A 71,664-nucleotide genomic window follows, 5' to 3' on the forward strand; every position below is an offset into this window, starting at 1 on the left:
TGTGGATTTTTTTCACATCGACTATTTCAAGTCTTGGAGAGTAGGCAGTATTGTCTCTACTCTACAGATGGAAAAACAGGCTCCGAAATTTGGAGTACTTTATACATGTCGAGGGGTAGAATTGAGATTGACGTAGAAGCCCAGCTCCAGAGCTCCTTCTCTTACCATTCCCCCTTAGGAAACTACAGTCAGGGTAGGAATAGGAGCGAAACCTGGTGAGATTCTGGTGCTGCCATGACATGGGTAGGAAGACAAAGGTCCAAGGGAGCCTTCAGAATTTGAGAGCGGTGGAGTTGGGACTTGTCGGTTGGCCTGACCCCTTTGCCTGTGATTCACTTCCTGCTGCTCTCTGTAGTTCTTCACTGCCCTCAGGAGGATGTCCTGGTCCTTAAAGTAGGAAGGAAAGGGGTGGCAAGGTCAGGTGCGATGCCTCCAGATAGTCGGGGAGTTACTTACCAAACCAGAACTGGAATTTCAAACCTCTGACTCGGTTGTCCTAGCGCCAGGTTCCCTTCCTCCAAGTCTGCAGGGTGCCCGGCTTCAACTCTTGGAAACAGCTCACCCATGCCTAGGGGGGCATCTGCCGTTTGCTCTTGGCTGTGCAGAATGAAGTGGTTAAGTGTCCCCAGAAGTGTGTTTTTTAAGATTTTGCCAGGGATTTGTTTTTGTTTACCTGCGATTACAGTTCACATTTGGAATCGGTACACGGACACACCTTATTTGACATAGCACTGAGTTAAACAGCAGCTGAGTGGATTTCCTGATTGTGAAATCTCCTGCCCATTTGTCCCTCAGCCAGCCTGGGTCTTCTCTTATCAGAGAAGGAGAAGCTGTGTGCCTGAGCCCTGGAACGTGTGCTTGTGTGTGTGCGTGAGTGTGTGTGCTCCTGAAGTCTTTTGCAGACCCTTCTATCCTCCTCAGCTGGGTGCTTCTCTGCAGGGGGCAGTGTGTGCTAGAATAGGCCAGAGGAGAGGCCAGAATACAGAACCATCTCCTTACTTATGAGGGGAAACACCAAAGAGTTTTTAATGTGCCAGAAGTGTCCCCTTGAGAAGAAAAGGCCAAGCAGAGTACGTTGCAAGAGGGAGACTGCTTCTTGAAAATACGATGTGACTGACAACAGTAGGAACAAGGTGTTTGAAAGAAGCCTGGGAGCAGCACGTGCAGGCGTCTTCTGGAGTATTAATCAGGTAGGAGAAAGGAGACGCAGATGGACCAGAAGCAAATCCGTGTTTACAGGGGGATGCCCTTTGTGTGTTCTTGATGTTCCCCTCTTCTTGATCTTATTCTGGGCTGGGGTGAGTGCTGTTGATTTGTAATCCCAGCAAGAGAAGATAATCAGGGAGAATATTTGACTTAAGATGTATTATTTCTGAGTCAGACAGAGAAAGACAAATCTCATATGATTTCCTTATATGTGAAATCTTAAAAAACAAAATGAATGGACAAATAAAACAGACACAAACTCATAGATACAGAGAACATTTTGATTATTATCTGTTGAGAGGGAGTGTTGGGGGGTGGATGAAAACGGGGAAGGAGTTGAGATGTGCAGATCACCAGTTATAGAAGTGGTCACGGGAACGTAAAGGACAGCACAGGGACTAAAGTCGGTAATGTATTAATAGCTATATAGTGTCCGAAGGGTAATGGACTTACCTGGGGTGATCACTTCACAAGTTACATAAATGTCTGATCACTCAGTTGTACACCTTAGACCAATGGCATATTGTGTGTAAACTGTGATTATGATATTTTTTAAATCCAGAAAAACTGATCCTCCCCTGCCCTTCAGCCCCCCCCCCCCAAAAGAAAGCATTTCTTGACAATGTAGGGGGATTACAACCTATTTTTTTGAGACTCTCATGACAGCTAAAGAACATCTGCTTCAGAAACATGGGGTGGGGAAGTGGTGGGGAGTGAGTGCAGACCACTGTACTTGAAGGACAATAACATTTCAAAAAGTTACATAATAGACGTAAGTTGTCTGTCTTTTTTCCATATGAACAACTGTAAACCTATTTTTGCTTAACCCTGTAGATAAAGTAAAAAGAGAAAACAAAAAAAAAGAAATTTTTTCCTTGTGATAAAAAAAAAGAAACATGAAAATGTGTATAAAATGTACATAAGAGTTGAAGGGTAATGTTTCAGTGAATGCTATTTTGATGACAAAAATACACCAACAAGAAGGGTGTATTATTTTAGGGTTTTTGAGGTTCAAATATAGTAGACATGAAATTACAGAACAGGAACACAATAACTGGAATGATCGTTATAATAAAAATTCAATGTCTCGAATTTGTACAACACCTCCAAAGAAAGGACATGTGTTCATCTGTGTGACCATAAACCTGAGCTGCTTGTAGGTTAGGGGGCGCTGCTCGTCTCGTCTCTGTGTTATGGGGGCTGTCTTGCATCCCTTTGCTCCTCTACAGAGCAGACTTTTCCGGAGGATCCGAGATACAAATTGGCCTTCCTCAGCTCTACTGTGTATCACCTGTGTTTCCTGCAGACACATAAGAAGCAGGAAAAGCCGACCGTGTTCAGTCGTATTGTCAAAAGATCTTTTCTGAACAGTGTCAGGGCTCCAGCCGCCGTGGCAGCGCCTGTTTCCCGGCCCCTGCAGTGTGGGTTTCAGGGCCCCGGTCCCTGGCAAGGGAGGGCGGAACAGTCGCAGTCCCTCTGGGTAATCTCCCTTCTTGCCTCCTGAACATTAGGAGATAACACCAGGCAGAAAGCAAGGTATTTACGCAAGTCTGATTCTCTGGATTTGAAGAGGGTCACCTCTTCAGTGTGTCCTTCCATCCATTCTGTCCTCTCTCAGGTTTCCTTTAGTAGAAAGGTGGAGCCTGGGCCACTGCGTGGGGGCCCTAATTCCCAGGCCAGTGCTCCCATCCTCTGGGACTTCTGTCCCCTTCCTAACCCTCAGGCTCACAGTGGAAGATTGCTAGTTCTGGAAACTAGGCCCTTTCCTTCAAAAAGCAGAAGATAGGAAATAGAACTGGGATCAGATCCAGGAAAGTGAGCAAACCAGATTCCATCATCTGGTGAGTATTGGAAAAAAATTTCTGATTCTACTCTTTTCTTTTTCTTTCCTTCTTCTTCTTCTTCTTTTTGATTCTACTCTTATCTTCAGAGTATATTTTGAAGACAGACATACAGGCATCATCTGTCCCCTTATATAAAACCTTAGAGAACACACTTATAGGCAGATTGTATTCATCTGTTCTTTCCAGTTTATGGTACTTTGGTCAGCATTATGGTTTCCATGGTTCTTTCAGATTCTGGCGTGAATCGTTCTTACCACTATTGATCTTGTTCATTTGAGTGACAAGCACATATGTGCAGTAAGGTAGTTTAAGGAACATTGGGTTTGTAATTAAAAGGCTGGGATATGGCCCTGGCTGGTGTGGTTCAGTGGATTGAATGCAATCCTGAGAACCAAAAAGTTGCCAGTTCAGTTCTCAGTCAGGGAACATGCCTGGGTTTCGGGCCAGGCCCCCAGCGGAGGGTGTGCAAGAGGCAACTGATGGATGTATCTCTCGCACATTGATGTTTCTCTCCCTCTTTCCTCCTCCCTTCACTTCCCTCTAAATATAAATAAATAAAATCTTAAAAAGTAAAAGACTGGTGTATGGAAACTTGTTCTGCTATTTTCTTGCTTTTTTAAAAACCCTGGCTATTTCAGACCTTACCATCTCTGAATCTCAGTGTCTGCCTGGCAGAATACCTGGCATATTGTAGTTGTTCTGTATGTTTATTGGATGGGAAAACACTGAGAGCTTATTTTCAGAATGTGGTAATTCTAGAACCTCTGATCTGAGCATTTCTCTATCTTGCTTCCAACTTAACATGTTTATTCCATTAGAGGTGTTTGTTTGTTTGTGTTTATGTCTTCTGCTAGAGAGCTCATGGTAAGGATGAAAGGGGGAGGAGAAGGGAAGGCTGAGTGACTGAGGTAGAAGGCAGACTCTCAGTGTAGGGGCTGCTATCCCTCTAGATTTTGTCCCTTTCACTTTATGCCTTTGCATTCTCTGCCGTAAAGTTCATAGATCTTGATAACTCCTTTAACCTGGTGTGGCATCCCTCTAGGAAGGTCGGTCGCTTTTCTACATAAAAAGAATGGAGCCAGCAGACCCACTTGTGTTGATATGCAGGTAGTAAGGCTGAAGGTGAGGCTAGCGCAGCAGATTTAGTCACACGTTATGGAACGGCACTGGATCTAACCAGACGTCAGTCAAAGCGTTTCTCACAACACGTTTGCAGACAGTATGCAGGGGAAGGGACCTAATTTTTTCAGTTTTTTGTAGGTATGTTTTGGCAAGAAGAGTTTCTTTTGAACACTCATGGTAGATTGCTGATTATGTTAGACTGTGACGTGCTGACTGAACAGAAATGTCACCAGTGAGAGTTATGCCGTTACTGCAGACAGAACTTTGTGCGTAAACCAGTTGCAGAGATGCGGTGTGGCATTGGGCTTGCATTGTGAGGATTTGTAAGAATTTTGAGAGTTCATATCAATATTTAGTTCAATTGTAGTTATGATTATTAACTTACGTGATCTCCTGACTATACATCTCTTACTCCCATTCTCTTCCTATCTGAATCTCCTTCTTCATTGTCTATTCTCAACTGTATTCTCCTCTGGAGGGGGGCTAACCTTCTAAATGTGCTAACAGAAAGCCAGAAGCAACTGAGTGAAAATAAGAAATAACAATTATAAGTGAGGCAATAGGACTGTTTTAGTTACCGCCCTGCCTGAAGAGATTTGGCAGTGTGGTTTTGTGTAAACTGCAGGCAAGCTATGTATGTATTTCCAACTGTCAAATATAGTTACCAGAGCAAACAACTTTACAGCTTCACTCTATTCTTAATGCCAACATCCAGAATTTCATAATAGATGGCACTAAAGTGAGAACTTAAAATCTGCCAACTTTTTATTCATTGTCTTGATTAACACTGCATAAAAATGAAACAGAATAATTTTGTTTAAAAATTAAATAATACACAGCAAAAAAAATTAGACCTGTAAAAGGACCATAGGAGAAGTAGATCTGTCCCTCATAATCCCTGGACCGCAACTGCCCACAGGTGCTGTGACCATATACTTGAGCACTAGAGCAGGAGTCTTGGGTAGGGGGAGAGCCTTCAATAATACCTGAAGGAACAAAGGCAAGAAAGGATAAGGCATGTGGGATTGTGTTTTACATGCTGAAGGATTTAACAGTCCAGTTAAGAGGAAAAGCAGTGGCTAATGTAGTTATTTTTTTTTCTCCACACAGCGGGGGACTATCTGGATGTGTTGAAGGTGACAGAGTGTTGGTCATATTGTAGAGAAATGTTGGTCAGCAGCATTGGAATAGTCAGATGGGTTAGAATCTAACCCACCGGGAGACTCAGCTTGGAAGGTTTTAGCATCAAGGCATGCCTTCTCGCAGCTCGATGCACGGTGGGCACGCAGTCATGGGCAATTGCTTATTCGTTACAGGAAGAAAAACAATGTAGCGAAGACTATTGTTACAAGCGAGTAGGAGCCTCTTTAGATAGAGTGCTTTGGTGGGCTCTGTGAGGTATGTTGGCTTCTTGTGTGGACTTTCATGGATATGTGGATATGCCTGGTATGTATATATTAAATTTCTAGATTTATTTGGTATATTCCATCTGCCTGTAGACAAACTGTAACCATTAGAAAGAGTTGGAAAAGCTATTTATTGACTGGACTCCACCACACTATATATTTCTTTTTTTGCTCCAGTATCCAATTTCATTGGGTGGCTAGGTGTTTTTAAGACTAACTCTAAAAGCTCTCTATGCACAAATTAGACTGATATTGATTATGTTTTCAGGAAATGTAATAAACTATCATATCCTATCCAAAGGTGGGCACTCTGTACAAAGTGCCATCCAGGTGCGGGAGTATAAACATGGATATGAGGTGCTGGGTGTAGGTCTGTGGCCATGTGCTTATAGTCGAGAGCGGCCCACGAAGAGCGCCTCTGTGGGGGCACACACGCATACACCGAATGACTTTCCTCGGTCTGTGTTAGTCAGTGGGTGGTTTGGTTTCCCGGCAGAGCTCACAAGGCTGAGCTGGCTGCTGAGCGACCTTTCTTCCACCTGTGCTGTGGTGAGACATGGCACACGGAGAACCTGTTCCTCCGAGAGATGAACTCATTAACTAGCTGCTCCCTGAATGAAAATAATTACATTTGATAATGCACTGAAAAGGAAGTAGGAAGAAAGGAAAATAAGAATGCGAGTGGCAGTGAGATATTTTCAAATAGCTTTTGAATTCTCCTGGTTGGACGCATGGTCCTTTGTAAGACCTTCTCCATCATTTCGCTCTCTCAAGGCTCTCTGTTTTTTGCCCTGTTATTAGTGCTTTTCCTCCCCTGTGCTCTTATGCAATGGAGGAAATTTCTTAACTACATTTCACCTTACCTTTTGGATTTACAAGCTGAATGAAATGGGCTTTGCTGTCTTATTACTCATTGACTTCACAGATCTTTTGCGATGCACCCACCCCCGGGTAAGAATTTACTTTTCCTCTCTGTAATTTTCCTCCTTCAGGCTGCTCCTCTGTGTTCTTGGGCTTCTGTCAACCAACCACACACTTGTCTGTCTTCTAAATGGTAAGGAAGTTATTTAACTCTTATCTCCCCAAGCTCATGCAGCTCCAGGAATAATAAAAATGGGGCTTGGCTGGAGCTGGGGAAATTTTTATTATTTTCTTTTAGGGAGAGATAAAGAGAGAAATATCAATCTGTTGTATTACTTATTTATGCATTGATTGATTGATTGATTTTTGTATATGCCCTGGCTGGGCATTGAACCTGCAACCTTGGCATATAGAGATAATGTTCTAATTAACTCAACAACCTGAGCCAGGTCAAGAAACTTCTTTACACGTGTTTTTTAGGCACTAAAAAACCCTCTGCTTTAATAGATAGCACTGTGCCTATTAATATCAATAATAAAACACAACACATAATGTAATATGGCTTATGTAACATGTGTAGTGTAGTATGTCACATAAGCTACAATTCTAATGTTTAAAATTATACCTTGCTATCAAATGACTACAAAAGTGGATAACATATTTAGGACGACCTAGACAGTGGAAAATCACCAGATTTTGTGATTTTAATTCTGAATCAGATTGTTCAGAATTAATTAAGCAGGCTCTGTTGACCATTGAGCCAGGGGAGATTCTTGTTAACAAAAATAAAGCTTATAGATGCATGGATGGGTGGCAACCACTGGTGTGCTTCCGAAAGAATGAAGCAGGATTTAGGACATGCCATTTCAACCATTACAGAGAATTAAAAGTGATTCATGTAAGGAATTTCTATAGTAACTATAATCTACTTGAAGGGAACCTGGGAGTTGGACAAATAGAGAAGGATGGGTTGAAAGAAATATTTTTATGGTATATCATCTTACAGTTTTTACTTTTGAACCATATGAATATATTTCCTTTTTGTTTAAGAGACAGAAAGAGAAGATGGCTTGATGCCGGTACTCTCTTTAGTCGATGTCCTGGTAGGAATGAGTGCCTGTGTCCATCTGTGTGTGATGGGCAGGGGGAGCTCCTTGGGAATCAGAGCTGCTGAGTCAAATAGCTTTACTGCTAAGTGCTGTCTGTTTATTGACGGTGAAGCTGCAGTGGGGGGATGTTTCTGAGAAAGAAAGCAAATGCATAATTCATCTCTCTGCCAACTATTTATTCATCATCCCCATAGCTTTGTAAAAAAATGAAATTAAGGGTGGGGCAAAAGAAGGTTGTGAGTACATGAAACACAGCATTTAATCTTATATTATTACTTATTAATTATTGTATTATTTCCCATATGAACAACTGTAAACATATTTTTCCCCATCCTGTGTTTTGTTTTAGAAATAAGTGATACACGGCAAAATAAAATTACACCTGCATAAGGAAAATAGGTAAACCTTTCCCACACGACCGTTGGACCACAATTGCTCAGACAGATGCTGTGAAAATGTACTTGAGCACAGAAGCAGGGCTCTTGGGTAGGAAAGGAGCTTCTTTTAAAAATACTTTGATTTAATAAAAAAGAAAATATAAAAAAATACTTTAAGAAACAATGACATGAAAGAGTAAGACCAAATCAGGGCTGTATTTGCTATGTGAAAGAGAAAAATTCCAGGCAAAGAATAAAGCTCCTCCGGCCTGAACATCAGGTAGATGGACAGAGATTAATGCATGACACAGAATTTCAGGTAGCTATGTACTTAATATCCGGGGATCTGTAGATGTATTTCAGAGTGCATGATTCTCTGGGTGCTCCCCTTTATTTTCTTCAGAACGTCTCCATCCTTGGGAATTCTCAGCTGCGCTCTGGGCACCCTCTGTGGATCAAGCGTAGAAGTGGACAGCTGTGTGGCAATGGGAGATGAGAAGGGTGTGACACAAATGCTCCTGGAATGCAGTCTCAGTGACAAGTTGTGTAGTAAGTACAGATGTCTATGTTCTGGCCTGAGGATAAGGAAGACCCAGGTCTGGCTAAATTCTAGGAGGGGGATAATTTGACTTGTAGTTGACGTAAAGACAATATTGATAAAGAAATGGGCACTAGAGGCCCTGGTTTTTTAAACGTGGCAAGTGCCAATCAGAGATTCGGATGTTGTCTCAGTGGGAAGAATAAGGGAATAGCCACGGAACATACTTTTGGGTTAGGAAAGAGGGACATTGATGTTTCCAATTTGAGAGTTGCTCCCAATAGGGTTTCCTTGGAATGGGAGAAGAAGAGAGAAGAGATGACCATTTCAGTGTGATGAGCTGAGGACTGGTGGGAAAGGGAACTTGTGTGGACATCAGGTTAGGCTTCTTCTTTCATCTCTCATCTTCCTGTTTAATTTCCTACCCAGTTGTCTGGCAGAACCAGTATGAAATCATCATCATCCCAGCCCTTCTTGTTGGCATCTTCCTCATCATTCTTGGGGTCATTTTGTGGCTTTTTATCAGAGGAAAGAGAGCTCAGCAACAGTCTCCTGGACTCCAAGGTAAAGCTCAAACTGGGGCAGGACAGATGCTCAGGGAATATGGAGACTGCAGAAAAATAAAACTGAAGTCTCAATGGGTCCCACTATAGAGGTCTAGGTCCCTGCAATGGAGGATGAGGTATGGGTCCCCTCCTTTGGAACTGAGAGAGTTCTAGGTAGTAGGGAACTCATGAGTAGAGATTCCATATATGTTTGGTAGCTGAAACCAGAATAGGCCAGAGAGGCCTCATGTGGCCTGTTTCTGTCCTCTGGTCTTATTGTACCATCAGATAGTTGGCTTTATGAATGTCTAAGGATCTGGGAGGAAGACCTACTAGGGAAAGCCCCAGGCTTTGTTATCAGCTTTGAAGGATGACATCTTACTCTATAATGCATTCCAGCCCTACTCTATGCCCCTGGAATATATGATGAAAAGGGGTAGCTTTCATAATAACCTTTGAAGTGTTAGGTAGGAGGTGATAATATGCTGTTCTGGAGTATCACTGCATTTCTAAAGAAAGACAACCAGCTAGTACATGGAACTAAGAGTAAAAAGAAGGGGAAAACTCTGACAGTAATACGAAACTTTATAGTGGCTGACCCGTAATCCCTCTCTAAATTTTATTCCAATTCTCTTATAATTCACTTTTGTAAAAAAAAATTTTTTCAAAGAAGTTGTTTAAACTTCCTTTCACTACTACTTGTCACATTGTCTTTTCAATATACTAAGAACAAAAGGTTTTAACCCCACAGTCCACCAAATCTACTCTGTCCAAGATCACCAATGACAGCTACATTGAGTTCTGATCTTATTTAACCTGTGAAAAGCATTCAAAACAATTTTGTATTTCTTTCTTCTTGAAACACTTTTTTTCTTTAAATCTCCAGTCCCTTTCTAAGTTATCTTATTTTAAGCCTATAGATTCAAATGCTTTCTCTAGTCTAATTATAACCACCTGCCCCTTTGAAGTCCAGGTTCTTCTATGAAACCACTGGCTTTCCCGTGGGAATTTAATACACTTCTCATATGTAATATGTCCAAAGCTAAGGCCCTGAGTTGCCCTCACAAATATCCTCTGCCAATAGTTTTCTCAATCTTAGCAAAAGGCAAACTGAACTATCTATGTGTTCAGTCTAAAATAGTAAAGCTGTCCTTGAGTCCTGTCTCTCACACTCCATATCCAAGTCATGAGCAAATCTTGTTAACTCGAAGTTAGCTCATCCCACTCTCGCCTCATAGATCATTGTAAGGCACTCTCAACTGGTTTTCTTGCTTCTGCCTCTATCCCTTTATGGTATCTTCTCCGTGTAGCAGAATTATTCTTCTAAAGTGTAAGTCAATCCTGTCACTTCTCTGCTTGATTCTCCCCAGGAGCTTCCCATCTTTAGACTGAAAAGAAACAAAATTCTTTCAGTGGTGTCACAGGATCTGCCCCCCACTCCCCGGCCTCCTCTGCTACAGTCTTCCAGTTACTGCGCTTGATTACAGCTGTGCTGACTTCATGACTCTTCCTCAAACATGCCAAGTATGCTCCTTATTCAATACCTTTGTACTTATTGTTTCTTTAGTCTGTAACACGCTTCCTGATGCCATATGGCTCACTCTCTGATTGCGTCCAGGCATTTCTCAAATGTCATCACAAAGGCCTTTCCTGACCTTCAGACGTGAAATAGCATCGTTGATGCTTCTTATTCCCCTGTTTTCCTCCATAACACTCATCACCTGGCATATTATTATCTGTTTCCTCTCTCCTACAACTAGAAAGTAATTTCCATAAGAATCTGGACTTTGCCCATTCCTAACACCTAGAATAGTGTTTGGCATGTGGAGGTGGTATTTGTTGAATAAATCAATAAATTATTGAATGAATAGAGATTTAATACAAAGGAAGAATATCTCTGTTTCAATGGAGAAAAGTTAGCTCAGGAAGGGAGAAAGTACCAAAAGACTTTTTGAATGAAAATCTAAGAAATGTGGAATGCTTTGACCATGGGGACAATTTGAAGGAGCTAGGATAACTGTAGCTAAGAGCTGAGTAGTTATCACACCTCCCCACAACATTTGGGGGTCATTTGATGAACTTAAATGATAGTCTCTACTGGGAGTTACCGCCACCTTTAGGTATCTGTGGTCTGAATACTATTCAGAAACTTCCTCAGCTGTCTCCGTACTATATTCATACTGAACTGTGATCCTGAGAAACGCAGTAAGGAATGGCCATTTCTACTTTTCAGGGGTATTCTTAAGTTGTCTTAGAAGTAATGGAATTATTATACAAGTTCTAGATGGTTGATATTAATGCTGGTTCACAGAGAAGCATCAGAAGATATCCCCACAATGGCTGAAGAAAAAAATTGTTAAAGGAACTTTCTTGTCAGTTTTTCCCAAGCTCTGCTTTTCTGGACTCGAGGGCAAGAGAAAGCTGTCTGGTATCATCAATTTGTTCTAGGTGCTGCCCCTGTGCCCTCTAGGAGCCTAAATGGGCAAGTAGGAGCACAGGGAGGAAGTGTGCTTGTGCCGCTTAAGGAGACATCGGTGGAAAGCCTTCTGAAAGCTTCCACACAGGCCCTGGCTGAGCTGCAGGTGCCCCGCGAGCAGATCTCTGAAGTCCTGGAGCAGATCTACAGTGGTGGCTGCGGGGCCATCTATCGAACCAAGATGCACACTGGGGACCCTGCTAAGTCCAAGATTGTTGTCCTCAAGGCTTTAAAAGGTAAATGGAGAAGTGTTAGACTTCCTTTTCTCTTTTTACTTTTCCACTATGAACCCCCCCTAACAGTAAAAAACGAAAGGCTTTGCAGACATTAAGATGTTAATTGATAGTTAGGTGTGATCACAATTGTGTGCAGAATAAGAAGGGATTAGCAAGTGAAAACTCAAGACAGAAATGTTCTTCTTAGGCGCTGGCCAGGTAGCTCAGCTGGGTAGAGCGTCATCCTGATGTGCCAAGGTTGTGGGTTCAATCCTTGGTCAGGTCAGGGCACATGCAGGAATCAACCAACGACTGCATAAATAAGTGGAACAACAAGTCAATATTTCTCACTTTCTCTCCTCCAAAAATCAATAATAAAAAAAGTTCTCAGGTCTTACCCATGAGGCACACCTGGAGTGATACCTATTCCTTGGTTCTGAAGAAACTGTTTATAAAGGAAAAAGAAAAAGAAATGTCTTCCCTTAGCTCAGCCTTGCCTATCCAGGCTGTTCAAACTGATTTTAACATTGGCTATTATCGGATGAGGATGTTGAGGATGATTGTTTATTTTCTTCATTATGTGATATCTTTTTCATATATATATACATGTGTGTGTGTGTGTGTGTGTGTATTTTGCTGACTCTCATAATATGGACCACTAATGGTTGATACATAGAACAAACAGGATAAGCCAGAACATTAATTACAAGGCCTAGGCCATGATAACATTTTAATATGAAGAGAACACTTGCCTCTTTAGGCAGATGGAAACCTACCTAGTTGTAAGACTTATGATTCCATGTCACCATTGACAAAAGATCAGTGAATATCGTCTTCTAATTTGTTTCCTTCCTATTTACTTTTTGTCAATATTCCCTTTCAGGGCTTTGAGAATTATCATCTGAGGTTGCCTCCTGCCTCAAATTTCCCATTTGATCCGAGATGTTCTGACTGTCACTGCCAACGGCTCTTCTGTCGTCCACAGAACCAGCTGGGCTCCACGAGGTACAGGATTTCTTAGGGCGAATCCAGTTCCATCAGTACCTGGGGAAGCATCAGAACCTGGTGCAGCTGGACGGCTGCTGCACGGAACAAGAGCCACTTTATATGGTGTTGGAGGATGTGGCCCCGGGGGACCTGCTCAGCTTTCTCTGGACCTGCCGCCGGGTGAGCAGTAGGGTGGAGGTATTAGAAGGTAAAGGCTTTACTGGGCTGATTCACTGTTCACACGTCAATTAGCCTGACAAGTACCACAGTAGAAAGATAGTATGATAGCATACAGAGTAATTGAGCATCACCATCCAATAGAACTTCTTATGATGATAACAGTGTTTCATATCTGTGCTGTCCAATATGGTAGCCACTAATCCCATGTGGCTATAGAACACTTGAAATGTGGCTGATGTGACTGAGTACCTGAAGTATTAGTTTTATATCATTTTAAATAATTCACATTTAAATACCCACAGGTGTCCAGTGGCCGCTACCACACTGGGCAGTGCAGATTCAGAGTATAGGCTTCAGGCTCCATCTCCTACCAGCTGTGTGCATTTGGGCAAGTCACCTCTCTGAGCCTGTGTTTTCTGAATCTGCAAAATGGGAGTAATAATAAACTATTATGAACATTAAAAGAAATTACATATGTTACAACATAGCAGTCATTGGTAATAGCAAACATTCAAAATAATAGCTATTATAATGATACTTACATAACAACATAACTATTTATTACTGATTGTTGTTATTGTTAAGTGTATTTTCCATTCCATAACATCACCCTAGTTTGCCAGGGCTGAGTTGAGGAGGGATTCACCTTTTAAGCTTTTGTACCTCAAACTCATACATTAAAAAATTAATTTCCACCTAACGTGCAAATCTTTTTCCATTTCCCTACTTTTCTATATATCCCTCGTTCTGAAGGACTACATGTTTCCCTTCCTTAGTTCTTTACTTGCCAGTGAGAAAGTCTGGTATTCAACAGGCCTCCTCATTGTGCTGATTCTTTTACCACTAAATGTGCACAAAAAGGGCCCTGGCTGCCGTCTCCCACCTCGCGACACAGATGGGACCCTGCGCAAGTTTCTAGGGGCTTTAACCCTTTTAAAGAGCTTATCCGTCTGTGACTTGTTCTGTGCTCTAGCCTCACCAGCTTTTCTCTGTTTTTCAGTGTTACTGGGCTTCTCTCTTTCAGATTATCTTTGCAGGCTTTTTCTCATTGCACCAGACTTCTCCCCTGTCTTCTTGGTGTGGTCAGCACCCACTCATCCTTCCAGTCTCATCCAAGGCTTTCCTTGTTCACCTGAATTGGCTCTCCTTCCCCTACCATCATATGCTGTCTTTTACATTCCCTTCATGGTACTTATAGGTATGTAATTGTACATTTGCCTATGGTTATTTGATTTTTGAGTCATATGTGTTTGCCATGCTATAAACTCCAGGGGCCAGCAGACGCATTTATTTTGTTTATTCTTATGTTGTTCTCCTAACATGGAATCTGGCACATAGTAGGCATTCAATAAAAATGTGTTGAGTTACTGCACTTACTTAAACACACACAGACCCACTACCCCAGGACAATTGATGCTTTATCCGGTGCTTTCTTGCCTGCTATTCTGTAAGAAAGTCTTCCTGCATTCTGCTATTCACCTACATTCCTTATATTTTTCTCCAGTCCAATAAATCATTGTATTTCTCTACATATCTGAGACTCTTTAATATCAGTCTGTCCTGGAATCTTACAGTTCTATTTTAGCATCTTTTTCTTAGTTTTTATACCTGCATTTAAGAATATCTTTCCCCATATTTATTTTTCAAATATGTTCATGTCATTTTGATATAATGCCTTTCTCTGTCTCTTTAGGATGTAATGACCATGGATGGGCTTCTCTATGACATCACGGAAAAACAAGTGTATCACATTGGGAAGCAGGTCCTCTCAGCTTTGGTAAGCTGGGCCAAAGGACAGCAGACCTTCAGGATTTTCCTCATTAGTCTGGCATTCGATGTCATATTTTTTATACTTCTGTTCCTAAATGGAGCATATATTATAAGGAAAATCAAATGGGAGTTAGAAGGTAGAAGCTTAAGCACTGAAATATTATTTTCGGTTCTTTCTTTATGAAATGGTTAGATAGTATCCTACAGGGTTGGTCATTCTGGGTGGAAAGTAGTCACTTTAGAGTTTTTAGAAAGAACAGGAAGGGTTTTAAAAGGTTTCTCAGTCTTAAAGTTTGCAAACCAGGGCCTAGAGTTTCATGCCCTTACTTCCCCATACATAGGAATATTAATAGATGTAAAAAGGGCAAATAGGGAAACAGATTGGGAGAAGATAAAAGAAGATAAACTAAATGGGCAAAAGGCTACAGAACCAGGAGGAAGTATACCATTTTAGACCTGAAAAACAAGAAGTACTAGTTCAGAACACGTTTGGTTGGAGACCTGCTTTGGTACTGAATGTAATAGGGATCCATATACTTAAAAAAGAAGGAACAAATGGAAGAGCAGGAATAAGAAGGGGTAATAGTAAGATCATTTCTTTTCTTTAAACCAACTTAAATAAAGAGGTAAAAGAAAGAAGAACTCAAGGTTTAAGAGAAACAATCCTTGCCTTGGATTGAGCGTGGGCTGTGAACCAAAGAGTCGCTGGTTCGATTCCCAGTCAGGGCACATGCCTGGGTTGTGGGCCGGCTCCTCACTGTGGGGCATGTGAGAGGCAACCACACATTGATGTTTCTCTCCCTCCCTTCCCCTCTCTCTAAAAATAAATGAATTAATTAATGTAAAAAGAGAAAAATCCCTGAGGAAATTTAGATGACTATGCCTATAAAATTAGAGAATTGTCTTTAAAACGGCATTTGTTATAGAAAATAAGGAATTTTCTGTAACAAATTTGTTATAGAAGAGCTGTGAAGCTTCTACTTTAAGTATTCTGCCATCCGGAGGTATGAAACAACTGGGGACCTAAGTGCAGTAAGGGGAAACTTAAAAGAAAGAAGTAGTGAGATGAGAAAAGAGTGGTAGTTAGAGTTGGAGTTCCCGTAGCGCAGGGGAGAGAGCACATCACATTACTGAATATTATCGCTGGGGTTTGGAGGACCCAGCTAATACATTTCCTTGATAAAGTTAGGGTGTCAGCATACCACCTTCCTTGTATTCTGAACCACAAATGCAGAGGTATCCTGTTGGGATGCGTGGATTCCATGGATGCTTTCATTGGGGCCCTAGGTTACCAGTTATAAGATAATATCATACTCTTTTCTTCTTACTTTTTGCAGCCCCAGTTACTACATTATTTAATTCTTCTCATTATACTGTAATTTATTTGTTCTAAAACTGCACCAGAGAGAGAAGATTGTTACTCGCTGTTTCCTTCATCATCAATGATTGGAAATTGCCATCTTAAGCTTTCATTTTTTCCTATCATGTTATCTGGTGATCATAGACCTCAGTCTCTGGCTCCTTGGTCATGCATAGCTTTCCAGTTTCTGCATACGCCTTGAATGGCTTGGTGTCCAGGCAAGTGATTCCAGTAACCCAGTGTCATCCAGGTGCAAAGTTTCTCAAATGCCTTGTTGGTTGTGCTTAGTGTCACTTACATAGTTATTTAAAATACAGACACCAGGCCCCTTTGCCTACATTTCATTTAAGTAAATGTGGAGTAAAACTCCTCTATTTTCAGAAAGCTCTCCGGCAGTTCCGATGTTCAGCCCGGCTGAAACTGTGCGGCCTGTGGCCTTGTGTAATCATTTAGATTTACCTAAAAGATGTTTCCTTAGCTCATCTCACCTCGTTATTTTAGGAATAATATGAGGTGAGGTAAAACTTCATATGATGTATTATTATGACCCTCAATTTCTCTATGTGCACATTACCTGGTTTGGGGACTGCTGCTAGAAACCTGACACCCGCTCCCTTCTCCAGGTGCTGGCTGGATCCTCTCTAAGAGAGAGATGAAGTCAGACAGGGGTTAGGGCTGGATACCCAGTAGGCGACTAGACATTTCAAACCCAGTATGAATGTTGCTTGGATTATTTGCACAGTTTGGTAATCCTAAACAATTGTATAGCTAAAAGAAAAACCCCAAACCAAAAGCCACACATACGAGAAATACTAGTTCGGAACATGTTTGATTGGAGAATTGCAAAATGTTTGGTTCACTGTTATGGCTTGGACGTTGTATGCACATATATATATGTCAGTATTATGAGAAATATGTCAGTGTTAATGAGACTTGTTTGGAGTAGCAGATGTTCTTGCCTTTTTGATGATTCTTAGCACTGCTTCTCCTCGGGTATGATTCCAGCCATGGCCTCAGACAGCTGGTCTATTTTTGATCTTACATTGACAGGAATTTCTTCAGGATAAACATCTGTTCCATGGGGACGTGGCGGCGCGCAATATTCTGATCCAATGTGACCTTACTGCTAAACTCTGTGGACTGGGCCTGGCTTATGAAGTCCACACCCAAGGGGCTATCTCCTCTGCTCGCACCATACCTCTCAAGTGGCTCGCCCCAGAACGGCTACTGCTGAGGCCAGCTGGCATCCGAGGAGACATGTACGGCTGGTTTTTGCCCTTTGGATTTCTTCCCTTCTTGACCTGTGTGCCTCCTGGTTCCTGCCCGTGGCAGCATCTGTTGCCAATTATGTCTACAAATGAAATCTCTACTTAGGAGTCAGACAGACTCTCAAGCAGAAATCTGTGTTATGTGACAGAGCTCCTATCTGGCATCTGGCTGCAACCCTTTTTGGTGCCTTTGAAATATTCCTTCTGTGTTAGATTAGCAGCCGTAATTAAGAAAGCAAAAAGAAAGCAAATGAGAAAATTATTCACAATGATACCTAGTAGAGTCCTTTCTATCTGAAGGATGTGGGTGCAATTAATCAAAAGTCTAGTTAAATCAGGAATTATTAGAAGAGAAAAAAGTATACATATGTCAAATAATTTAACTTAAAACATATAGATGAATATTTATTTATTGATCTTTTGGAGGCGGGCCAAGGCCTTTTTTATGAGGATGGGCCTGTAAAGTGGTGTCACATGTGGTTTCTTGAATTATCTTTACATTAATTCACAGTGAATTATCTTTACATGTCAGATTGGGAGATTCCTGAGTGAGAAACTTGAAAACATATGTGAATTTATTTGACCACACATTTATGGTCATTTTTTCTAATTTTTACAATTTTGTCACCCACACAATTTGATACCACTTTCTTTTCAGCAGCTTATTTTTATGGAATATCTTCTAAGTATTTAACTTACTTTTTAGGGAGCTAATATGTTTTTGAATTTATATTGAATTAATGTGCATAATAAACACCTAATTGATTACATGATTATGTGCATGATTGGCATAAATAGGACTTTAAAGAATCACAATTAACTTTTGAAATAAGAAATAACTCAGAAATAACTCAAGTGCCTGGAGACTGCATAGGTGTAACACAGACTGCTTTACTAGCCATCAGTGTCGTGAATGGCAGAGAACCTTTAGGATGTCAGTTAATATGGTTTAGAGACTTCCATTGCTGCCTCACTGATGCCTGTTCTTCAATAGAAATCTGGGAGTATTAAGCTTAACTGGAAAATAGTATTCATTTAAAGATGATGTCATAGAGTAGTGAAATACACGTCTTTCAAATTATATTGCTTAGGGAAATATGTATTCCAAGTATGGGTAAGGCTTGTTCTGTTAATACTGATTCTAGGTTTGGGCTGTTAGATGTCCTGGGGGAAGAGTAGGTGAATTATAAGTCTCACTTGGCCTTGTGCTAAGAATAAAGTCTAGAAGTTCAGCCGGAAGGAATAAAAAGGATGAAAGCTGTGCAGAGGGGAATTTATGTTTGGGTGACTGTGTTTGTGTGTTTATGTAAACACACACCCACCATTTAGTCAATAATAGTAAACACCTATTACTATGAAATATAGAAAAAAAGGAGACATAAATCCTGTCCTCAAAGAGATTGAACTCCAAGGGGACTGGACAGAAATGCTTTCTAGTGGCACTATTATTTGGGTCATTTTATCAGACACCCTCTGTGCCCTTTCATTGCTTTCTTTATAGCACTCTTCCTGAAGGCCTCCGATAGCGAAGGGGGCTCTCTTTAGGAAAGGCAGAAATAGAAATGAAGTAAATGATTCTGCTTCTTTTACAGATGGTCCTTTGGGATCCTGCTTTATGAAATGGTGACACTAGGTATGTACCTGTATGTAGTATTTTTCTTTGCGTGATGGATGACATGTTTATTTGGAAGGGGTTTCAGTACAATCTCTGAGGCTTGAACTGGGCTGACATGAAATCCTTCTTTTAACTTTTTTTTGCTTGCTTTCTCTTTTTCTTCCCTCAACACTTTACCAATTCCAAGGATGTTTTAAATACAAAAGGTAATTCCAAGAGTGATCTTCAATAACATAAAAATGTTGCCTTCAGATTTATTAACCCATTTGATTGAGAAATTGCAGTACCTTCCCTCATTTGGGGAGTGGATGGCAGGTATTATCCTTTACTTTGCTTTATCTTGTTAACTTTCCTAAAGATTCAACATTCTCCTGAATTATCGGTTTTCCCCTCAAACACCTTCTCAGCAGCAAATTTCTCTAAGCTATCTCTATACTTGATCACTATGGAGGAACTATATTATATCTAGTCTTTTTCTTATGGTTTATATGTACTTCCCTTTTGCAGGCAATTGGCCCAGGTGGGTGGAGAGCAGTGTTAGTTATAGGTTCCACTCTAGGGTACCTAAAGTTCTCTCGCTACTCTGACTCTTTCCATACCAACAGGGGCACCACCGTATCCTGAAGTCCCCCCTATCAGCATTCTGCAGCATCTCCAAAGAGGGGAAGTCATGAAGAGACCCAGTAGTTGCACACATACCATGTAAGTGGCTTGTAAGGCCTACTCTTCTCATTCCAAATCGCTTTTGCCCCCTATCAGTCATGCTCTTTTCAGCTATCATCTCTAGCTGTCCTTTCTGTGCTAATGAACATCCCTATACCAAGCTTGTGCAGTAAAACACATCTGCACATATGTCACCTACCACATATCCATATGTATAATATATATGTGCATGTGTGTACTCACATACAACGTGCAACCACTGAGAACTATGTTAGGAATTGAAATCTGATAGAGTTCAGTTCTTTTAGAAGCCTCTAAAACAGGTATGAAGTAGACCAGGTGCGGTGCACGTACAGTGGTCTCTTACTTGTCTAGGTGTCCGTCTCAGTCAGAGACCGTGAGCCTCAGCTGTAACGCAGCCGTCGTAAAATCTACTGCACCAGAGCTATTCACCGGCTCTTATTTAGGATTTAACTTTCAGAAACTATCGACTATCTGATTCTTCAGCTCTGAGCACATTAGAAGCCAACTGGAAGAAGGAGGTGGGAAGAAATGGTAAGGACAGAAGAAGTACAGAAGAGATGGTTACAGAACATAAGAAACAAATTATTTATGAGAAGGCAGTAGAGACTATAATATGTTATTATCTATTTCCATTGAAATTGTTGCTATTGTGTAAATCTTTCAGCATTGAAAGGGCAATTTTCAAGGTGGGTTTCCATACCGTCAACACTTACTATACCAACCACATTATAAATGTTAACTGTTGTAACTGTACATACACCTAGTGTAGTGATGCTGGCGAGGCATTCTGGAATCAAATTGCCGACAAGTATTTCTTGCAAGCTTTCTACGTATAAAAGGCTGTCCTTGATACTGGGGGAGACACTTAACGGATAAAGTAGCCCATCCTGAAAAACTTAACATCGGATGAGGAGATATCTGCAACAACATGAAAATAATCATAAAATGTCAGGCAATAAATAGAATGGTTAAAAGCTCGGATTCATCTCAGAGTTGAAAAGATGTATATGTTCAGTTCTAGTCCTGCTACTTTACTGTATATTATTTTCCTATTTCAATATAGGTATAATGGTAATCCTACCTCAAAGTTATTGTGAAGCTACAATGAAATAATGTGCGGTAGTTCCACTTTCATGCCTTACACGATAAGTTTAAACATTAACAGTTCTATTCAAGCAGCATCTCTTACAAAGTCTCATCGCACAACACTCGTGAGTGTGGGAAACACGGTGAGGGGCTGAGGTTTACAAGGGAAGGTTTCACAGAGGAATTGAGATTTAAAAGCATCCGGTAGGACAGAGAGGACATTCAAGGAACTGGGCACAGTGCAAGCAAAGCAGAATTGGGTGTCGATAACCACCCCTAGGGCCTAGCAAGACTCTGCCTGGGCTTCCAGCGAAGAGAAGGCTTCACTAAGGCAAGGCCTTTGTGGTAGAGGAGCCAGCGGTAGGCTGTGGACTTCATAGCGTGGGTAGTGGGGAACCTCCGTGGGTTCTTCAGCAGGGATGTGGTGTGATGGAAGGGAAAACAGCATTACCTGTGCTCTAAACCGGACTGGAGAAAAGCTAGATTAAAGGTGGTAAATGCCTTTATTTAACTTAAAGCAATTTCTGGAGGAAGGTCAATTACAAAAGGGGGGGAATGACCTGGATTAATGGAAGGAAAACCTAATCATATTATCCAAAATTAATATGAATAGTCTTCCATAACTTCTTATATGTTTTTATGTATTTTTTTATTTTTCAGTTACAGTTGACAAACAATATACTAGTTTCAGGGGGACAACATAGTGATCAGACATTTACATAATCTATGAAATGCACACCTCAGTAAGCTTAGTACCCATCTCATAACCATACATAGTTATTACAATATCATTGACTATATTCCCTATGCTGTACCATAACTTCTGATTTTCCTGTCTGTCATGTATCTTTTACTGGTAGGTAAGTTCTAGCAACTGTCTGGAGTGCTGCAAGTTAGTAGCATCTAGAGATGAGAGCACCACTTCTGAGAGAGCTTTTGGAAATGGAATTGGGGAAAAACTGCTGTCATTCTGACCGTAGGCTGAAAAATCTTCAGTCATTCCTGTGATAAAGGGGCTCCATTGAGAAGGTGACATTAAGAGTCAGTGTTGAGGGGATATGGTGAATATTAATCTCTGGGAAGAATATAGTAGTCAGGACTATGAGAAGTAGATTAAAGAACTGCAAGGTGCTTTGTTAGGGTTTGTTAGGTGAGGAGGCGTGTTCCTCATATAACCGCCTTGCCACGCCAGTCAGTTTTTCTGGTTTCCCTTTCAGGTACAGTCTTATGAAGTCCTGCTGGCGCTGGAAAGCGGACAGCCGCCCCTCACTTAGAGAGCTCTGCTCCCGTGTAAACACTGCTGCTCAGACTGCGGATGACAAAGTTGTGGTGCAAGTTCCAGAGCTGGTGGTTCCCGAACTGTATGCAGCTGTGGCAGGCGTCAGCGTGGAGAGCCTCTCCCACGGCTATAGCATCCTTTGAAGATCCAGGGCCATGGACATTTATGCAGGATCATATACTCTAGGAACCAGTTCCTCTGAGACCAGAGGATGGACTTTCCAGTCAGACGTAAAGGGAGAAGTGTCACATGGAGCCTGGGTCTCCCCCTATCCATTTCCCTAGACCTGTGAAATGATGCTGGGTGAGACACTACATGCTTTGTACCCTTAAGGTTGACAAAATTCAGGTTCCTTTATGCTGTCCGAGTCCTAAAGACCCAGGGTAGAAATGGCACACAGTGTCACTCCAAAGGAGGCTTTAGGAACCTGCCATTTTGGAGGGGCATGGCACAAACAAGCTGGTCCCTCTCACCACAGGCTAGTTTCCTCTTGAAGTATGTGTTTTTTTTCTAGACCATTATAAGGTCCAGGGAAATTAGAATCGAATGGGGAACTAGAAAGCCAAAAAAAGAGTTGATGAGAAAGAAAATGAAAGGTTCTGTTTGCTCAGAGATATAGATGTGGACCAAGGTCATCCTTCAAAGACAGGTTGGAGGGAAGACGTGATGTTCCATGTAATGATTGGTCCCTTTGGGCAGGGCTGGAGGAGCACCATGAGGGGAAATTTCCCAGTTTCCCCCAGGCGTAGGTAAGAGAAAGATGGTCCCCTTTGACCTAATGCTGAGGCAGGTGAGCCCTGTTGATGCTATTTTTAACTAGAAGCTCCAGAGGTCATTGTATGATTAAGAACATTTCAACATTTTTTTAAATCAGGCTAGCTTCCTGGTCCCTATAAGACTAAGGAGACTGAGTCCAATGAGGCTGATGATTACTATGCAGTATGCATTTAATAAATAGGAAAGGCAGAAGCCAAGCAAGAATGCTTAGTAGGCCACAAGGTGTTTAACAAGGCCTAGCAAAGGATATCTTAGAAAGGATAGTGGCTTCCTATTTTCAATCATCCATTGATGTCCTGTGAAACTTATTTCATTAGATTGATATTTATTGAACAAAAGTGTTTTTTCAGGTATACTGCTGCTAAAATCTCTACAGTAGGGAGGATAAAAGTAAATAAATGGAAGTTAATGTTGACAGAAAAATTCAAGAGATAATCTACATTGCCAGAAAAAGGATAAAATGGGTGTAATACCACACAGGGTTGCTGTGAGGACTGAATGAGAGTATTTGTATAGGATCTGGCACATATGTGCTCAATAAATGTTCATTTCTTTTCTTTCCTCCTTCCTATCCTAGAATCTTTTATGTCTTTTTCGTTTAAAACCTAACCTGGCCAAGAAGAAAACCTTGGTCATCAGTCCCATATGCCTAAAGGCAATGGTGTGGTTCAAGTGCCACATGACTAAAAGGTCAAAGTCATCATTTTTATAGGAGCTTCTGGAGGACGATAGTAGTCTCCTACTATTGCAAAATACCGAAACTGTGATGGTGGCAATTCAGCTGACATGTGATCTGTGATTTTAGAGACTATTTACTCGGGGCACTCTAGGAAGGACATCTAAGCCTGCTGTAGGAAAGATGACGGGAAGCTGAATTATTTTGTAGAAGTTAAGATCCTGATGGAGTCATGATGAGTCATCCAACTAAATAATGATTCTTATACCTTCAGGAATGCCACAGTGACTCGTCAGAATTGAAATGGGTGGTAAATGGCAGCACAGTGAAGGGAGGTCGAGTGACTTGGTACAAAATGCTAAAGCCTCGGGGAATCTCACTGTTGCCTCTAGGCTGTTCATTGGAGTCAAATTTACAGTATTTATTTATTGAAAATTTTTTTTTAAAAACTGAGCATTGAGGACAACACTGCCAGATATTGTACTAGGTGTTGAATAAAAGAAATAGCTTTTGAGCACAGTCTACAAAGTAAGACATTATGCACATGTTTGTATGAATATTTGCCAATGACACATTGTAGTTAAGTGCTGTGAAGAGAAGTGTAGGATTGTAGAGGGGAGTATAAAATAGAGAAGCTGCCAGAGGAGATGGCGTTTAAACTGAGACCGTAGGGATGCGCAAGTCAGCCTGACAGACTGAGGAGAGACTTCCAGGGCTACGTGAGTGAAAATTCCGAGGCAAGAAACTGTAGAACTGACAAGAGGCAAGGGGGATGGGAGCTTAGTGAGGTAAGAGGAAATTGGGACATAATGAGATTATTCTTTCATACCATGTGTTAATATTTGTTTTTGGAAGGGGAAAAGAAGCAGATAATTGATATATTAGATTTTTACCCATAATTTTGATTTTCTGGATTCAGGTCTGGAACATTAAATACACTAAATTAGTTATTCTCAGAAAATTGGGTCTTGGACATGGACAATGATGTGGGGAACGACTGTGGAAGTGAGGAGCAGGCTGGGTGGAGGGGTGTAAAGAGGAAAAATTGGGACAACTGTAATGGCATAAAAAATAATAAAATGTACACACACACATGCTTATAACAAAGCGAAAATTAGGTGTTTTCCTCACTTGGCCAGGCTTTCTTTGAAAGGGATATTATATGTCTGGCATCTTTGATTTATCAGCTATACCAGGTATTTTCAGGATCCGGTCTTTCTATTAAGTGTCTAACCAGTTCTGGCACAGAACTATAGCAGGAAGACCTTCTTCCTTCTATAGCAGGAAGACCTGCTATAAAGCTTATTGTATAATGCTTTATAAATTTTAAAACATTTTACCCACATTATGTTATTTTATGCTCTCAACAATTCTATGAGCTTGGCAAAGCTGATTGTAATATAGTCATTTGGTTGGCAAACAAATAAGCTTAGAGACAGTGACTTAATGGAGGTTAGGTAGAGGTAAGTGTTGGGAATGAACCCAGGTCTTCGGACTGCTGCTCTTTTTACTGATCCCACTGAAGGCCAAAGGTCATTAACAGACAGGTTTACTCTGTATATTGCTAAAAGAAGGATAATCAAGAGTAGATGAAACACAGACTTTCTGTAAAAGTTCACCTTATTCTTCACTGTCTGTGAAAACCCGTCCCACACAGGAGCGTTCCTTACTTCCCCAGTTTAATTCTGTCTGGGAGGAAACGTGAGCTACACCATTTGATCTTTTTTTTTTAATTCAAAATATCAAAATTTGTATTCGTTAAAAGATGTTATTGTATTTTTCCCATTACCATTTAACCCCCTTATCCCCCACCTCCCCACTGTAGTCACCACACTGTTGTCCACGGCCGTGAGTCCTTTTTCCTTTTTGCTCAGTTCCTCCACCTCCTAACCTCACCCCCTCTAGCTGTCATGCTTTCTATCTAAGAGTGTCTCTATTTTGCTTGTTAGTTGAGTTTGTTCGTTAGATTCCACATATGAGTGAAATCATATGGTATTTTTCTTTCTCTGATTGGCTTATTTCACTTAAGACAATGTTCTCCAGGTCTATTGATGTTTTCAGAAGGGTAAAATTTTCTTCTTTTTTTTTTTTACTGTCAAGTAGTATTCCATTGTGTAAATGTCCGATAGTTGTTTTATCCACTCATTAAACTAATGGACACTCGGACTGCTTCCATATCCTGGCAATTGTATATAACACTGCAATGAACTTAGGAGTGCTAATGTTCTTTGGAATTAGTGTTTTGTGTTTCTTTGTACATATTCCCAGAAGTGGGATAGCTGGGTCAAAAGGCAGATCCATTTTTCATTTTCTGAGGTATTTCCATATCGCTTTCTAAAGTGATTGCACCAGTCTGCATTCCCACAAATAGTGCAAAAGGATTCCCCTTTCACCACATCCTTTCCAGCATTTCTTCTTTGTTGATTTATTGATGATGGCCATTCTGAAAAGTGTGAGGTAGTATCTCATTGTGGTTTTCATTTGCATCTGACAATTAGTGACATTGAGCATCTTTTCATGTCTATTGGCCATCTGTATAACCTCTTTGGAGAAGTGTCTATTCGGGTCTTTTGACCATTTTTAAATTGGATTTATGACTTTTTTGTGGGGGGTATTGACTTTTGTAAGTTCTTTATAAATTTTGGCTATTAATCCCTTATCAGACGTATCGGTGAATTTGTTCTCCCATTTCTGGGTCGTCGTTTTATTTTGTTGGTGTTTTCTTTTGCTGTCCAAAACTTTTTAGTTTAATGTAGTCCCATTTGTTTATTTTTTCTTTTATTTTCCTTGTCTGGGGAGATATGTGGGATAAAGTATTGCTATGAGCAATGTCTGAGATTTTACTGCCTATATATTCTTCCAAGATTTTTATGGCTTGGGGTCTAACATTGAAGTCTTTAATCCATTTTGAATATATTCTTCTGTACGGTGTAAGAGGGCAGTGTAGTTTCATTTTTCTGCATGTGCCTGCCCAATTTCCCCAACACCACTTACTGAATAAACTTTCTTTAGCCCATTGTACGTCTTGCTGCCTCTTTCAGTGGTGACTATGAAGGTGAGGGTTTATTTCTGGGCTGTCTATTCTGTCCCTTTGATCTGTATGTCTGTCCTAAGTAGGCCTTGTTGTATAGTTTGCTACAGGCAGCCTGATTACTCCAATTTTGTTTTTTCTTCCTCAGGATCACTGTTGGTATGTGGGGTCTTTTGTGGTTCCACATAATTTTTTAAAATATTTGTTCTAGTTCTGTGAAATATGACACTGGACTCATTTGATCGTTAGTGCCACAACCCCACAGGGCACTTAAGCTTAACCCTTACCGATGGAAAGAAGTTTCATTATTAAAAAACAAAAACAAAATCCTCCTTGTATACGACTGTCGGGATTTTCACTTTCAGTGTGTTCTAAATTTCAGCCCTCCTGTTTGATGCAGATTCTTTCTGCTTTGTCTCCCTTACTTAAATGTCTCAAATTGCCACTAGGGTGGCCCAAAGGGGAAAGGCCTGCGTTAGGAACCTAGGAGGAAGAAGGGCAGTATTCAGGTCTAACATCCCCACTCCGGGTTTTAGCTTTACTCATCCCACCAGCTGGAGGGGAGTAATGCTGCACCCAACTCCCCAAACGCCGCAAGACTGAGATCCGGAAAGTAAATGCCACTTGCAAACCCTAGTTCTCACCCTATAACACACGTTATCCTGCTTTCATGCTTCCGTGCTTTGCTAATATAACTTACTTAATTCTGAAAATGACACGCTTCTACCCCCAGCAACACGAAATTCAAGCCACTGGCCCCCTTCCTCCTGCTGCTTCACAACTTAAAAACCCGCCCTCCCGGCTTTTCCCTGCGGGCCACGGAGGTAGGAGTGGCGCGTCCGCAGTGACGCAATGTTTCTGGGCCACTGACGTCACTGCCAGGCGCCGAGAGGCACGTTGGCTGAGCCTTCGGCGGGCTTTCTGCGGAGAAAAATGGCTTTGGCCAGCGATTTCTATTTGCGCTACTATGTGGGGCACAAGGGCAAGTTTGGACACGAGTTTCTGGAGTTCGAGTTCCGGCCGGACGGTGAGCGCGGGGGGCGGGGTGGGGCGAGCGGCCCCTGTGGGCGGCGAGGGTTCCGCAGGGGTTGAGACCACTGCTTCTGGCCACGTAAATAGGAGCTTGAGAATACAAGGGGCGTGGACTGGTTTTGTGAATAAAAGGAAATTAATCGGTGTAAATTAATTTAGAAAAGCTAATCCTGGCAGATAGTAAAGGTGCATCCCAGAGTCAGCTCACTGGGAGGTCCTTAAAGGAGTAGTTTGTCCACTTAATAATAGAACGTTTTAAAGAATAGCCCCAACATGTGACCTAATGGAGGCTTGAAGTCTTACGTTGGCCAGCAATCTTCGGACTACCCGTTCATTCATTATTCATTCAGACGTTTTACGTAAGGCAGCATAAACGAGTAAGACCCGCCCCGAAGGGGGGAGCCCAGTATGTAGGAAAATGAGTGTAAGGATCCGTTTTGGGTGCTGAAATACAGTTGTTCGCTGTTAGTTCTGCATGAAGGCATGGGGAAAACTTTCTAGAGAAAGTAGCGACAGTTGAAATAGACATTTTCTTAGCTGGGGAGCAGACGTTTCTTTTTTTAATGCATTTTATGCGTTGGGCAATATGTAAATACAAAAACCGGGCATACAGTAATGAATGAGACTTTAATTTCCCACAATGAATTATGTCTTCGTGGGTCACACAGACGTGAAACTAACCGTAAATCATTGTGGATATTAAGTATTAAGTGTTATGTCCATGTTTTGGACAAAGTTCTATGAGAGCGTGACGGAACAATTAGGGAAGGATCACACATTAGGAAAGGGGAAGAGGATCAGGCATTTCAGGCAGAAATGTAAGGACAGCCGTGCAATGATTTAAAAACTGTAATCACCTTATTCCCCTTTGTTCTCCCTGTGCTTCATCTAAATTAGTTAAGGAACCAATCTATGTAAATTTTCCATCCGTTCTTTTTTTTCTGTGATATTGTTTTCAGTGCTTTTGCCTATTAACATAATAGGCTTTTATCCATTAACACAAATTATGTAGTCTATTATTATCAGGGAACTTTCATGCCAGAACAGTGGCTCTCATCCGTTTATCTGTCACCGCCCCATCCACCCACTTCCATCAATAATAACAGTGAGTCATTCGCGATTCCCCAGGGGCTCACCTCCTTAGGTTTACCGGTCATTTTAGAGGATCAGGACCAGGTTACTTGCGCTCCTGGCTAACTGACTTGAGGAGAAGCATCCCTCAGGGAGTGCAAAGTCACAATGGATTAAAATTAAATATAAGCAAATTGTCCAGCTTTTATATAGAAGCAGCGCATAGTTTGTATGCTTCTTAATCTCAATTCTAAAATGTTAGCATTGCCATAGTATTGTACATACATTCATTTGAAGAAAAATAATTAAAAGAGACCATTTTGGAGTAATGGGGCAGCATGAGTAGTGAAGGTAGATCTGGATCTGAATCTTGTGTGGCCATGGGCAGGTTACTTAACTCTGTTTTCTCAACTACGAGTAACTGGGAGAATAAAACCGTCCTCTTAAGTTTGTGTACGTAATTAGATGAAATGCTCTGGGCCGATCAGTTCTCGCCAGTGCAGACATACAACATGAACTTTAAAAGAAATGTTTGTTCCTTTTTCTAGTTCAGGACATAGCTTAAGAAAATGAGACTTAAAAATGGCCTTCCCATTATATTGAAGACATGGAATACTTAAAAATTATCTTGAATATTAAAAAATTATATAGAAGGCATGGAGTATTTTAAAAATTGCCCAACTTCAACTGTAGCTGACTTACAGCAAATTCTTGAGTGTCTGTGTTTTAGGATTGGTCTCATGCTAGCTAGGAGGGAAGAAAGATTAAAAGTAGTAATATAAAATGGACTTTATCTTCAAAAGTGCTTACGATGTCATTTCTTTATTTTTTTTAGCAGTTTTGCTGTTATAGATTGAATTTTTTTCCACTCCCCACAGGAAAGCTTAGATATGCCAACAACAGCAACTATAAAAACGATGTCATGATCAGAAAAGAGGTAAGTTCTTTTGGAATGTCTAATTTTTTACAGATACCCACTTTTCTACTGAATTCACAAAAGTACATATAAGGCTGTATTACAAAGAGGAAGCCAATTTATAGAATAAAAAGGGATTCTACTTAAATTAGATATAATTGTAGCATCAATAACAACAAAAGAAGCAATCTGAATATAAGTTGTAGTTCCACATTTGACAATATCATTTAATTCACTTTATAATTAATTTGTCTTTTTACTCTATTCACTATTTAAAATGGTAATCATGATTTAAGAATGGTATAAATTTTAAATCAAAGGCTTAAAGGTTAGGAATAAGCAAAAATTCAGATCACTGTGATGTGTACTTGGATTTGTCTCTGTTCACTTCATAGACTTTGGTCATCACTGTTAACCACTTGGGCAGATTTGAGTCCCATGTTATCAAGGCAGGGGTTCAAAAGGGGGCTAAATGATGTGAAGAGGGAGAAATATATATTAAAGGAAAGGGAATGAAGAAAAACCATGGGATGGATGAGTGGTTCTCTCCCATCTTTTACTTTGGCCTCAGAATTAAATTTTTCCGTGATACTCTCTTGAAATGTTTTGTGTTTGTCACTCTGTTTAATTATTTTATTCTGAGTTGTGAGAAGGAATAGAGAGGCACCTTAAAGTTTTTATTGTAACTTATTTTCAGGCGTATGTACACAAGAGTGTGATGGAAGAACTGAAGAGAATTATCGATGACAGTGAAATTACAAAAGAAGATGATGCTTTGTGGCCTCCCCCTGACAGGGTTGGCCGGCAGGTTTGTAATCAGTGATTCCTTAAAGGCATAAATTATTAAAATTGTTAATATCATTGTTATGTTTTTCTTATTTATAATGGGTACTCATTGATTCTTTAGTCTTCTATTAGTAGGTATCTGGTAAATACTTTTTTTTCTGAGCCTTATGCTACTTCCTAGTAGCAAAGGAGTCAATGCATAGCTCCACTCTGAAGCTATCAACTAAATTTAGCTATCTTTCCAAACAATCTGTTGTAGCCACTCAGCCAAGGTTAGGAGGTTTTCACACTGTTGTGGTTTCCATTATATATTAATTAATTTTATTAGGGATAAGTATAGATGTCTGTTAAATTCAAGACTTAAGATTCTCATTGACTATGTACAATTTACTTTCTCCAAATTTATAACTTTGAAAACTCTTATTTACATCTCTTGCTCCCGAGAAGGATTTGATTGGTTTCTTTGTTCAAACTGACCATTGTCCTTGCCTCTCATATTCCTCTCAGAGTGACTGATATGTCTTAGGGCGCTTCTGAGAGCTCTGAAGGCTGATTCCCTCAGTAGAAAGACAGTGTGATTTCCGAATTGAGCCTTTTGAACTCTGGGAGAAAAGAGGTATGAGCCTTGGGGAAAGAAACATTTCACATTTGTTTGCCCTGAGGATTATACTTTGTAACACCTTCTTTGACTAGAAGAAAATAGGGAGAAAACAGATGTTGACCTTCTGTAGCACTAACTTAATTCTTCTGTTTAAAGAAACATTACTTGTGAAAGCAAAGGTAATAGGTTAACATTACTTATGCCTTGCAAACGCTTGTAAAAGTAAGTTTAGATCTGTTTGTTGTACGTACATGTACATATATGTACTGAAAAAACTCCGGGAGAATCCAGTATTTTCGTCTACCCACTTCATGACGTGGTCATGTGTTTTGCTTATCAGGGAGGATTAGGCATGTTCCAGAAATGGTTTGTTGGTCTTTAAGTCAAAGATTTTATGATTGTTTGAGAACTTTAGTTAATTATGAATTTTGTGTGTGCCATAAACTGTGTAATTCAGTCTTCTGATCAGTTGTATATATAAGACTATCTTAAATGGCATCTGTTATTTATTCGGAAACATTACTGCAGATATAGCCTCTTAACTTTTTTTTTAGGTTTGTAGGTAAACATAGAGAAAAATTACACAATAAGTATGGCACATTGGGAACATCTACATTATGTCTATTTTAATAGTTCTTACTTTTAATGTCTTAGGAAGTCAAAAAGTATCAGTCTTACAGGCCAGGATCCAAATATCAACACCATCACTTACTGATGGTTGTAAATACAAACAAGTTTTATCCTTTGCTTTCTGAGTCTTGGGTTTCACAGTTGTAAAAGTAGGATAATAAAGTCTATTTGACAAGCGTATTTTGGGGAGTTACAGATGATATTTGTAAATTCCCTAGCAGCAGGGCTTGACACACAGTAGGAATTAAAATGGTACTGTTATTAATGTTACACATGTTGTTTTTGCAGCCTGGTAAAAGAGAATAGTGTGTTTTACTAAGAGTGGCTTATACACATGCTATTTTTACCACATTGTGCCTCAGAGTGATGCCTTTAGTTTTCACTGATGTTGTAAGAAACGTTTGTGTGTCCCTGTAAAGAATGTCGTTCATTTTATAGAATCTTTATGAGATCCCGGGAAAGTAACTTTGGTTAGCCTTAATACGGGGGCGGGGGGGGGGGGTGGCTCCTGTGCAGTCGATGACACTTTTATTTTTTTTGTTTTATAGACAGACACAGTTTACGTCTGACAGATTAAGGTCCTCCCCCACCCCCTGCTCCTCTGTTACTGTTACAAAACCTGCAGCTAAAATTGGCCCCTCCCCCCACCCCGTAGCAAGGATAGAGGTATCTCTGGGTGGGTTTTTATATTAATTACATTTCTCTGCTTTATTTTCTTTAGGAGCTTGAAATTGTAATTGGAGATGAACACATTTCTTTTACTACATCAAAAATAGGTTCTCTTATTGATGTAAATCAGTCAAAGTGAGTATGTTAAAGCATTTTTGTTAAATTGATCACATTTACTAGAGGGGTTCATTTTAGAGCTCTAGACAGTTTGCTGAGCTTATTTCATTGGCAGCCGTACCAGTTTATTATGGAGATGTAATTCTGATTTTTATGGCATTAAAGACTTGCTGCCAAAAAAGGTAGCAGTGTATTTATTGATTCCCAAAAGAAAAAAAATCTGATTACTATGAATAATAATGCCCGAATTGTATTAGATTTTTAAATAAAAATCTGGGCACTGTCACACAATGTAAACGAAATCTGTGCTTCAAATCGGGCATTGTTAGCCCCTCATTATCATTTCCCTGCTTGGGCTTACTTGCAATTAAGAGGAAAATCCAGCAGAGCTGTAGCTGTGTACGTCTGCTCAAGTTCTGTCTGCCTGTGGCACATTCCTTTGTCTTTTCTGCAAAACCTCTCCGCCTCCAGTTATTTCTTTCCACTCTTTTCCCTTTAAAATATTCCCATGGTGTTCTTTTACTATTACTAAATTTTTCTTTTAGAATTTATTTATTTATCTTTAGATGGGAAGGAGAGAGGGAAAGAAACATCAATGTATGGTTGCCTTTTGTGCGTCCCCTGCTGGGAAATGGCCTGCAGGGAACTGGCCTGCAACCCAGGCATCTGCCCTGACCGGGAATCGAACCACAATCCTCTGGTTCGCAGGCTTGTGCTCAATCCACTGAGCTACACCAGCCAGGGCTACTATCACTAAATTTTGATGACCCATTTGCTGTACTGGTTTGAATATAAACTCCCTGAGAACCTTGTGTATCTCCAGATTTAGCAGTGTGCCTGGCACATAGCAGATGCTTTTTGAATATTTATTAGAGGAAAGGAGAGAGGAACGAATGTCTAATAACCATTGGATATAAAAGACTGTTTGTAAAGATAGATCAGATACTTTTAAATTATCAAATTTATTTTCCCACAGTTGATGAGGATGTGGCATTCATGCCTTACTGGGATTATAAATTCGTACAATATTTTTTATTATTTTTAAAAAGATTTTATTTATTTATTTTTAGAGGAGAAGGGAAGGAGAGAGGGAGAGAAACATCAATGTGTTTGATGTTTGAGAAACATCTCGTGCCCCCCTTACTGAGGACCTGGCCTGCATCCCAGGCATGTGCCCTGACTTGAAATCAAACCTGTGACCCTTTGGTTTGCTGGCTGGCTCTCAGTCCACTGAGCTTACCAGCGAGGGCCTGGTACAATGTGTTTTCGAAAGCAATTTGATAATTTGCCTCAAGAAGCTATTAATACTTCATTAATCTTTTCACTTATATTCACCATGGCAATTTTTTTTCTGAGTGTCTATCTGTGGAAATAGTCTCAAATAATGAAAAAGCTTTATTATTTAAAAAGATAGTCATTAAAACCTTACATATAATTGGAAAAATATCCAAATGCCTAGCAAGGAGAGAGTTATTAAATTAACTCAGAATTACTTATGGGCCCTGGCTGGTGTAGCTCAGTGCATTGAGCAAGGGCCTGAGAACCAAAAGATCGCGGTTTGATTCCCAGTCAGGGCACATGCCTGGGTTGCAGGCCAGTTCCCAGCAGGGGACTCACAAGAGGCAACCATACATTGATATTTCTCTCCTTCTCTCCTTCCTTTCCCCTCTAAAGATAAATAAAATCTAAAAAAAAATTAAGGATTACTTATGGATTTTTTCTTAATATAATAGAAAAACTAATGTTATAAAGGGCCCAGGGAATAATTTTAATTACTAAAAAAAAAAAAAGAAACTAAAATGTTTATAGTTGTTCTGTGAGAAGTGACATTATATAATATTATGAATATAATATTTTCTATCTTTATAATTTTATCTGCTTTATACATTGTTGTGATACATAGCTACTTATAAGAAAGTAAACATTTTAAATATGGATGAATACTGGTAAAGAAAATTTATAAATTTTTTTACAGAGAAGATAGAGATGGTAATCATGGGCTTCTTTAACTTAATTGTTTTAGATTTTTGTTTTGTTTTAGGAATTAATTTATAGAATTATGTTATTGCAAAAAAGTAACTTTTACCTTTTTAAATTTCAGGGATCCCGAAGGCCTTCGAGTATTTTACTACTTGGTACAGGACCTGAAATGTTTAGTTTTCAGTCTTATTGGATTACATTTCAAGATTAAACCGATCTAAATTATATGTTTTTGAAGCTGCTTTTATATTAATTAAGAGATTGGTAATGGGGGGTTATTTGTCACTTACATTATCAGGATTTTTATGTATGTGAAGCAAACTCATTTTTTTGTATACAAATTGAAAATAAGAAAATATGTAAACAGGCTTAATGGTTATCTTCACTTTTGTCCAAGTGGGTTAGACAATGCCCACACAGTCAATTCTGTACATAAAAGACACCTTTTGTTGAAATTTTGCTCCAATAAAACTTACCAAAGCCTGGGTGGAGAGTGCTTTTTTCAGGAGGCTGTCTCTCATCACTTTAAAGATAATAAAAAATTGTTGTAGGAGGAACATGCTATGGTAGAAACTGTTTTAGGTACAAATATGAAGCTAGAATAAAGGCAATTATTTCTTTCATACCTGATGGGATTTAGGTTTTGGGTAATTATAGAGGTTGTTTACCGAAGGTTCTGGATTTTTTACATTTATCACAAATTCCTTAGGGATTATTTACATTGAAATGTTTTTGGTAGAAGCAGTGATTTCCTGAAGGATGACAAGTAAAATTAGTACCCTAAGTTAGGCACAGTTTTTATTGAGCCCTTATTCCTTATTTCACAAATACATATTTTGTTTATCTTTTGGAGTTAAGATAGTTTCAGCTTAAAATTACTTAAAATTTAGACATAAGTGTCTATGTATCTGTTTATATTTTAGCCCCTGTTGAACACAGGTCCCCCTCATACTTCTCAGTTCCCTTCAACCCCTGGTAGACTTGACCTTTCATTATTTCTGTTACCCTTCAGCCTGAACCCCTCTCTTCAAACATGTGCAGGGCTGGTGGTATAATCCACTGGCGCCAGGGACAGTCGGGTGTGACTTTAGGATGAAAGAGTTAGTCTCTGCAGTCTTGACTCCTGAGCAGCTAGACCAGAGCCACTCTGGCCAGCACACTTCTTTAAGATTATAGGGTGTTCTGTCTCCCCAGTCCGGAAGGTAGTCACTAGCTACTACACGCAGCTACTGAGTACTTAAGATTTGTCTAGTGTAACTGAGTTGAATTGTCCTATTTAATTAGCATTTTTCCAACATCATGTCGTAAAAAATTTCAAACAATTGTAAAATGAACATATGCAAATCTAGATTCTATAATTGACTTTTTTTTTTACTGTAATAAGTCTTATATCCTGTTGATTTTTCACTTAAGGGTAGGATAACTAGTATAATTGTTGCCAATAGATCACTTTTTTAAGCAATATTTAATTTCAATTTAATTTAGGGGGTCGCATGTGGCTTGTGGCTCCCCTTTGGACGGTGTAGCTCCACAGCGTGGCGTGGCAGCCTGGTTGCCATGGAGCGCTATCCGGTCCTTTACATTGCTTGGAAATGAATTGCCGCCCTCACAGATGCCATGGAAAGTCACCTGGTCTCCACTGTGCAAGACTACACTGTCATCACCTTCGGGTCCCTTAGAGAAAGCAAACATTTCTGTTCAAGTTGTAGGCCTTGATGGATGTGCAGTATACCATCATCTTACAGTTTTCTTGCACTTAGATGTTAGGAAAAGGAAAATCAGTCACCCTCGGAACTTCTGGGGGCCCCCAATTTTTGGTTGCTCCTCAAAATAACCTTTAGCCTGTGGGCTCCTGTTGAATAAGATGATCCACTCAAGACAGCATGGTTGGGGAGAAGTAATTCTCAGATTAAAAACATCTTTGAGATACTAACTTTTTGTCCCCATTTGTAACTTCCCTGTAGTGCTGATTTACTTGTGCTTCGTCCCCACCGCCTACCATATTCTTATATTCAAACAAGTGAGTTATTAGGATAAATGTTTTATATTGTCTCTGATTTCTTACACTTTGAGCTGGCTCTTGATTGTAAGCTGCTGGTAGACAGTACTCATTAGAAATTGAATTTTGTGCAGCACTAGTTTTATGAGAAACTGTTTTTTAAAGATGTTTATTTCTACACAGAGGAGAAAGGGAGTGAGGGAGAGAAACATCAATGTGTGGTGGTTGCCTCTTGTGTCCCCTACTGGAGACTTGGCCTGCAACCCAGGCATGTGCCTTGGCTGGGAATCGAAACAACGACCCTTTGGTTTATAGGCTGGTGCTCAATCCACTGAGCCACACCAGCCAGGGCCATGTGAATCAATTTTTATAGTACTCAGGTCAGTGGATACATGTATCCACCTTCATGTCCCATAATAAAGAGACCACTTGCAATAAACATTTATTCCAAATGTTGGTTCAGAACCCCATCCCCCTTGCTCCTTCATGGGCTAGAGTGTCACTACCCAGCACTAGCACAGTCTTCTGTATCATAGGTTCTTTGTAAAAGTTTATTCAACTGGTTTTCTTGTAGTTACTGCCTTCAGATTATTTGTCTTTGTAACTTAGTCTGAGATGGAAGATACCCATTTCTCTTGCTATGGAAACCTTTCAAGTACCATGAATTTTGTATGTGCCCACTCATACTGCACGTCGTATATTCGCATACATTGGCTACAGCTGTGTCTTGAATGTGGCCCAGCGGTGGTCCTGATTGTACACATATAGTCTGAGTAGAACACTTCTACCTTGATCAACCTGAAACAGGACTTGTGTTGTAAGTTCAACTGCTGATCCATAGCAAGTTTTTTAAAGACTTAGAGCTGCTTCAGGTTCACAGTAAAATTGAGAGATCTACCACAATTTACAAAATTGAGAATGATGCAGAGTGTCTTTTGCGGGTAGCTGGTGGATGCTGGTGGCATTCTCCAGCAGAGGACAGGAAGAATAGTACGATGCTGTGAAATGATAAACAACTGGGGTTTGAAGCTGTGGGCAGGCGACATGAAGGTGTGACTGTATGCGATGTGCTAAGCTTCTAGCTGACAATATTGTCAGGAAAGGATGTGTAAGATGTGTGGTTTCCCAAGTGAAAAAAAGCTTTGCAGCACAGCAGCCATTAAGTAAATAAGTGAATGCTTTATGTATTTCCATTATGCTTGTGTGAGAGTGTTTTGCACAAAAGTGAATTTGGAAGACAAAGTATAAGAACATTTAAATTTTTTTTGAACTTGTCATCTTTCTATTTTATTAACTGGTTGCAGTGAAGTTTGGCGCTTCCAATTTTGTGCATTTAATCAAAGGCCATGCTAAAAGTTTCAGTCTCATCTGCAGTTACTACTGTCCTTTGTTTTTTTATTTTTTATTTTTTATTGTTCAAGTACACTTGTCTGCCTTTCCCCACCATGTCTCCCCCCACCCCAGCCATCCTCATCTCCCTCCCCTGATTCCATTTGCCCTTGGTTTTGTCCATGTGTCCTTTATAGTTGTTCCTGTAAACCCTTCGTCCTTTTCCCCCTATCATCCCTTCCCACCAGCCCTCTGGTAACTGTCAGTTTGTTCTTAATTTCAATGTCTCTGGTTATATTTTGCTTGCTTGCTTGTTTGATTAGATTCCACTTAAAGGTGAGATCATATGGTATGCACTGTTGGTGGGACTGCAGACTGGTGCAGTCACTGTGGAAAACAGTATGGAATTTCATCAGAAAACTAAAACTGGAATTGCCTTTTGACCTGGCAATTCCACTGCTTGGATTACATCCTAAGAACCCTGAAACACCAATCCAAACAAACCTATGCACCCCAGTGTTCATAGCAGCACACTTTACGATAGGCAAGTGTTGGAAACAGCCTAAGTGCCCATCAGTAAAAGTAAATTAAAAAAACTGTGGTACATTTACACAATAGAATACTACACAGCAGAAAGAAAGAAGGAGCTCCTACCCTTCACAACAGCCTGGGTGGAACTGGAGAGCATTATGGTAAGCGAAATAAGCCAGGTGGTGAAAAACAAATACCATATGAAGTTACTACTGTTCTGATGCTGGTCTAGGAAGAGATCTACTTTTTCTAGAAATTACAACTTAGGAAAAGATATAGGAAGAGATATATCTAGGAAGAGATCTACTCATCTAGGAAGAGATCTACTTTTTCTAGAAATTATAACTTAGGAAAACAAACCAAAAATCAACTAGAGCTTAGGGGGAGCCGCTACACAATTTGGCTTTTTAGTCATTAATCTCATTCTCCCTCACTCTGAAACTACAAAGTGTCTAGATTTGGTGCTTGGTTCCTCTTCATGGAACCACCTCATTCATCAAGCGTGTGTGTAGGTGTCGTATTTCCTCCACATGCAGCACTGATAACAATGACCGAGACGGCATGGTGCTTGCCCCGTGGAGTTCGTACAGAGGAGGCAGACAGCTGTGTGCCTGTAAAAAGTGTCCCGCACCTGTGTGGCCTCCATCATGAGACCCACCCACCTTCTCTTCAGCTTTAAGGATATAAATTAGAAGGAAGGCTCACCATCACCAATATCCCCAAGGGTAGTAAGAGGTAAATAACCAGCTCTTAGGTCACAGTATGGTTTTTCTGAGTGGTAAGCAGTATGCAGCTATATGTTTCCCAGCTCCTAAATTGTATTAATGTGCCCATGCACCACCCTCAACTCCCACAAAACACTCTTTCAAGTGCCTGCACTCCAAACCTGATAGAGAACCTAATTCAGTGTCAGGATTTCTGGACTGCTGCCTTAGGGGAGAAAGAAAAAAAAGAGCATTTGCTTATTTTGAGGTCTGAGAAATCCTATCTGAAACGCTAATCTCAAATGCTTCCGAGTCTACAGAGGACTACTCTTACTGAACACCTGAGGAAACTGAGGCTTGGAGATTTGGATGGACCTGTTGAAATTTTTGTGGCTAGGCAGGATTTGAATCTTGGCCTTCTAAGAATCATATTTCATACTTAACGAGAGCCTACTGTGTATTTGCCAGATCTGCACATGCTCTTCACGTGATCCATCTCAGTTAATTCCCACAGCATCCTCGGGAGGCAAACATCATTGCTTTACTGTGATGAATCTGAGGGTGTAGAGAAGTGAGGGACTTGCCTCAAGTTACACATGGAAACTGGGGCTGGCATTTCAAGCCTGAACTTTCTGGTTCCAGAATTCATGCTTTGTGGCAAAAGGTTTATTAAAAATCCAGGCCCTTCTAAATTCATATTCTGTGCTCTATGCAGTCACCCAGGCCTGATGTTAAACCGGGGTCAAGAATGAACAAGAACACAGAGGTGTCAAACTCATTTTCATCGGGGGCCACATCAGCCTCGTGGTTGCCTTCAAAGGGCTGAATGTAATTTTAGGACTGTGTAAATGTAACTACTCCTTAACAGTTAAGCGAGAGCTGGAGAGCTCGGCACTGCTGCTGGGTAGAAACAAGGTGCTGGGTCAGATAAAACAAGGATTTGGCCCGTGGGCCTTGTGTTTGCCACCTGTGCAATAACGCGTCCTTTGGCAAGTAATCTCTCATGACTGATTTCTTCATCTGTAAAATGGGTGCAGTAAGAAATAGCTGTGGGTCAGCTTTGGGAGGTTTCAGTGTGCTTATACACACAGTAGGTCCTCCAGCAAATGAGTCTGTCTCTGCCACCTTTCCACAATCATTAGTATTTCTCCCTCCCTAACTCCCTATTTCCCTTCAGCAGAATTATGTGTTTGTTTGTTTGTTTACCTAGTTATGGCATAGAAGGCTGTGGATCTTCTTTCTCTGTCTTGAGATTGATGAAGCCAAGCCAGGGTTAAAGAGAGGGAAACGTTCAGCAGCGAGCATTCCTGAAGTGCCCAGGCTCTACCCAGAACACTTTGCTTCCATTACTGAGTGCAGTTAGCCCCAGGGGGGTATTGCAGCTACCTGCAGCACGTGATGACTCGTGGATGACTGCAGTAGTGATTCAGAGATTGAGGACTGCCCCGGAGGACAGAAGTAGGCCCACCCAGGGCCATACCACAGGCGGCAGAGCCTAAACTGGGTCCTAGGGGCCAGTATGTTCAGTACAGGGCATCTGCAGTTACTTTGGAGGAGGGTGAGAGCAAGCTGAGGAGTGGGGAGGCCGCCTCAAGCATGATGTGTGGTGGTGGCTGGGGGTTGGTAAGGGAAGAAAAGAACGAGCAAAGAAGGATGCCAGAGCCTGTTGAAATAGGCGTGGCTTTGTTTTTGCATAATTAATACCCCCTTCAGTTCCCCACCTCACTCCTCTGCTCCCACACTCCATATTAACCACTGTAACACAAGTCAAAAAGCAACTTAAACTGGTTCCACAGAACTGTATGTCAGAAGGTTGACACGGTCTGTATGAAATGCGAGTGACTGTCTGGCTCATAGAAACCATTGCAGAAATGTGTTTCACGTGGTAGGTTGTAGAGAGATATTCATGAAGTAAGATTTGTGGACAAAACCCAAGTACCATCTCTTCTTAAATGGTCAAATGTGAACATTTTCACACCCAAGTGGTGTATAAGTGAAACAACTTTTTTGGAGAGCATTTGATAGAATGTATCAAAGTTCTTTAATTTATAGACCCTTTGACCCCCCCTAATTTCATGTTTAAAATTTTCCCTAAGAAAATATTCAAAAGTATGGACTAAATTTTTTTATAGTAGCAAGACATTGGAAAGAACCTAAACGTCCCACAGTAGGGGATTGCTAAAATAAATCAGGACACAGCCCACGTGGGTAATAAAATGGTTTTAAAAATGGTACATTTTAGATACATTTTTAAATGAAACCTTTATTAGAAAAAATAGATCAAAAACGTGTGTGAAATGACACCAATACTGATAGTAAATGTATAAAACATACATTTTGATGATGCATAGATAAAAAACTATAAGAAACACCAACATTTTTATAGTGGAATTACAGATATTTTAGGATAATTTCTAAACGCATTTTTCTGCTATAAACATAATGGAAAAAAGAAATAATCTTTTATTTTCCAAATAGTAATATACAAGAGAAAGTCCCTGACAGGCTATTTAAGAGTTAAAAAACTTAGTCATGATATTTTTTGTGTGTATCTATATTTACATATTTATACATTTGCATTTTAATCATTTGTTTTTACTACTAGTTTTTTTAGGTATGCTTAATTTTTAAAGATATTAGTTCTTGGTTTCTTAAAAGCTGTCTTTTTGGTCCTCAAATGTTGATTTTAAAGGCAATTCTGCACCAAGTAGTTCATTTGTGGAGGTGAAGGACCACGAAGCTCATGACCATCTTTCCATCTCCGTCATCACCAGCTTTCATCATTCAATTTCCTTTCACCGCTCTGGTCAAGAGGAGGGGCAGAGAATTTTGTGTTGGAGAACTATTCACAGACAATTCATTTCTGCCCTCGGTCTTCATGCACCCAGAGGACCGGGATTGGAAAGGCCAAGTTCTCCCACCCCATTTTTGGATCGGCTTTCCCCACCTGCATCACTGCACGGTGCAGATACAGGTATCAGTTACAATTATTCCCTCTCGTCTTTGTACCTGCGCCCAAAGAGAAGGTTCTAGAAAAAATATTTTAGGAATTTGGCATTTTATTAATTACGAATGACTAGGTGTGAGTATGGGATTGATAGGGAAGCATTCTCAATTGACTGCATCAGAACCCATTGACTCCGAAGGGCGTGTGTAACTAGTTCAGCATCCACAGAAAGTCGTTTTCTCTTATAATGTGCTACGATTGATGCTGGATGTTATCAAAATAAAGAAGAGGGATTCGGGGGGTTAATCTCTTTTGATTCGGACTTAATGATTTGCATGTTATTGATCTTGAAGGATTTTATAGTAGAAAAGATTACTTTTATTTAGGAAATTGGAGAAAATGTGAATAGTAAAGCTTAGAAAATTTTGTACATTAAAACAAAAATTTAAAAGAACAGAGTTACGGGCACAATGTGTTTTTCATATTTTGTTTCTTGTATATTGAATTACATTGGTTATTGTAAGAAGCAAGGTATATTTTGAATATTTATTATTTAATAATTTATTTTTATGTTGACATCCATTAATAGATTGCATTTTCATGGATATTACCTAATGATTGCTTAAAAATTTTTATTTTAACATAGCTGTCTCAGGCAACATCACACACAGAAAGACTATTTCTAAAATTTTAAGGTACATTTTGGGATAAAAAATGCAGGTGTTTGGCTCCAACCTGCGATTTTTATTCAGTGCATCTTGTAGGGTGCACTGGAACCCGGAATGTTAACCAATCTGCAATGTCAACTCTCAGATAATTCTTTTGCAGACGAAGTATGGGATGCATTTTGGGAAACACTCTGGTTGAGTCATTTTATAGCTGAAAAGAATTCATGAACTCTTTAACATATGTAGAGTTGAACATACATTTTCAAGTCAAGATATTGTTTTTTTCTGAATTTCAAAAATGTAGAATTTATATTTTTTGAATTGGTCATTTTAAAGGTGATTTGGTCATTTAGAATGGTACTGACTTTGCCTAACATTTGTATGTGTATATTGGACATTTTGAGCTAGATTGGCTAAGTGAATAGGACCCAGCCAATTCAATCTGTTAGTAGATATTAAAAAAATTCTTTTTGTAGTTTCTAATAATCGCGGGCATAATAGAAGTTTCTTATGTAAATCAGTCCCAGTCCAAGTGCCTTAGGCATTGAAAGTAGTGAACGAACACACATCCATGTCACAGGCATGTCACAGACATACAACATATCTCTCATTTCTGATGTGTTTCTATAGACTAAAATTTTAAATTTTCTTTAGACAGAAAGCATCCTACTGCAAGGTTTTAATGCAAAAAACTTTCTCTTCATACTCTAGAGATGAGCCATCAGGAAGTAATTTATGTAACTCCGACAGATCTTCAGTTTACTTCGGCGTCACCAAAGAGAGTAGGGCCTGGTGGTACCCGAAGGCCTGGGAAAAGTGATGGCAAAGGTATGTGTTGAAGTATCTGGGTTCGTCTGGCTCTTATGGATTGTCAGACTCTCAAAGTTTAAAAAAAAAGTTTTTGTCTGTACTGTAGGTTCTCCGATGGTACCCAACAACCATAAAGGGGGGGGGTAGTAGAACAATTGTTTTTAAGTTTGTGAGAATGGAAAAATTAACAAATTCTTTAAATTTGAGAAGCTAATGAATGTTTTCATTCAAGTGTGGTCACAGGAATTTTTGAGGCCTTTAAGAGTAAAGAATAGACTAGAATCTCAAGAAAACATTGCATTTTTTAGAGAAATAAAAGTCTAAGAGAAAGTTTAAGAGATGAAAAATATGTTTTTATTCAGACAAAAGGTATTGTAGGTGTCTTAAATGTTTACTAGGCTTTGATGGCAATGAAGCTGCAAAAGTGTTCAAATCCAAGGGGCATTCTAGTTTTCCTACTGTCTCTCCTTTCAAATATTGTCACAACTAAACTCTAAATTGAGAATAACTTTTACTAGTTTAATATAGTGATGATAAAAATAACAAATGTTACTATTTTAAGATAGGGATGACAACAGCTTTCAGCTACTGAAAACACACACATAGGAGGCTAAAGACAGCATTGCCTAGTGAAAAACAGAATTAGTGAGAAAGGAGAGTAGATCTCTAGAAATGCCTTTAAGGATGGACCCCAATCACATTTGGGATGGACCCCAATCACATTTGGGATGGACCCCAATCACATTTGGGGCGCCAGAATATCCATGATTAGACACCGTTTTCTCAAGATGTTGACTGCTTTTTCTTTCCTCCTTGTGATTAGTTGGGATCAGAGCAGGGAAGGAATACACACAATAATGTGGATGCTGAGAAGTGTCCGCCGTGTCGTTTGTCACCCTCGCCTTTCTAAGGGGATGCACCTGTGAAACCCTACAGAACTGCTCTGGTGTGTAGGATTTCGCCAGTGGGTGTGCATCCGTCAAAAATCGGAAACTTTAAAGCTATAACTACTAGATTACAAATTTAGGTCAACTTTGTACAGTAAAATTTTTAGAGAACATTTGTTGCTTTGTTTCAAATGGCGTACCAAGGAAGGTTAGTAGTGGGCAAAGCTCTATCCCTGGTGATTATTTTTTTTTCTTTATTTAAAGAGTGTGCAGTACCCTGGCATCTCATTGCAGTGACTCTTGGGATCCTTTGTTTACTTCTATTGATTACGGTCATAGTGTTGGGAACAATGAGTAAGTAGTTGGAATATATCCTTTAAGTCTGAGTGACAGCACGATTCACCAATTTCGCAGGTACTAAGAACACTCCATCATTTTTTCCCTGGCTGTAATGAGGGAATGTTCCAAGTGCCTCTTTCTGGTGATTTTTCTGCAGTCACATCATGGTGTTATTTTCATGTCACGTACCTATTGCAATGACACTGCAGCTGTAGTGAGCTCTCTCATTCTTTACAATACATGGAGATGTTCCTTTTGCTGCAGGACTTAGACTGTTCTGCATTTTGAGTTTATTGCAGATCATTGTGAATCTCGGGTAAATATTATTTGAGAAACAACTGTTCAAAGGAAATTATTCTCTCCTATTTTTCTAAGAATACAATGAAAAAGTGATTTAGTAAAAAAGAGTGACTCTGTACAAGGACGTTAGAATTGTGAATTTGTCAATTTTTATCTTTTATTTGAATTCCTTGATATCTTTAGAGAAAATCACTAATATATCACACTCAGATAAAATGACATAATTGGATCATCCTTTCTTCTCTAATAAGAATGGTGCTATTTCTTCATATTTCTTAGTGCAGATTTTCATACTCAGAAGATGTGCTGCTAAATGTTAACTGACTGATTTTTACCTATTTTTAAATAATGTGCTATTAAAATGAAACTGAACTGAATGGTAAGGTGTTGCCATCATAATGGTACTAAGTACCATTCAGTTCTCTTACATTAATTTATTCAGTTCTCTTACATTATTTACTCAACACTTAAGTTGTTGATAGTGAGAAGTTTGATGTTTCCATTTCTATGGTCAATATACTGAGGTGTTACTTTCTAAATGTCAAACTGCTAATTAAAGTAATGAAATGAGTTGACTGTGAAAGGGATATTTTTCTCTTTAATTTCAACACTTAAGCATTATGAGTACAATTCTGTATAATATCTATTCTGTTAATTTTAGTTTTTCAGTGTATTCAAGAAAAACATCAACAGGATGAACTTCTACAAAACCTGAGGCTAAAGTTCCACATTATGCAAAATGACAACTTCACTTTTGACAAAGTGAAGCAACTTTTGACAAATAAGACTTTAGCATCTGACTTTCGTAAAAATAAAGCCCTTCAGGAGATAGAGAAACTGGTCTCACTCTTATCAGAAAAAAACAGCTGTTATAGAAAAGATATGACTTTTTCAAAATCTCTGCAAAATACAGGTATGAAGGCAATCTTAGTTAGAGATTGCATGGTTTTTCATTATTTCTTCTTCAAAAGCTTCAAAGTTAATAACAGCCTTCTGATATATGCTAGTTATCTAGGTCTACTGCAGTTTTTAATTTATGCTTCTTAGAAATGAGTATTTGAGATTGCTCATTTCAAATATGGGGTCGAGATCCTACGAGCCGTGTTTGCATTAGTAGACTTCTGTGTTTCCCAAAATTCAGTGGCAATTCTCACATTCCTGTTGCTCCCAGAAAGTAGAATAGTATGTTAGTTCCCCTTAAAACTCAGGTCATTTTGCACTTGTGGTCAAGTTAGTCATTTTTACTTTGTTGCTGACATGAAACATGAATGCCATAAAAATATAGCCTTATTTTTAAGGCTGAATCATTCTTCAAGCATGTATAGAACACACTTCTTTTTATCCATTCATCTGTGGATAGACATTTGGGTTGTTTCGTATCCTGGCTGTTGTGAATAGTGCTGCAGAGAATGTGGGAGTGTTGCTATCTCTTGGCATCCCAGGACCTCGACGAGCCTCATGTTATCATTACTGATAGCTGCTGAGATTTCACTTAGTTATAGAAGGCTGGTAAATATATAAATGTTTATATAAAATATGTAAACATATTTAAAACATATATAATTATATATTTATACACAAATATATATAATATACGAACATATATTTATACAAACCATATACATTATAATTACATATAAATATAATAATCCATAACATAAATTATGTTTAATATACTAGTCTATATAAATTATAAATATAAAATATACCTGGTATAATTCATATAAATCACATATTTAATATAATGATTTATAATAACATACACAATATACAGATTATTATTTATAAGTAATATAATTTTATTATATAATTGCCATATAAATATTATATATGATTTATACATCTACATAATTAATTAATACATTATATAATGGTTTATATATAACATATAAATTATGTTACTGGAATCTATGTCTTATACAATAATATATATTATATATCAACAATCACACATAATCATATGTCATATATTTATTATATTATTACTATATTATATTATAATACTATAATTATATTATATCATTACCATATACTATATATTATATATAGTGACATATCATTTAATATAACAACACATGACATGATAATATATATCATCTAACATATCATATATTATGCACAGTAATATACAATATTATATAGTAAATAATATCATATATCACTATATATCATATAGTATCATGTCATGTAGTATATCACAATGACATATAATATGTTATATAACATAACATAGCCTATATTATATCTTGTATACTACATAAATATATCGTACTATTGTATTATTATATATTATATATTGTGTATGGTTATATTTATATTTATGTATTATATATTATTGCATAATTATTATATAAGTAAATATAAATACAGGTATAAATGTATATTTTTTTACATATATATCCCTGGTTAACAGAATGCCAGATAACAAAAGTTAATGTTTTACATGCTACGTTGTAGGCAAACTGCATGAGGAACACTGGTCTTGTTGTGGAGAAAACTGTTACTTGTTTACCAATGAAGATAAAAACTGGAACGGATGTAAACAGGCTTGCCAAAGTTACGGATTGTCTCTTTTGAAGATAGATGACAAAGATGAACTGGTATCATGAATGATTGTTATTAACTTTTATGCCCCTGGACTCTGTCTCACACCCTCAGACCCAAGATATTGAGCACTGGGGGAAGGCCCAGAAAAAGGAACCTTCACTATCCTTTGTGTTACGTCTGTTGAGTGGGCAAAAATCATACAGTTAAGAGTCTCCCAGGAGACTCTGCCCACTGACAGGGACATTGTCTTGTATTTACTAAGCATTCAAAACATACTATCTATCATGACCATTATGGTGTCCAAAATGGAAACGCCTTTGAGGATGCAGTTTGGGTCTTTGCAATCATTCCTTCTAAGGAATCTGCAAGGAAACCACTCACAGACAAAGGTGCCTTTCCTTTGAGGAAGTACTTAGTTGTTTGGTAAACACAGGCTGGAGCCAGTAGTTCCTTCTCCCAATAAGGTGGCAACTAAAACCTTGGAGTAACATGGGGAAAAGTTACTACAAGGACTCCCGGAGCCAGGCTGCCTGCAGTCAAGTCCGGCTCTGGCACTTACTAGGTGAGCGACCTTTGGTAAATTATTGAACCTCTCCCAGCTTCAGTTTCCCCAGCTGCAAAATGGAGATGATGAGACACATAAAACTGGTGATAGTATACAATTTAGCCTCTTGATGATTTTCATTGCATCTGCAAGCAACATTTACTCGATCACTATTCCTATATATTATATCAAGATGTATATCTTTCAAACAGAATTGTAAAAGGTAAAATAGTGACACAATATCAAAATTATCTATTCAATTTATTACCAATAAAAACTATCCACAGGCACACATTGTATTTTTACAGAGAAATGTTTGCAAACACCAGCCTTGAAATACATATTTATCATTTAGGAAAACAACACAAAATGTATACAAAAATCTAATAGATATTTTGATAATACAGAAGAATTTATGTTGTCATAAAATATTAAAAACATTCATTTAATCTGCATGTTAATTTTAAACCTATATGTTAATTTTAAACCTATATGTTAAAACACATTCATTTAATCAGACATCGTGTAGTATGTCACTTTGATAAATTACATTTTTGGACTAGTAAACATTTCTAAATTCAGCCCCTTTTTTTTGCCCCTTCCAACCACTGAACCACAGCAAGGCTTTCTCTAATGAGGCCGAAGGCACTAATGTATACCTCCCACCTACGCTTGTTATTTTAATATATTTGTTTTGAAGCTTTCCTCTTTCACTTAATATTTAATAATTATTTTTCTATATCCTTAAGTATTTCTCTGGGGCATGATTTTTAATTGGTTCATGAAGTGTCATAAATTACTATTTATGACCTATTGTTTGATAGTTTGATTTTTCCCCACATTTTAAATAATCTATGACACTGGCAGCCGTTTTTGACCTAAGTGATCTACTAGGAGAAAATTGTGCTGGGAAATGAATACCCAGGGGTTAGGGGTAGAAAGGGCTTCCCGGGAAGGAGGTGCACAGGCTGATGTGGTGAGAAGCAGAGCACGGGCCAGCAACACAGCTTTTCCTAGCCTCTTCATCCACCTAACAGATGAAATTTTAATCACATGATATGTTTTGATTTTTGACAGGACTTCCTTCAACAGCAGACTTACAACAATAACTACTGGATTGGATTATCATACAACGAAAAGAAAAGTAAATGGGAATGGGTTGGCAGTGATGCACCTGGAATGTAAGTCTCTGGAATGCACCTACACTCTAGCATTGCTGTTGGGGTTGGAAGTATTATATCTAAAAAGTATCTTTCATTTGACACAGCTTAACTCATTTTCGAGTAGAGGTGATTGTTAAGAATAAGTAGAATGATTAAGAAAGTGTTTGGGGAAATAGAGTTGCAAGGGAGGAGAAGTGTCATACGGAGTTACTACTAATAAAATGTGATGCGAAACACATGCTTGGAAGACTCTGTGTCATTATGCACACAAAGTTAAACACAGCCATGAAGTGATGTGAGTGACTGGATCATCCTGATTTAGCCATGGTGGCCCCTCCCATAATCACAAATGAGTATTCTGAGCATCCCAATTTGTCTGAAACTGCTTTATTAGTTGATGTACATGTTTATATATTATTTATAAATATATGTGAGTATACACACACACACACACACTCCTTTACTATAGTCCTATAAGAAGTATAATATTTTGTAAACTCTTAGGTTTACATGAAGAATAATCTGCTATTAAACTGTTCAATGATTTAAAAAATCTTAACTACTATATTTTTACTTCTAGGAATTCTATTTTCAAATCTCCATGCTAATTACCCATTTTTTCAAGATGTATTTTATTTCCTTGATAATGGCAAACATACTTATTTTATACTTGATATGTAATAATTCTAGTATTTTAAGTTTTCTGGGTCTAATCTATTGTTTCTGCTGGTTTTTGTTCATAATGCCATTTTCTTTGTAGTGTTTAGTGATATCTTTTTTTTTTTTGAGCTACTGTGGAAATTATTTGAGAACCGAGATGAAGGTGACTTCCTCAAGAAAGAACTTGCTTTTGTTGGAGGCCTTGAGCCACTATGAACATGGGCCACGTTTAATTCTAAATTTGGGCCCTGCCAGTCACGTAGTTCTGGGCTGCAAACCTCACAAGGTGTGATGCAAGGAATTACCTTGACGTACTCATAGCCTGTGAGTGCACTTTAGGCAACTGTCTCAGAGGTCACAGAGTGGAAAGGTCATGGGTCATTGTAAGACACTCAGGTTTTTTTGAAGTGATAATGATTATAATATTTATTGAGTGTTCCCTACATGCCAGGCACAGTTAACGCATTTCCATGAACTGATTTAATGCTTACAAACACCAGATGAGGTAGGTACTGTTATTACACCCATTTCCCGATGAGGAGACTGAGAGTGAGACACTATGTATTCTGCTCAACCTCGTATTCAAAAGTCTGCCTTTCAACCAGTTTGAGAATTAGAAAAGGAGATGCTCAAATTTTATGGTAAATCAGATCAATTTAAAACACATCATACTCTGCAAGGGGAAAGAAACGAGACAGCGTGCCACACGTGGGTGGGGTGGGATAGGTTGTCACACTAGAATAAGGTGCCAAGACATGAAAGGATCACTTGCATCCTGGGTCGTGCAGTCTTCCCATGGCCCAACTGTACTTGCAGCAAAACTCTTTCCTGATCTGATGATGGTGTGGTTTCTAAAACCAGACTTGACATTTGAGTAACAGGCAGAAGAGAAGGTTCTTGCGGCCGGCGCACACCTTTTCTGTGGTGGGGAGGTGCAGAGGTGTGTTAAGCCTGGCCACAGCTGCCGCTTCCCAGTTAACCTAAGGAGCAGCGATGGATTTCATCTGTGTTTCTTGGGCAGAGGACCAACATAAGTGTTGCCGGTGATGAGAACCTTAGGATTCCATGAATGTCGAGGACCTATGTGCTTTGTGTACATGTTGTGTATGATAGTCTTGATTCTTCCTTCCTATGTTCAGCACACACGAGCTCTAGTTACTGTATTTATACCTTAACACATCTCCTGGTTACTTACCCACATTTAACTTATCTTATGTGTTCGGCCATGCCTCACCAGCGGTTTAGTTTCATTTATCTTGTTTGTTTCCCTTTTTTCCCCTGTACCAGATAGGAATATTCCTAAATAGGACAGCAAATGCAAGTTCCATGAGGGATGTAACTGGATTGGATTTTTTTCGTGGGATTATTCTTTGGCTCGTCTGCTTAAATCTCGGGTTCAAGACAGTTCTAGGGTGTGTATACCGAAGATACATCCCTTTGGCCTCCACCCTATGTACTGTCCTGTTATTTAGGGTGGCGGGTGAAATTCCTTAGTCAGCCTCCACAACCGGTTAAGGGCAAACTGGCTGCAGCCCTTCACTCCCCCTCTGGGGTTCCTGCCTTTCCTCAGTCACCCTTGGCCTGCGTGTGAATGTACTTCTTGCCTGCCAGTTCATTAACTTAGTCAAGAAGGTTTACATTTTTTTTGGTATTCAACATTTTTCATTGTTTTCAATAGAAAGGTTTCTGGCACCTTATCCACCACTTTTCTGAAATAGAAGTCCTGTTTTTGGATATTTTCCAAGATTGCCATGTTTTAGTTAGTGATGAGCTATGGGATTGAGATGAAAAAGAAACAAAACAAATAGCAACATTGATTAAACAACTTCATTTCTGACTATATTCCAATTCTACTTTATTCTCCATAGCGTATATACACATGCGACCTGGTTATCGGTGTCACAGAAATTCAGTTCTTGTCTTTTTAATCTCTTGCTGGTATTGAAAAGAATAACGCAAGAAGACATGTTTGCTATGTTATAACCCCATAGCAATATTGGACGCAATTTTGCCTTCTGGCCAAAAATTTCCAGTGTGGAATAAAATGGGAAATTATGGGTATAATTAAGGGACTAGGTGAGATTCTATCTGATAGGTTAAGAGCCCAAGACAATCTTTTAGAGATGAAGTTATGATTAACTTTTGCCCATTTCTGATCTTTAGGCAACTGACTTAAAAATTATGACTCATGTTATTGTGATCTTCAGGATTAAACAATGGACCATACATAATTTCTGTTTTATAGTAATCATGCAATAATGAGTTTGACCTCTGGGAGAAGACAATGTGCATTTTTAAGCTCAACGAGGATAGAATCCACTGAGTGCTATAAAACCTACAATTGCATGTGTGAGCAGAGCATTTTCTCTGCCTTTAAAACACTAAGAAGAAAAGGTAAAATGGGATTTTGTCATCTTTAGTGTGTTTCCTGTAATAATATGTGGTTACTTAACAAAGTAATGTTCTTGACTGCAGGACAGTCCAATTAAAACACAGAGGAGCAGGACGATGAGAATATCCTCTTCTGGATAATGATTTGAGATACCAGACATCCTCGGTTTTCTTGGAGAAGAGGAGATTTTGCCTCTGGAGAGCACATATCCTTCTCTTTAATGGGCCTGAGGAATTATTCTCTTTCCTCTTTCCCTGCACTGCCCACAGAACCAATCAGAAAACTCATAAATACCTGGGTCTTCTCCTTATTTTTAGGATAAACCATTTCAATAGTGTCCAGCTTTGACAGAGCATAATTAAGAACAACAGCACAATTGTGATAGCATAATTAAAATATAGGTATCACTTTCCCCCATGTAGCATCTCACCTCTCATTTTAAAAATGTATTTGCTATAATTCCAAACTCACTAAGTAGTTCAAAGAACACTTTAAGGAACTCCCATATATCCTTTACCCATAGTTAGCATTTGTTTATGTTTTACTATCAGCACTTTATTGAATTCTCTCTTTCTCTCTCTCTCCCATTGCTGGTTCATTTGATAATTAATTGAGAATATTATGTCTCTTTGTCTAAATATTTTACCAGAACAAGAACTTAGTCTTGTATAACCATAGTAAAATTATGAAAATCAGGACATTTAGCATTGATGTAGTACCATGCTTTTGTCTATAGCCCATTTTTAAATTTTGTCAATTGTCTCAATGATGTTATTACATATGTTTTTCCTCCACACTCAGGACCATGCAGTGTACACAGTCCTGATGTCTCCTCAGTCTCCTTAAATCTGGAATAGTTCTTCACGCTTTTGAAGACTTGCTTGATCTTCCCATTTAAAAGAATCAACTTTACGGAGTTATACTTTGCATGCAAGAGAAAAATCAAATTTCAATGGGTTCCTCATTTCACAGGAGAGGGAATTCACACTGAATTAGAAATATAAGCAGGTTTTTTGACAAGTGGGGATGGACTTAGGAAAAACAGGGTGGAGAGGTCAGAATCACTTGTTCTTGTCATTCGGCACCACAGCATGCAGAGAATAATGTGCTGTGCTACGGAATAAGATGGTTTAAAATTAAAAACAAAACAAGACAAAACGAACAGGAAACCTTGTGATTTGTAGCTTCAAAACAGAAGGGCCTTGGCCTGGCCAGGTCACTCAGGTGGTTCAAGTGTCATCCTGATCCACCAAGGTTGCTGGTTCTATGCCTGGTCAGGGCACATATGTGAATCAACCAACAAATAAATCAATAAGTGGAAAAACAAATCGGCCTCTCTCTCTCTGTTTCCCCTCCTCCCTCCCCCATCCACTCTCTTTAAAATCAATCAATAAAATTTTTTTAAAAGGGCTTTAAATCTCTCAGGCAGTCATACTGCAGCTTCTCAGCTGACCTTTTGCTTACAGCTCTGCTTTTACATATTCTGACTTATTATTTTCATTTTTCTCTAATCACAGTAGGAGGGTGGCCTCTTCAATAGGATCATCTTTTGTATTAACACCTTAGAGGTTTGTTCCCTGCATATTAAACAAATTCTCCATCCGTTATTGGCACAGCAGCTTCCCTCATGCTTACAGAAGGCAACAAATGCTGAGAAATCCCAGCATAGACTTCACTTAAGAAGGACTTTCAAAGGAATTCTCATACAAGAGGCAGAACATTTACTCAAATACAATTTTTATTGACAACTAATTATCACATGTTATATGGGATGTTTAAATTGTAGTGATTTTTTTCTTAAACCGTAATGGAGAAGGCTTTCCTTCCTCCATATCTTATCTCAATATATTTCTCTACTTTCCAGAAATGACTGAGGTGGGTATTTACACAGAAGTAAATATCCTCTTGATGAAAGGAAGGAACTATAGTCCAGGACTTCTGATGGGAAATATGAGTTTGTTAAGCATCAAATATTTTCACAAAATCCTAAAACCATAGTCTTACGCAGGACCTTTACAGGTTTCACAGTCACACTGATTCATGAATTTCTCTCCATAACTTCCCCGCCAGGCAGTTATCTACCGTGTTTGAACACTGTCAGGAAAATATTACTCGTTTCTTTCCCAGGGTAGTCAATGACAGACTTCAACTGCTCCTGGAATATGTTTCTTCATTCTGAATCAAGATTTCCTTCTTGCATCTGATGCGAACAAACACTGCTCATGCATCTTTCACGGGTGGAAAAGAAGTCAATCTTCTGCTATGTCCACTGACTTCGGAGGCTGGGCCCAGCGCCCCAGAGAAGCAGGTCATCATCTCTTCCGGGTCTGTGAATTAATAACATTTGAGAAGATGCAGGACAGACCATCTTGCTTTATTTGACATAGGATTAATATGTACCTGCTATTTCTAAGTGTTTTGTTATTCAGGGAGCTCCATACTAATGCCTACACCTTGCACAGTGCCGCCTGGGCCTGCATCACCACCCCTCCCACGGCTCTCCTCCGACTGCCCTTCACCGAGTGGGTACTGTGCGTGGGCTCATTTCCCACATCTACAGTGGGAGTCCGCTGGAAGGGCTGGAAGAAAAGATCTTGGCTTTTATGCTTTTGGAGAGTTTCTGGAAGCTCCTTGCTTATAAAGCTCTGATTTGTAATTTTTTTTGCTTTTGTAGATATAGCAGTTGTAAAATAATAGCAAAGAATATAAAACCAAGCGCTGACATTTGTTGCCAGTGGCATTTAGAAGGGGAACTTAGAACCAACACCAATCCTTTCCTTCTAATATTCAAAGATTTATTAAATGTTACAATTTTGTACATTAGCCACTTATTCTTAGATATTTTAGGAAGTCATTATTTGTTGACAGATGTTTATATATATAAAAGTTGAGGGTGGATACGCCCATTAAGTAACCCTGAGGCAGATACTGCAACACATTCATAGCAGGTTTCATGCAGAGATTTTCAACTCATTTTTATGTGTTAAAATGAGTTTATAAGAGAGTGCTTATAAGAGATTTTAAAAACTCTTAAACTCGTTCTGCCTGTTTATTGAGCAGTGTTCCACGTCACGCTGCATCATCTCTAATAATTTTACGCGTCTGTGTTTTTTGACCCCAATAACGAATATTCGTTTGTTCTGGAACACTGCTGCATTCATATTTTAACTCATGTGTGAATTTCTTCATTTGGTTTATCATCCCAATCTGTGCGTACTTTCATCTAATCACAAGTTGGTTGTTGCAGGTCAACTGTGTTCCATGTGCTAGGCTGGCTGTCAGTGATGCCTAAAGGGCGTTGTGTTCTGGTTGTTGCTGTTCATTGCAGTTCTTCCTTCCACTAAACTAAAAAAAAAATCCTCATGAATGGAAATTATGATCAAATACTTATTTCAGTGCATTTGAGATCTTGAGGGACATCAGTGTGAAAGGCCAGTGCAGATGGAAGGGCCAGTGACAGAAAATGACAATGGGGATGTGGTCAGAGGCCAGATAATGGGATAACTTTGCATATTCATCCTCGGTTCAAAAAGAAGTCATGGCGAGCTGTTTATGGAAGACAGAAAGAGCCAGGGCTCTTGGGAATTTAGGTGATTTCACTTTTTGGAAAGGGAAACATTAAGTTAGACCAGGAATGTCTCCTTGTTCAGCGCACGAGGAAACATTGAAGACGAGGTACATGGAAGTCATGGCTTATCTGGGGGCAGGTTGTGACACGCTAAGCATTTATAATAATAATAAATTAATTAAAATAAATAACATTTTTACCCTGATGTGTTTATAATGATACTTTTAAAAGTTTGAAGATATAGTTAGATATAATCTGAAAGCCAAACTATAATAGATTATATCTTTAAATGTTTTTTAAAAAGATTTTATTCATTTATCTTTAGAGTGAAAAAAAAGGAGAGAGGGAGAGAAATATCAATGTATGGTTGCCTCTCTTGTGTCCCCTGCCAGGAACTGGCCTGAAACCCAGGCATGTGCCCTGACTGGGAATCAAACCACGATCCCTTAGTTCACAGGCCTGCGCTCAATCCACTGAGCTACACCAACCAGGGCTAAATGTTTGTATAATAAGCTAATAATTTATTAAGTGTGTTTACATAGCTAAATAAATTTGTTCCTTGTTTTTAAATATATGTGTGTTTATAAATTATAGAGCAGTATTTGTTTTAGCTGCATAAAGAAAGGAAAATATTGGGAACTGTAAGTTAAATAGTCCAGAAAAAGTAGAACTAAAAGCAGAATGATTATACGCAATAAGAAAGTAGGAAGGGGGAAAGAGTACAATTTTGTGTCTTAAAATAATGATTTAGCCAAGTGCCTTACATAGGGAGCTAAATGTAAAACTTTGATGCACCGTTTTTCTCCCCATCCGGGGTCTTTCAGCAACGTTTCCTCCCACGTGAGCCAAGGACGTGGCCTGCGCAGGCTCGCCATGGTTTGTCTTTAAAGTGTACGTAAGTGGGACACTTGATAAAATTAGGGGAAATGGATTTACGAGCACTTTTTATGTGACCCCAAATTAATAGGCTTTCGCAAACTAGCACATGCTCAAGATGTGATGGACCTGCTGCTGCAGGCGCGGCATTTGTTACCACCCGTTTCTTCTATTTTTCTGCTTTTATTGTTGCTTTTTAACCCCCAGAACACTGTAATGTAGTGGACTGAGGGGATCTCTCCCATAAACAGCTTGGCCATCTTTGGGACCTGCGTGGCATCTGAAAACTGAGCTGAGGGTCATCTGGGCTTTTCTTCCACCGCTTTTTGCCTGATGCCATTTTGACAGAATATGCGCCTTCAAGCGAACCCTGTGCATTTTAGAAAGATCACGAACTGGGGTCAACTCTATCTACAACAACCTGATCCTTCTCTTTGGCAGTGCTGGCTGCAGCCCAGCCTTCGCAGGGCCAGGTCCTGGCCGTTGCGCACTGTATGGCTTTCTTGATGGGTGACCGACCTCTTTGAGAGCATAGTACCAACTGTGGGTCAGCTGGGTTTTGGTCAGAAAATTATCCTCGTGGGTTCCAATCAGTGGCTTAGTAGAAGGACTTTAAAAAAAAAAACACACAACAACCCATAATTCAGTTTAATGACCAAGTATTTATCGACTAAATAAAATAAAATAAGAATGATTAAAATTACAAAATGAGTAAAAATTATTTTCCATTTACAAAAGCCTTTGGTCAAGTTAGCAGTGATGAGGGTGCGTTTTTGTGACCCTGAGGTTACGCATGTACTCATCTCAGGCTTCAGCCTTTGGTAGAATAGCCACTGGGTGAGAGGTACCCCAGAAATTCAGGTGAATGAATGAATATCACTTAAAACAGTTTGTAAGCTTTATTTTATATGGCTACTGAGAATTTCTAGAAATCCAAGAAGCAAGAGTGCTTTTTGAAAATTTATACATTTGATTTTGCTTAGTAGTTTCCCAAGGATCTTTTTCAATTCCGATTTTGTAATTTTGCACCATGGCCACCAGATGGCATTAACACACAAACCAAGCTCCAAAATCAAGGCTCATATTTAAAAATGTCTTGCTGGTGGAAGAATAAAGTAATCAATATATTCTCAAAAACTGCTACTTCATCAGGAAATGTCAGTATACATTTACTGTAAATACATTTAGCGAACTATATTTGTAGTCTTCAGAAGGAAATATGTTCTCTCTTTTATTGAGTGTATTGAGGTGACGAGGGTTACAAAATCCCACGGTGTCAGGTGCACAGTTCCCCACACGTCACCTGGGCACCACATGTGCCCACCCCCAGTCAGGTCTCCCACGTCTAGAAACCTGCCTTCAGAAAATCGCAGATGCAGACAAACGGCTCCACACTTCGATTTTTACTTCGCATTATTTGAATTGCCAAATACCAGAGAAAATCTTGGTTCCAACTATAGTGGAAGGACTAAATACAGATACAACCACACAAACAAAAACTCTGAAACTTGAGTTATTTACATAAAGTAATCAATAATATGAGGAATGCTTCTCATACTCTTGTCATACCATTAACCGAAACATTTGGACTGTAAAATAATATGTTGCTCCCACTATGGAAAATATACACAGCGTGGAGGAAAAGGAGACACATTGCTGTGATTCAATAAGGAGATTTTAAGGGGGTTTCCCCCTCAGGTGTTTTGTGTTTCCTTGATTTTCAACAATGAGTAGCTGGAAATAACATCACATGTTATTAACAAGAAGAGCTCAAGTATAAAAACAGCAAAGGGAATACAAGTATTTTGTGCTTACCATCATTTAAAATTCTTTGTCTTCTACCATGCTCAACCACAAAATATGTACTTATTCAGTAATTATCTAATAATTTTACCTGTCGAGTACTGCACTGGGTGTTGGTTCTATGAAAGTGAAGGAGACACAATTTCTGCCTTTACTAACTGTGTAGTCAACTCGGAGGTACAGACATATATACAAGCAGGCATTGTGTAATGTAATTTGACAGATGCAAACCCAAGGACTAATAATGGTATCACAAAAGATTTTTTATCCCATGAAATAATTTCAATTCTCCCAATCTGAACTCTTAAATATTGGTTTATGACCGTGGTATACTGAACTTTGTTACATATTGTTCATTCTTTAAGGATGTCCAAGAGCAAACATGATACATTGATATATAATACTCGCATTATTTACCCAGTAGTTATGTGCACTTACCTATTGGTGAAGGAATTATCTACGAGTAAGACATGGATCATTGATGCTGCTATTAAGGTAGATTATGGTATAGAACCCAGTCAGTAAAAACTCTCGGTTTGTGAGGCTGAAATGAGTTTTACTCACATGCATTTCCACAAGACTTTCGTTCTCTGGAATTGTGTGGTTTCAGCACAACAGGACATACTCCTGAGACAAGAGAACATGGGGCAGCTGTTCTTGGAAAGGAGTTACCTTCGCAAAGATGTGTTTCCTGTTTCTAGGAGCAGATGATTGAATGACTACACACAAACACGCGGTGGGAAGAGTTCTGCGGACCTGAGGGCAGGTTAGGGAGATTAGGAAATCCTTCCTCCTAATAACAGAAGGGTTCTTGTTGAAGGTCTTGCCCACGGCACTTTGCTTCCTAAACATTTCAGATGTAATTGTGAGGAGGGAGAGACACTGACCAGTCCTTTGGAAAGCTGAAAGGTGAATGAGAATGCTTTCGGTAAGGCAGTAAGAACGAACACCTTTCCTCATTTAGGCTGCACCCGGTGGTCAAGCTTCGTAGCTCCTTCCTCAGGCCCCACAGGTGCTCAGACAAGGCCCTGAGTCCCTACTTCTGGACCCTTGAACTCCCCACTTTTGTGCTCACTCATCTGGAGGCAGAAACCTGGCCTGCCCAGTTTTGTCTCCCATAATTAAATGTTGTGCGTGAATGCAAAAATGCTTTGAAGGTCAAAAACCGAATGATTTTGTGGAAAGTTCCATTTTCCAGAGAATTTGACAAAACATTTTCCGAGTTATAGGTGGGATTAATAATGGACACACTAAGTGGAATGCGAATGGCTACGTCTTTCATTCTCTTATTTCTTACCTACACAAGTATAAATGAGTATTAGAATATACCTCACATAAAGGTCTGTATGTGCATTTATATGCCCGTCTGTGTTATGTAATGCACCAAAACCTGGGTTTCTTCATCTATGAAGTGGGGATAACAACCTATCACACGGTTTGTTGAGGATTAGATGACATGATGGGTGTGGGAGAGCAATAATAAGAACAAAACAAAAACCCAAACCCCCAAACTGGTGCTTGACAAATGAGTTCCCTAAACTCATCAGCTTACTTTAGCTCGTAAACAATGAAATATAAAACGACAGTGCAAAGAACTAGCCCCTACTCACTCACCTCTGAGAAAGTGAAAAATATTACATGGCAACAATAAAAGGAGATAATGGGCCCTGATAGGACATTTCCAATCATCCAGCTCTTTAAAACAGTATCTGATTCTCACGTGAATGTCTGTTATTGTGACCCTACTTAAAAAAATCCATACCCAGAGGCCTAATTTAACATTAGTCAAGGATTTAAGGGCAAATCTTGAATTACTGTTGTTCTAAAAACTTACCTTTGGGCTTGTTTCTAGACCTCGCATGAAAGTGAGGACGGAGTGGCGGGGGGTGGGGGTGGGGGTGGGAGGGGGCGCCTCCCCCAGCCCGGAGCTCCTGGCTCCGCTGGCCAGTGCTGAACCGAAAGTGCCTTGATTTTGAGATTTCCTGTGTGGTTTTAGCTCCCACGCCCGAGGTAGTTCCAGCTACTTTTCTTCCTCTGCTGGGCTAGATAGGTTGATATCTTTCAGGAACTATATACTTTTAAAATAGAAACCCAAACGACAGTGAAATTAAGAACAAACTGACGGTAACCAGAGGGAAGGTGGGGATGGGATAAAGGATGGAAAAGGGGGAGGGGTTTTCAGGAACATGTATTAAGGACACAGGGACAAGACCACGGGGGAAAATGAAGACAACTGTACTTGAGCAACAATAAAAAAATGAATTAAAAGGATCATAAAATAAAAAAGAAGATATTTTGCAACATATTTTAAGATAAAAATATTATTACAGATTTAAAATGAANATACTTTTAAAATAGAAACCCAAACGACAGTGAAATTAAGAACAAACTGAGGGTAACCAGAGGGAAGGTGGGGATGGGATAAAGGATGGAAAAGGGGGAGGGGTTTTCAGGAACATGTATTAAGGACACAGGGACAAGACTACGGGGGAAAATGAAGACAACTGTACTTGAGCAACAATAAAAAAATGAATTAAAAGGATCATAAAATAAAAAAGAAGATATTTTGCAACATATTTTAAGATAAAAATATTATTACAGATTTAAAATGAATTGACTTACAGCTTCATTGAAACAATTGTTTGAATTCAGCATAGAATTAGTCACTGCTGTGTAGTGCATGCATAGTTCATACTGTTGGAACAGCATTTATTACAGTGGTTCAGGTTTCAGGAGTTGAACGTACAGGTCATTAAAATCTAAAAAGATAATTGGAAACCAAAAAATAAAAATAAAAATAAAGCAACAAAGTAACGAACAAACTAAAAAGAAACTCCAGGCAGAATCTATTTTTATGTTTTATTTTCACATGTTTTATTTTCAACCCCTTACAATTTTTTATAAGGGGCTTTCAGTCAGTCTCATGGTGAAGGTTGAGTCGGCACGGAAAAGAGCAGGTGCTCTAGTTTATGTGTTGTTTAATTTTATTTTATACTTATTTTGTTCACCCGCAGCACATGACACATAATACCTGGCAGCTGCTTAACAAAAATTTAAAAATTCTCAATTCGGATGTTAATAGTTTTATAGGTTTTGCAAATATATACAGCTCCACATTTTGGGTTTCGAGGATGGGTTGCATCATCCAAATCAAATAGCCATGCAATATTAGGCTGTCGTGATTCCCACCGCCTCATCTTCACTATCCAGCGAAGCCTGTGCGGGACCACCAAGGAGTATGTGCCATCTGGAGACAGTTTGAAAATGCGTTGTATTGGACTCAGTGCAATGTGGGTTTTTTTTTTCAGTTTTTCATCATACATTTTTAATGATACATGGAATCAGAGAGTTTAGAATTATAAATAATGTTGGCGATCAGATAAATATTTTTTAACAGATGCTAAATAAACTAAGAATGTCCTTACTATGAACAGTAGAGATAAATTTAGTCCAAGGGCACCTACTTCCCTGGATTCGGCCCCCTTTTATATTACAGTAGTATCTAGAGTGCCTTTTTCTGTGCTATAATAAATTATTATTCAAAATTTGCAGTTTTCACATGAGATATAGGTTTTATATTTGTCCATATTTCCATGTTATACTCGTTATCTAAATTGCCGTAACTCCCCTCTTTGCTTGGTTAGATCCTATTTAATAATTAGTAGATAAGTAGATCATTCACTGCATACATTTGTTTAATTCTTTATAAATCATGGGCCAGTTTTGGGGTAGTGGCTGAGCATGCAATGGAAAGCAAGGTGGACAGGGTCTCTCCGCACAGGGTGCGTTGCGTGCGTTTCTTTCACACTCAGCGTGTCACCACGTCCAAGCAGCTTTCCCTGGCAGCCTCTCTCCCGTGGCCTGAGTTAGCGGCCACTACCCTGCCTTCAGTGAATCTGTCGTGTTCCCAGAATGTGAATCCTTCGAGGACAGGATTAAATGTTCTCTGTGTATTTTAGGGCTTTCATATATGGTGGTGCTCTAGGAGTGTTTGTCAAGTGAATAAAGAAACAGAGAAATAGCTCACTGTATAAATGTTTTTCCTGTCCACGGTAGATCATCTACTGAAAAGATGAGTTACATCGGATCATGAGGCTGTTGTGCTTTCTATTCACGAACAGAGGTCTACAGGGTTCAGATCGAAACAACTGTGTGTAGATCACAGCAACTGAAACGATGGCCACGTCCTGCACCAGGCAGTTTTTCATTTGTGAGAGAACGATACTAATTTTGATCTCCTATTGGGTGGGGATACATGAAGTAAGGAACAATTTTTGTATCCACATTTTACCTACATGATGCAGGCAAACGCTCTGTGCTCTTGACTTGCCTTTATTTGTGAAGTTAATTGCCTGTGTATGAGAACTTGAAATTTGATGTCAATAATTTGAGTGTCAACGTTTCATCTGCATGGGGAGGGGGTTAATGAGTAGCTTCTTTGACTTGATAACAAATCGAATTTAATTTGGATGGAAGAATAAATATTATCATTTAGAAACTACTAATTATATTCCTTTTTCCTCTATTTTAGCTGGATCCCTTGCAACACATTGTATCCCTTATATCTTTTGTGAATAAATACATTGACAAATACATTTGAGTTATTTTTGAGCTGATGTTCAGAAAATGCACATTCTGAAATCCACACGGTTCATGACATGACTACTCACATATTTTACTTTTCTGGGAAGTATATTAGTGCTGTCAGACAGAATAAGTGTCAGTTCTGTGACTTTCATTTTATTACTCTTAGTTTTCAAAATTTTTCATGATTAAGAATTAATAGTTGAAAAATAAAAATAATATAGAAGCACATTGAATAAAAACTGACTCCTCAACCCCTTCTAATTTCTTCATCTCTCCAGTGTATCCTGTTAATTGGTTTGCATGTTCCCATATTTTTCTAGAATTTTCTACAAATAATGCTACTTCATTATCCATATATCTCTGTGAGTATATTTGAGTGTTTCTATTAAGTAGATGTCTAGAAGAGAAACTGCTATGTCCAGTAGAATACAACTTTAAAATCTTGAACTATAAACAACTATTTATCTTCTACAAATGTTGTCAACTAGCACTAATAGCTACAATGCACGTGTGCCTATTTTTCCAGACCCTTACTGATATTTCACGTGATCAATTTTTAACTAGGCACATGTGTTCTTTTATTGTTGTTTCCACCAATGCATTCAGTATTTACTGTGCATTATTTGTCTGCATTGGCCCAGGGAGAAGCGGAAAGATGTGGTTTTACGTTTGAGATGAAGAAGACCTTGAAAGAGGTGTGTGGGAAGAAGAAACGTTCTTTTACCTTTCAAGATGCTTTTGTCTGGTGGAATAAGTCTACATGAAACAGATCAGCAGGAGAAAAATAACCAAATGTAATTACATACAGGTGTATGGGAAAACCCCACAAACGTGAGAGGTTCAGAGAGAGACAGCTAAGACGAGGTCTCTGTGGCATTCTAAGCCAAGGATTGGAAAGGCTCTTTGCACCTCAGAGAAAAGGTCCTTTGCAGGAGGTTCATAGGAACAGATGTTCAGTAATTAGAAGTTTGCCCTGCCCCTATAAATAGGCCATAAAAAGTTATCCCTGGTGGTAAATTTTATTATGGACCTGGCCCCTGAATTAAATTCTTTAAGGGAGAAGCTAAAGTTTCTGGTGAGTCTGCAGGGTCTCAGTTGCCCTTAGCTCAAAATAACCCACATACCACAGAGACACATCTTGGGATGACTAACTTGGAACCCCTACAGAGGCATGTAAGCATTTCACAGAGTGGACCTCTGTAGACGGCATTTGGGAGGAAGCTCAGAATGAGGAGGAGCAGAGATGCTCTGGAAGCAGAGGCCTTTGAGGACACATGTCAAGTTGATGATGATAATACTTTGGCTTTGGGGCTCTTGAAAGGCAAAGAAGATGAAAGTAGGAAACAGACTTAGGTGCAGTGTGGGCTTGGGGCTGAGCCACACCTTGTGGGGCATAAAGCAAAAATGTTGTATAGTTTTAAATGGCACTTTTTAAAAACGATTTTATTTGTTTATTTTTAGAGATTGGGGGGGGGGAAAGTAGGGAGAAAAAGAGGGAGAGAAGCATTAATGTGTGGCCAGAGTCAGGGCCAGAGTCTGCAGGGCCCGGAGGCTGTGTTGGTGGACTGTGTTATATGCATGGGTGGTTCTAGGGGCAGGCGGACAAGGCACCATTGACCCTTTAGAAGCACATGGATCAGGAGGAATTCAGGCTGTCAGAGCATCGTAGTCAAGGAGTAGGCACCACTGTGTGAATGGAGGGGGTAGTCTCTCCTGGAGGCCCGTGAGGCCACTCCGATATTGAGAAACCAGAGTTTTGGGATATTTCAGGTAACCCTTTCCAGGACTACCAGCCAGGTGGGGCCCTCTGCTGGGACATCTGAGTAGTACACCAATGACATTGGGTGGGGCCAACCCCAAAGCATTCCTGAGAACTTCAGGGAACAGCCATGAGATCCAGGATCTTCAGGGCCCCTGTTAGATTTCTTGCTTCCTTAGCCCCAGGGTCAGGGAACTCACTTCCTTTTGATGCAGTCTGTATCGACCCTGCACAGCTCAGATCAGCTTGACACCAGGAGGAGCAGCACTTGGCTTCCTCCTGGTCTCAGCTCTGCCCTCTGGGTCTCAGGACTGCCTGCAGGACTTGGAAGCACTGACCCTCCCTCAGCTGCCTGCCTGCACCGAAGGAGCAAGGGGTGCAGGGACTTGGCCGTTCACAACCCTGCGAGGCCCCTCCCAGTCCCCAGAGCCCAAAGGAACGCACGCCTGTGGTTGGAAGAGCGTGTGATTTGAAAATTTCTCAGCAAAGAATCTGTTTTAGAGATTCTGTGACTTGGTGACCCTTGCGTGATGCCTGAGGGTGAAACAGAGTTGCGGTAAGCAGCTTGCCCCGTGATTCCATGTATGTAAATTTTAAAAACATGCACAAGTGTTCATGCCATTTAAGGGAACCTGTCTACATAGGAAAACTGCAAAGGAAAGTTTGTTACGGGGCAAATGCACTGCGATTATTTAAGAAGGGGAGTGAGGTGAGGGGACAGAACAGAGGTGGTGACAACCCTTCGGGTTCGTGATGTTCTAATTCTAAGCAGGGTTCACTGTATTCATCTTTATGTCTTTTGATGAATTTAAATGTTCATTTAAGCTCACAACAATATGGTATCAGTTTTCAGGGTCCATGCAAAACTTTATGTTTTCTATAGGAATACTTTTAGGAATATTTATAGGACTTTCCATAGGAATACTTTATATTTTCCATTCCTATAGAAAATATGCACTTAGCATAGAAAATACTTTATATTTTCTATGCTATGTGCATAGAAAAAGTTCTGGAAGTTATGCTGCAGATTATAGCTGATTACCTCTGCAGAGACGGGAGAAGGTAGTAGGATTTAGAGGAATAGGCAAAAGAGGCTTTCTTATGTTTTTAAAGAGATTTTTGTGTTATTTGTGCAATTAAGATTTTGTTTTCTTAAGATGTTAAGCTTAAGCCAAAAAAAAAAAAAATCCATGGCCTGATGGATTTGTGATCCTGAGGTTTGAAAAGTCAGCATGTCAAGGCTCTGCATTTCACAATCAGAACAATCAGCAACCTGAGGAGCAGGAAGGTGGAGTCCCCCCTGCTTTCCCCACTTCCTGTCCTGACAAGATACTCAGGCCCTGGGGCTCCACAGCCAGTGGCCTGGAGAGCCCATGACCTGGGGATCTGCTGACTGCATGCTCTCCTTCTCCGTCCATCACCTACCTGAGGCCATTGTGCTCCCTTCACACCGAGGACACACTGCAGGACGTTGGCCTCGGGTTGCATGACAGAGATGCCCTGTGCGTGAATGTGCTGGTCAGCCTGCAGGTTGACCTGTTTCAGGCAGGAAGGGGAGTCCTGGATTTTGGATGTTTCTTCAACTCTCACCCAAGCACTTTCATCAGCTTCTTCCTCCTTCTAGTTGATGTTGCTTCCAGGGGTTTACAATGACAAGGTTGGGCAGGGTGAATACAGACATTCCAGAATGACTCAGAGGGTGTTTTTGTCAGGTTTTTGTTGGTGAAAGGCTTTTCCAATGCTGGTTTTCCCTGTCTCCAGTCCCAGACCTGCAGAAGTTGGTAGGTGAGTCTGGGACTACACCACGAAATGCTGGCTGCCACCCCTTCCCCAACTCAGGCATCTGATAACAGTAGGGGACCTAAAATTCAGCCTCAGGTTAATGTAAAATAAAAAAACAAAAATTTTCTGACATAGTAACTAAAATTATGAAAGAACAAACTGATTGCCATTTATAAAATCAATAACTTCTGTTCTAAACTCATAAAACCTTGTTCTACAGACAATATCAAGAGAATAAAGGATAAAAATGAAAGACTGGAAAACAATATTGACAAAACTGCATGTCTGATTAATCCAAGATTCAAGATACATAAAGAACTGTCATTAAGTAACTAATAAGAAAAGAACAAACTAAAAACATATAGGTAAAATATATTCATGAACATATAGAAGATATGTGGTTGACCAAAAACACACACACATGAGACAGGGTGAGCATTATTTATCCATTAGGAAAATACAAATGAAAACCACCACTAAATTACACTACCTCAAAATAACATTATTAAAACGGGTTTTAAAACGAATAATACCGAATTTTGGAAATATGCAAACAAATGGAACTTTAATACACTGCTAATGGCGTAGTCATTTTGCAAAAACAGTTTGGTTGCTTCCCTATGAATAAAGAAACTAGGAGTCTGAAGTCTGAACCTGCCAGAGGACCCATTTTAGTGTGGAGCAGATCTCAGATTTATACGTAATTCAAGATACTCTTCTCTCTCCAGTATACGCTAGTATCTTTCTCTTAGAGTATTAGAAATCCAACAGAAGTGCATACAGAATTCATACAGAATGACTTCAGTGATTGTTGGCATTAATTCCCAGCCCCAGTAGCCATGGCAGTGACTGAAGTTTGCAGGATTATTTGCTAAATCTGTGTGAGTTGCAGGAACAGAGTGTACAGACTCTGCTTGCTGATCCCCATCACAAGAACTGTTTTACTCCATCAGCCTGTGCTCCTACTCGTGGTAATTTGGCAGTCTTCACGTGCGAGGGGCAGATGCGGAGGGTCTGGTGTATCTCATCATGATGTACCCAATGTTCCAGGCTCACCTCACGCGGAGGCTAGAATACTGGTGTAGCCCATAAGATCACAAGGATATTCTGAAATCACACACAGACTCCAGAATCCCACAGAGTCTGAGTTTTTATAAGAGAAAATTATCATGCATGTCTTCTGCTGTTGTTTTTGTGCACTTATTATTCAGTAGCAAGACATGCACTTTATTCTCACAGACATAGTATGAGGATTTGGAAAACTCAGATGTGGCCACCTTCCTTGCTGTTATCCTCGCACAGTTTCCACTCTTCGACTCTTGCCAGTCGCTTAACACAGAGAAGAAGCATATAGATGATGTCAAATATCCATTCACTACTGCATACACTATAAGAGATATTGGTCCAAAATTAGGATGGCTGGTTTTTCTTACTTTATAAAAACTATCCCTTGAAGCCCTAGGATCTCCTAAAGAGGACCCTATGAAGAATACAGGCATAAAGATGATAAAACTCCTTCTCTCCATGTGCTTGTTACTGAACTTAAGTCCTTTTGTTGTGTAGTATATATATATGTGTAAGAATATAAATGTTTGTGTGCCTTTTTCACAAACATAAACTGGAATCTGTAAATGTAAGACTTCTTAGTTTGTTTCTGTCCCAGACACATTCTAAACAAGGGCAGTGAGTCATCTCCCCACAGCCAGGAGCTGCTCGCTCCTTTATGGGACAATCCAATCCAATGGAGAGAGGACAGTTGGCTTCCAAGGAACTTCCGCCATAAAAAAGACTTAGTCTATGAGTGAAAACCTCTTTGTATTTCTGCAATGAAGTAAAATCTTTTAATATTTTTATTATTGTGAATAAAAAGTGTATAGAGATAGACTTCATTCTGATTCTATTCAAACTGTAATGTGATCCCGATTTTGGTATTTTATTGAGTATAGAGGCATAGTTGGGAAAAATAAAGCTCTTAGTTTAGGTATTTTTATTTAGACTCAAGAATGAAATCTCTTAATTTATTTTCAAAACTCATGCCTGAGGCTGAAAGAATTCTGAGCAAAGTCTGACTTCTTCTTTGGCCCCTGGTGGGAAAGCTGTGAGATTTCTACTCATGTTGTTTTTTATTTTTGCTCCATAAGGACTGTGGATATTTCTCACAAAATGGGCATCATGATGTGGTATCTACATAGATGGCTGCAAGTTATTTGATAAGTATTAAAGTATCTGGTATTCCTCTTGTACTTTAATTTTACAGAGCCTGTGCACATATATTCTCTCACTTGATCTTCCAAAATATGAAAAGGAAACACTCCCAGTTTTCTTTTTATTTCCTACACCTTTGAGAAGGTGAGGACTGCTTAGTTTTCCTACTCAGAAAAAAAATTCATATATGTCTCTAGACATAAATTTTACCTTTCAATTTCAGCGTTTTCACAGGTGTTTTTATTTCTCACTAAGGTGCCCTAAAGGAAAAGTAGGGCTTCTAGATTCTGAAACTTTCTTGGAGCCTCTGTACATCCCTAGACTCCCAAGTTGTGATTTCTTAACCCCAAAGATGCATTAACAGTGGATGACTCAATAAGAGGACTACTGAATATAGCACCGTTTATAGTTCTATTCTGAAATTCTATAAGTCTATGAAAAGGTTGAGGGGGAAACAAACTAAATTAAGAAACAGACTTTCATAGGAAAAGACAAATTTCCATGAGCTAAAAATGTTCACTTCTTTGCCAATGTTTCTGTAATAATTCAGAGTGGTATGAGTGTACATAGATATTTCTGAAATTATGGTCACTATCCACTTAAATCCTACAGTTCTTATCTAAGGAAACTATAAAAGATTTTTTCACTAAAGCATCATTATTAGTTTATGATAAACGGAGATAGACATCATGATACCACATTCTCTCCCATACGTGGCCACTTTTTAACATATTGATTTTTCGTATAATCTCTTTACCTTGTCTGTGAACAAAGTGGGCTTTAAAAAATGCATTCTATCAACAACAGGGGCTATTTTCTTTTTTTAAAGTTGAAATGCGATTGACATGTGAGATTGTGTTAATTTCAGGTATACAACATCATAATTTGCTCTCCATGTACACGTGAAATGATCTCCGTGTTAGGTCTACTTACCATCTGTTACCATACACGCAGTTTTTTTGTTGGAGTAAAAATGAGTTAAATCAGACTTTGCAAATGTTTGCTTTCTGGATTCAAATTTTGCTTTGTTTTACGGTTTTGAAGTTCCTATTTTTTAATAGTGACTTCTGAGTAGTTCAAAGCTAAGCACATGGATAACTGCCCAGCACAAAAAATGATTGTTCGTGTCTATTAATCAAGTTTTTAGGATTATAAGATTATCCTTCACTTTGAATGTTAGGATATATTAATGTTTTGCAGAAATAATGGTAAATGAATTCTGTATTCAAAGCAAATATAATGAAAAAGATCATGAAATATTCAGTTCAGTTTTCTTTGGAAACTAGTATGAGTTAAATTTTAATATGATTTAGAAATAATTGACCTTCAAATTTATATAAAGTTTTTTAAACCTCAAATTCAGCGGTAATGCTCTATTTCTTAATTTTCTTAAGGATATAATAATTTTTTCATAGAAAGTCAGAAGGCAAATTTCTCTAAATTTATCAATATAGGATATATAATTATTCTTGATAAAATAATATATTTTAAGGAGAAAATTTTTGTAATTGTTTCATATTCAACTTTCTTGTGGAAATTCTAATTGTGGAAGACTTGGATGAATTAGTAAAGTTTCTAAATTAATTTCCACTTGTATTTCTGATTTTACCACAAGCACTGTCTGGATTCAGTCATTTTACAGATGTGAGCAATGCTAAGAAACTCAAGTATTGTCTAGCATTAAGATTTAACCAATAACTCATGATTAGATAAAGTAGTAGGTATAAGGAGACGTAGATTTGTGAGTACGTAAACCTGATATTCTTGTATTATTTATTAGTAGTATAGCTGTAAACCTAATTTTGCCCACCCCATACTGTATGAGCTGGAAAACAGAAAATATACATCACCAGTTGTTTTTCATCATCTATCTTAAGAAGTGTTGAGTCCATTTCATTGCAGGATTTCTTACTGTCTTCAAAGCTCTTCAATTTATGTGAAAAATAGTAACACTTCTCTCCACAACATGACCATTTCCTCTCACACGTGCCACTCTTGCTTCCTTGAACACAAAAGATATTCCTTGACCACTCAGTGTGGACCCTGAAAGGGAAGTCTGTGGTTCACACACTGAGCAATCCTTCCTGGTCCTTCTAAAAACATTCATCTGAGACCGCTGGCTTCGTTTCAGCCTTCTAAGAAGTGCCCTGGCCTGAGAAGAGGTTTCTACTACTTACATTTCTCCAAGTTCATGCATAATATTATTAAAGCATCCTAAGCCAAATTTCTAAGAAAATTAATATTTTTTCTCCCAACTTAAACTGAACAGACTTAACAATGGGAAGAGGCTTCTCTGCATTCCCTAGAACAGCAATTTTCAACCAGTGTGCTGACACAGTTGTGTACTCCCAGTTTTTAAAACATGCCGCATACCTGACTATTTAGTCAGGGGCACTGATCTTTTTTTTCACCTTAGATTGTTGGAGAGAAAAATAACAGTCCACACAACAGTTTTGTGAATGAATCAAAATTACACCTATATTTTTTGGTCTGGTCAGTTGACAACAAATACATATTTTGGTGTGCTGGGGAATTTTAATATTTTGTATATGTATGCCATGATATGAAAAGGGTCAAAAATTGTAGCTCTAGACTTGGTAAAATTTATAGCTGCAGAGAGATAATAAACTTAATACCTGATCTACATACCTGTATTCCAGGGCATAAAATAATGATTAGAGAATCTGACAAGGAGATGTAGGTTTTTTGTTTGTTTGTTTTTCTGTAGAAAATGTATTACTTTGAAAACTAGTAACTAATCAACCAACAACAAGTGTTGGAGAGGTTGTGGAGAAAAGGTAACCCTATAGTGCACTGCTGGTGGGAATGCAGATTGTAACAACCACTGTGGGAAACAGTATGGAGTTTCCTCAGAAAACTAAAAATGGAACTGCCTTTGACCTGGCAATTTCCTAAGAATACTGAAACACCAATCCAAAAGAACCTATGCACCCCAATGTTCACAGCAGCATAATTTACAATAGCCAAGTGATGGAAGCAACCTAAGTGCCCACCAGTAAAGGAGTGGATCAAAAAACTGTGGTACA

The 71,664-nt window shown here is 39.1% G+C and overlaps 3 protein-coding genes across 6 annotated transcripts; all 3 read left to right on the forward strand.

Annotated features, from left to right (window-relative positions):
* The first annotated feature begins 753 nt into the window (after window positions 1-753).
* STYK1 (serine/threonine/tyrosine kinase 1) lies at window positions 754-24,381 on the forward strand. Of its 2 annotated transcripts, XM_037033935.1 has the most exons (11): window positions 6,560-6,632; window positions 7,898-7,947; window positions 8,329-8,474; window positions 8,893-9,027; window positions 11,457-11,720; window positions 12,685-12,866; window positions 14,560-14,643; window positions 17,047-17,255; window positions 18,857-18,897; window positions 19,485-19,581; window positions 21,870-24,381. In XM_037033935.1, the coding sequence occupies exons 3-11, from the start codon at window positions 8,411-8,413 to the stop codon at window positions 22,072-22,074; spliced, it is 1,281 nt and encodes a 426-aa protein (XP_036889830.1). In that variant the 5' UTR covers window positions 6,560-6,632; window positions 7,898-7,947; window positions 8,329-8,410; the 3' UTR covers window positions 22,075-24,381. The 2 variants fall into 2 exon arrangements, with proteins under 2 accessions (XP_036889829.1, XP_036889830.1); XM_037033934.1 differs by lacking the exons at window positions 6,560-6,632; window positions 7,898-7,947 and adding an exon at window positions 754-1,190.
* Window positions 24,382-27,271: 2,890 nt separating this feature from the next.
* Window positions 27,272-34,703, forward strand: MAGOHB (mago homolog B, exon junction complex subunit). 3 transcript variants are annotated; one of them, XM_037033940.1, is made up of 5 exons: window positions 27,272-27,442; window positions 29,397-29,455; window positions 30,132-30,242; window positions 32,173-32,255; window positions 34,339-34,703. In XM_037033940.1, exons 1-5 carry the CDS (start codon window positions 27,349-27,351, stop codon window positions 34,436-34,438), a joined length of 447 nt encoding a protein of 148 aa, XP_036889835.1. In that variant the 5' UTR covers window positions 27,272-27,348; the 3' UTR covers window positions 34,439-34,703. The 3 variants fall into 3 exon arrangements, with proteins under 3 accessions (XP_036889835.1, XP_036889833.1, XP_036889834.1); XM_037033938.1 differs by having other exon boundaries at window positions 27,277-27,442; window positions 29,354-29,455; XM_037033939.1 differs by having other exon boundaries at window positions 27,277-27,442; window positions 29,357-29,455.
* Window positions 34,704-41,535: 6,832 nt separating this feature from the next.
* On the forward strand, window positions 41,536-52,671 carry LOC118978478 (killer cell lectin-like receptor 2). Its single transcript, XM_037033964.1, has 8 exons — window positions 41,536-41,754; window positions 43,107-43,223; window positions 44,357-44,446; window positions 45,393-45,644; window positions 47,189-47,331; window positions 48,900-49,003; window positions 51,891-52,039; window positions 52,121-52,671. Exons 2-8 carry the CDS (start codon window positions 43,109-43,111, stop codon window positions 52,132-52,134), a joined length of 867 nt encoding a protein of 288 aa, XP_036889859.1. The 5' UTR covers window positions 41,536-41,754; window positions 43,107-43,108; the 3' UTR covers window positions 52,135-52,671.
* The last annotated feature ends 18,993 nt before the right edge of the window (window positions 52,672-71,664 follow it).

The sequence above is a fragment of the Sturnira hondurensis genome, unplaced genomic scaffold (assembly GCF_014824575.4).
Source record: "Sturnira hondurensis isolate 20B ecotype Veracruz unplaced genomic scaffold, ASM1482457v3 Scaffold0021795, whole genome shotgun sequence".
In the NCBI taxonomy this organism is placed as follows: Eukaryota; Metazoa; Chordata; class Mammalia; order Chiroptera; family Phyllostomidae; genus Sturnira; species Sturnira hondurensis.

Bases quoted from the DNA above. Each gene is read 5' to 3' on its own strand.
- STYK1 (XM_037033934.1), top strand. From the start codon at position 8,411: ATGGGAGATGAGAAGGGTGTGACACAAATGCTCCTGGAATGCAGTCTC. The intron at 9,028-11,456 runs GTAAAGCTCAAA...AATTTGTTCTAG, and splicing joins ACAGTCTCCTGGACTCCAAG to GTGCTGCCCCTGTGCCCTCT. The intron at 12,867-14,559 runs GTGAGCAGTAGG...CTGTCTCTTTAG, and splicing joins TTCTCTGGACCTGCCGCCGG to GATGTAATGACCATGGATGG.
- MAGOHB (XM_037033938.1), top strand. From the start codon at position 27,383: ATGTGGGGCACAAGGGCAAGTTTGGACACGAGTTTCTGGAGTTCGAGT. The intron at 27,443-29,353 runs GTGAGCGCGGGG...TATTTTTTTTAG, and splicing joins GTTCGAGTTCCGGCCGGACG to CAGTTTTGCTGTTATAGATT. The intron at 30,243-32,172 runs GTTTGTAATCAG...TATTTTCTTTAG, and splicing joins CTGACAGGGTTGGCCGGCAG to GAGCTTGAAATTGTAATTGG.
- LOC118978478 (XM_037033964.1), top strand. From the start codon at position 43,109: ATGAGCCATCAGGAAGTAATTTATGTAACTCCGACAGATCTTCAGTTT. The intron at 45,645-47,188 runs GTATGAAGGCAA...GCTACGTTGTAG, and splicing joins AAAATCTCTGCAAAATACAG to GCAAACTGCATGAGGAACAC. The intron at 49,004-51,890 runs GTAAGTCTCTGG...TCTGTTTTATAG, and splicing joins GGCAGTGATGCACCTGGAAT to TAATCATGCAATAATGAGTT.